The sequence below is a fragment of the Lathyrus oleraceus genome, chromosome 1 (assembly GCF_024323335.1).
Source record: "Lathyrus oleraceus cultivar Zhongwan6 chromosome 1, CAAS_Psat_ZW6_1.0, whole genome shotgun sequence".
Taxonomy (NCBI): domain Eukaryota; kingdom Viridiplantae; phylum Streptophyta; class Magnoliopsida; order Fabales; family Fabaceae; genus Lathyrus; species Lathyrus oleraceus.
The window spans coordinates 56,401,554-56,473,642 of NC_066579.1; the positions used below are offsets into that span (position 1 = coordinate 56,401,554).

At 36.2% G+C, this 72,089-nt stretch overlaps 1 long non-coding RNA gene across 1 annotated transcript; it reads left to right on the plus strand.

The window, feature by feature from the left end:
* Positions 1–38,153: 38,153 nt before the first annotated feature.
* LOC127108488 (uncharacterized) lies at positions 38,154–39,193 on the plus strand. The gene is made up of 2 exons (XR_007796055.1): positions 38,154–38,321; positions 39,039–39,193. It is a non-coding gene; the product is annotated as an uncharacterized LOC127108488 (long non-coding RNA).
* The last annotated feature ends 32,896 nt before the right edge of the window (positions 39,194–72,089 follow it).

A 72,089-nucleotide genomic window follows, 5' to 3' on the forward strand; every position in this document is an offset into this window, starting at 1 on the left:
ATGTTGTTAAGAGAGCCTTTTCAGGCGGTGCTTTGATGCTCACAACTATGGATGGGGAGGATTTCACTCGTCCTGTGAATTCAGATGCAGTCAAGAAATACTTTGCCTAAAAAAAAGAGTATATAAAAGAAAAATAGAATAGCTCGTTAAGTTGAAAACCCGAAAGGGCGGCTTAGGCAAAAATGAGCGTCTCGGTGGATAACCCGAAAGGGAGATCCAGGCAAAAGTTAGAGACGTTGAAAAAAGAGAATATTTGCATCCCGCTAGATTGAGTACCTCACCCTGGGGCAATCTAGGCAAAAATTAGGGATTTGGCAAGTAACTGCATCCTGGCAAGACTTTCTGTTCCACGGCTGTCTATTCGTCAGAGATTCTTGATTCGTCGTCAACTGAAGCTTCGAATACATCGAAATTCAAATTGGTAGAGAAAGGATCATTATGTTCAATGTAGCCCTCTTCCAATATATATCACTGATTTCAAATTTGTACAGATCTATGGAGTCTTGCCATTTGCAGGCTGCCATTCCATCAAATAAATTTGAACTTTTATCCAATTATTTGCACTCTTATTTGTTTCAATTCAACAAATGTTTTGCATGTTTTAATTGATAAAATGTCATTGTTTTTAAACAAATAAATTTTTCAAATTGTTGTTTTAAACAAAGTGAATATTCACAATGATGAAAGGATACTTAAGAATTTCTCAGTGCTCTCCCAAGGGTGGCATGATTTCCAACAGGGTAAGACATTTGTTCATATTCCTGGCATGGTTGTATCCTCTTTATCCAGATTGTTGTTGGGGTTGTTCCCTAAGCAGAGTGTTTGTTAAGGACTTCACAGTCCTCTCCAACAATATTCTCTCCTCAGCATGGGTGCTTTCCTTTGGAAGATTCAGTAGTTGGTGGGTCGCCATCCCCGTACTTTATCTGTTTCCTCAGTGCAGTCGCCAGCAGAGTTGTTGATATGATATACTTCATCTATGTTATACCTCCCCAACAGAGTTGGTATCCTCAGCAGAGTTGGATTGGTTGGTGATCTATCATCCTTAGACTTGGTGATTTCTTGATGCTTTTGATCCCCAGTAGAGTGGCTTGTGGCAGAATTTACTTGTGTGATCTATTTTCCCTCAGTGGGTTTATCCCGAATGGAGTGGCTGACAGTATTCCCAGTAGAGTTGTTTGTGCGGCTAGATTCTACTTGTGTGTTCTGTTCTCTTCAGCAGTTCTGGCTTGTGCAGTGAACTCTTGTTTCCCAGTTGATACTGAGGATCTCCCTGCAGAAACTTCAGGATTTCTCTATTTCCCCAACAGATTGGTCTTTGTGTCCGTTGCTGCCTATTGTGAACTTCCGTTCCCTAGTTGGGTTGATTGATGATCCATCACTCAGAGATTTTTATGATTTCTTTGATATTTCTGATCTTTTGCTTTCCAGCAGATCTTTGCTTTTTAGCATGTAGATCTCCAGCAGATTGGCTTTCCAGTTGGATTTCTTTGGATTTTTCCTCTGGAAGTGTAGTACCGGACGTTTGATTCCTGGGCCTGTTTGTGTTAGATATGTATGTTTTGTCAGCATTTATCAAACATAAATTACGCATATTCATGCATACTTTCAACATTCAGATATTCATGATTGCATTTTTGCCATATATCTTTTGTTTGTTGTCTCCTGCTGAATGGTGATATAGATCTCTCCAGTAGATCTTCTCAAGCAGATGTCGGGTGTCTAATCTCTCAATATAGAGTCAGCCCCATAAGCAGAAAGTGTCTGTCTGTCCTTCTGCAGTTCCCCACCGAGATATATCCTCGTGGATGATGGTTTTTTCCGTTTCCTCCCAACACATATATTGGGATGAATCTTCCTATTGAGTTATATCCTCATTAGGACGAGTCTTGATTCAGTTTGCCTCTTTGGTTTGATCCTGAATTGGCATTTTTCACTTGTCTCTTGTGCTTCCCTGTGGAATAAATGAATGAATTGCCCAGTAACTGGCAATAATTCTTTATCCCCAGCGGAGTTTGGGCCTTCTACCCGGTAACCGGTAGTTATAAGTCCTATCTTTTTGGTTTCCTACCCTATTCGGTAGTTGTAAATCATGTATACCTTTTCCCTCTTGGCGGAATTTATGGTTATATACCTTTTATTCCTCAGCAAGAGTCGTTGGTTTTCTACCCAGTATTCGGTAGTCGTAGATCCTATTTTTCTTGCTCCTCAGCAGTTGGTGGTTTGTTATAAACCCTATTTTGTTCCCCGTGCGGGATCGTGATTTCTTTTGCTCCCCACGCAGAGAGTTGTTGGTTTTCTACCATGTATTCGGTAGTTATAAATCCTACTTCTATCCCCTAGCAGAAGTAACCGTTGTGGTTCATTCTGGTTGATGGTGGATTTTGTGGTCTTCTATCCAGTATTTGGTAGTTGTAAATCCTATGTTGTTGTTGTATCCCTAGCGGAGTCTGTGCTTTCTTGTGGATAATTGACGTTTGCTAGCGATTTTATCCCCAGCCAGAGTTTGTGGTCTTCTACCCCGTATTCGGTAGTTGTAAATCCTAATTTATCCCCTTTGCAGAGTTAACCTTGTTGTTCATCCTAACCGATGATGGTTACTCTTTGTGGTTATCTTCGTCCAGTATTCGATGTTGATATTCCCTCTTTCTTCTGGGTAATTGCTGTATGCTAGCAATTGTATCCCCAGCAGATCTTTCCTTGTGGATAATTGTCGGATGCTAGCAATTTTATCCTCGGTGGGTCCTTTCACCGTATGCCAAAGATTTGTTCCCCGGATCATTGATGTTTATCAATGCATCCCTGGTGAGTCATCTTTCATTTACCCTTCTGTCGGTAATGATTGTTGCTCTCTGTGATCGGTCATCTTTATATACCTAGTTTTGGTATCCCGATGCCTTTCTTTTCGGTTGATTTATCCTTTATTAACCCAGTACCCGGTTGTGGATAATCTTCCATGCGAGTATACTATCCACGTTCTGACGGTAATGGATAATATATCTCATGCACTCTTCAGTCGAAGCCTATTGTGTTTCCCTAGTCGAGTAAGATTCGTGTTCCTTTTGTGGAATCGAGTATTCGTTTGTTTCTTGGATAATTGCCGGATGCTTGCAATTTATCCCCTGTGAGTTATCTTTCGTTTACCCTGTTGTCGTTGGTAACGATTGTCTCTCTTTGCGGTCGATCACCTATTATATACCCAGTAACCGGTATCCCTGGTGTTTCCTTCCATGCGAGTATATTGTCTACGTTCTGACGGTAATAGATAATATATCTCATGCAAGTATACTATCCATGTTCTGACGGTAATGGATATTATATTTCATGCGCTCTTTGGGTTTTTTTTTTGTCCCAGCTGAGTAAGATTCGTTTTCCCGTTGCGGAGTCGAATGTCCATCCTCTGAGTCGTTTTGCTTTTTCAAGCCCTCCTTTCGGATGATGAGTGTTTTGGCATATATACCAATTCACGCTTCGGTTGGTCACCTATTATATACCCAGTAACCGGTATCCCTGGTGTTCCTTCCTTTCTGCTCCCTATTATGACCTTGGTCCCCTGTGGAGTCAGACTTTCCTGAGTTGATGTACCTTTTTCAGGTCTTTCTCAAATGTTTGGTTGATTGATATCTCTCACCCTTATACCGATCTTAGATATTCATTCTTCCTGAGCTTGTTGCTCTTTCACCCAGTAACCGGTGTTTAGATCACATGTGTCTTTGAGTTTGTTACCCAGTAACCGGTAACACCTCACCTTGCAGATTTTCTCCTGGAGAGTCTCTTTGTTAGACCTTCCCTAGTGGAGTTTCCGTTGTGATTTTTACCCTTTTCTTGTATTGGCGTTTTCCCAATATATGCAGTTTTCCCCGACAGGGAGGTTCTGTGTGAATCTTTTTCCCTAGTCCGAGTCCGGATTTTCATCTGAGGTATCCTTTGTGGATAGTTTGAGCCAGCTTGAGTCTTTCCAATGGATGTGTTTCCCTTTGGAATTCTTTTTTCCCCAGTTTGAGTCCTTTACGCCCCAGTGAGGTCTCCTGTCCAGTCGTGTCCTGCTCACGCCGCGTCAGTTTCCCCTAATTCAGAGTAGTGTCCTGCTCACGCATTCTTTTTCTTTTTCTTATCCCCATGAGAGTCCTGTTAGAGTTTCTGTTCCTGGTGAGTGTATTACTCCGATGGATCGTCTTTTCTTCTTTGTGGACTCATATTCCCCACATAGATTGTTTCTTTTGCATGCATACATCTGCAACATGAGGTCTCTTAGGGACCAAAATTTGTCTCATTATTGTTATTTAAGCCCATTCTACCGCGTCGAGATGAAGATTTTAACCTTCACTTCTCCGGCTAGAATGACCTTAAATAGGGGCATCTGTAAGACCCCAATTTTGTCCCTAAGATCCCTCATGGCATCATATCATATCATTACATTGCCTCAAGGATCATTGGACACCTTGCTTCCTTCCCTGTGGTTTGGTTATCTTTTTTGAGAGTGATTCTTGATCACCAAGCATGTTTGCATTTGTATGTCATTGTTTTTCTTTCTATCATTAACCAAAAAGTACAAAAATATGTCATCTAACCTTTGTCTTGCAGCTGAAGCAATAACAGGTCAAGGCAGTTAAAGGCATTCATTGAGCAATAGATGGTGGTCATTCTTGAGATTTGGACCCCATAATCATTCACAAGAGTTCATATGAGTTATGATGTCATTTTGAAGCAAAATCCCAAGTGGTAGAGGCTTGAATCTCATCAGAACATTCTCAAGTCATCTGAAGGCCTAGAAAGTCAACTGCAAAGTCAACTGTGGATTTGGAGGTGGGAAGTGACTAGAAATACTTCATTCATGTTCAAACAAGTCTCATTTGACATTTCAAACACTCACATTGAAGAATTTGAGGTCCAGTCAAAAATTTCCAAAAATAGAAAGTGACCTATAATTTGAACTTTCCAAAAATGGAAAGGTTTTGGACCAACTTCAACTAAATATTACATCATCAAGAAAGCTTCAAATGAAATTTTGTTGAACATGAAAGTTGTACATATTTCTCTCCCATTTCCAAAATATCCAAGATCATGAGCATATGATGTGTGGTTAAGGAGATATGATCAAATCATGGCAAAGTGTGCATGGGACTTCAAATGAGCATAACTTTTCAACCAAAGCTCCAAAATGAGTGGTTCTTTTTGCAATATTCTCCTCTTGACCTCTAATTTCCAAATCATACATCACATTACATGAATTGTCATCACATAATCATTTGTTAATCCATGGTTTTTTTGGAGGGAAATTACAAAATTCAAAATTGGTGCATTGTATGAGATTTTTATCATTGCCATTGGATTTAAAAGAGGATTTTAAGTGAATTTGATGGGAGAAAGAGCATTGTTCACGTGTAGAATGATACATGCACATGCAAATTTGGATTTTTGTAATTTACCTTATTATCATTAACCAAACCAATTAGGGATTAACAAGTTGATTAGTAAACCATATAAATACTTAAACCCTAACAGAATTGGGGGGAATTAATCATTTTTCACACTCCAAGATCCAAATTTCTCTCTCACTCAAAATTTTTCTCTCATCCTTAATTCAATTTTTTTCCAAAGAACCTTGCAATTTTACTTCATATACTTGTTGCCTAGCTTGGATTCTGTGTAGATCAAGTGTTGAATGGGAGAATTCACGCATGAATCAAGTGGTGGAAGTTCATGAAGATGCAAATGGAGTTTCTGTTTTGAGCAAGATCTAGATCCATTCCAGCCTCAATCACTTCATCAATCTTCATTTCCAGCACTGTGGAGTAGATTGGAACCATTACAAGCTGCAGATCGTGTGAATTCCAGCTTCTGCACTTCAAGAGGTCACAATTCGAATCTCTTATATTTGAAATTCATTGCTATGTTGTTGTAGATCTAAGCATGCTGATGAATTTGAGCTTTGAATCGTATGATTTGGTGCTGTTTTGAGCTAGATATGCCTAATTGAAAGTTTGATGTCAAAATTCATTTTCTTCGATTTGATCTTGTTATGGTGATTTATGGTTAATTGATTGTTGATCTTGAATATACATTGCATGACCTATCGTTTGATGTTGATTTAGTTGATTTCTGGACATGTTTTGAGTTTTCTGGAAAATTCAGATGAAGATCATCATGATCTTCATCTTCAACCTTTGAATGTTATCATTTCCAGAATTTGCTACGAAATTGCTTTGATTTTGCTACGAAAATTTGAATTAGCTACGAATTTTTTGGCGCGCTAGGGTTTAAGTCTAAACGGTGTCGTTTTGATGCATGCGCCACTTTTGAATTCGCACTGGCTTCGATCCTTGGCTGAAGCGTTTTTCAAATACTTCATCATTTATCCATTTTCCCTCCACATTTCATATTATATGTCCATTTCTTTTTTTTATTTCTTCTTCAACTTAGAAAAATCACAATAAATTGAAAAATGCATCAATTTCACTCCAATTTTTTGCACAATGCTCCTTGGTTTGTCTACTTTTTTATCATCATAATTTCCAAAGTTGTGCTTGGCTGGATATTATTTTGTGCTAGAATGATTGATCATATGTCTCATTTTGACCTTGCCTTGCTCATCTCATTGTGAAATGCTTGTTTCTTATCCAATGAATGTGAAATTTTGCATGATGAAACTAGACACATTGCTTGACATTTTGGTTTTGGTTTGGTATTTTTCCTATGCTCCATTTCTGTTTTATGCATGTGCTAACTTGGTGTGACAATTTGTGTCACACCTTTGCTTGTTCAACTTGTACCATGTGATTTCCATACCAAATGATGTTCAATGCTTCTGATTTTTTGTATGTTGATCATGTTAGATGTCTTGAATGTGCTTGAATTTTTCCAGATTTATTTGAATCATTTCTGTTTTGATTTGAATTCTTCATTCATGTTGATCACATATGAGCTTTAAAATTGCCTTGAACTTCACTTGATCATGAAATGCTTTTGGTGATTGATTTTGATATGAGACCTTTTGGAATGTGTCAAGATGTGATTGAAGTTAATTCATGTTAAATTTGAGCTCCTGTTTTAAATTTTTTTCTCCATCTTTGACCCTAGGCTTTGACCTAGTGGTTTATGGCTTATATTTGAGCTTTGATTTCAGGTTGAACATCCAAGTCCCATAATTGATGATGCTTCATCATTTGAGTATTGATGTTTGCTTTTGATTACTAACATTTGTGTGTTTTGTAGGTTGATGCTAACTCATTTGAGTTTGACTTTTGGCTTACACATTTTGTACATTGGGATTGTCTGTTGCTTATTGACTGTTGTCTGTTTGTCTGAGTATTGTACTGATTTGTTTAGTTATTTCCACAGGTACATAAGTTGCTTTAAGTTCATTTGAACTTTGCTTTTGCTTGGTTGCTTAACCACTTAGGTATAATCCCTCTTCTTCATGTAGTCTGGAAGACCTACTGTTATTGGTAGGCACCTGTCTGAAGTCCTCCTTAAGAGGCAATGCTTGTGTTTGTTTAATTTTGTGCCAAGCAGGAAAAGTCCTCTTATGAGGCAATTGGCAGATAAAAGAGATGTGTAATCCATCTCCTGCTACTCAGTGTGTCATTCACCTTGCTCACACCATGTGTTGATGCATTGTGAATAATAACCCAAAATCTTATAGAGTCAATCATTTGTGGAGAAGAGTTCCAACTTTCTGAACTCCCACACTTTCCATTGCTTAAAGCTCTCCCAGGTCAGGGATAAGAGCTATGAGGCACACCCCTCATCTCCATTTCATCTGCTTCACCCTAACTCTCAATGTTAGGGTTAAGAGAACAAAATACCCCATTCCAGTTGGCTGTAAAGCCCAACCTTGCTTGAGCCTAATTGATTGTATATAGTGTGTGCTAATTGACTTGTTTGATTGCTTACTTGATTCATCTGTGCATATTTGCTTGAGTGTGCCTTTGTGCATTTATCATCATTAATTGTATGTTATTTCATGAGCATTGTTCATATCTTTGTGACACTTTGTTTGTCCATTGAGGAATCAATTGTAAGTCCATTTATTGGAAGTTGTTTCCTATGATCTGGAAGGAGTTGGGACTAAGACCATTGATTGGCATCCTATTTCCTTGGAGTCGAGTGTAAGACCATTTATTGGCAACTTGTTTCCACTTGCTTATTGCATTTGTTTTGCTTGTTGTATGTGAGGAGTCAATTGTAAGTCCATTTATTGGCAGTTGTTTCCTATGATCATTCCTTGGAGATTGGTATAAGTCCATAGATTGGCATCTGGTATCCATGTTTTCTTTGCTTTGTGAGACTAGTATAAGTCCATTGATTGGCATCTGGTATCCTTGTTTGTTTTCTTTTAGGAGATTGGTATAAGTCCATTGATTGGCATCTAATATCCATTTTTGTTTTAGGAGATTGGTATAAGTCCAGTTGTTTGGCATCCGGTATCCATTTTGGTTTGTGAGATTGGTATAAGTCCATTGATTGGCCTCCAGTATCCATTTACTTTGTTTATCTGTTATTTTGCTTGTTGCCTTTTCCAAAGGAATCACTTGAATCATCTACATATGATCTCAAGAGGTGAACATCTAAGAAGTTTTACACCCTTCTACCTTTTGTTTCTTTAAATCTCCATTTGCATGTTAACTCAAACTTGAAAACTATTGTGCAAACATTTTCATTTCTTTTCAAAATAGAAACCTAGGCCTTAAGCCTCTGATTTTTCAAACTTCATTTTCATAATACTTCTTTTGAATTGAATTCTAATCACACTTTGACCATTTTTTGAATAATCCTAATTGATTAATTTCACTCATTCAATTTTTTTGTGGCTTTGTCCATTCTTGATAAGTTTTCATACATTAGCCATAGGTTTGATTTATCCTAGTTGGTTGATGTTAATCTCACCTTTTGTCCTTAGTGATTGAATTGTAAGACTTCCTTGCTTATTATAGGGTTAACCCCTCACTAGCAAGTTGAAGCTTTTCTCACATGGTGGACTTGTTGTTTGTATAGGTTGAGTTTTCTCCCGTGGATAACGAAAGACCTTAGGGCTTTTGTTTTAAAATCAATTCACTTACTTTTTGGAAATCTTTTAGCCGAACTACGAGGTTTTGATCCTGTAAAGGTACGTAGGCAATGGTTATCCATCCAAACACAACAATAATAACTTGTACATTCTTTTCTCATCCCTTCAATCCATGTTTGCACAATAAATATTTCATAAACAAATAACATTTTGTACAACAAGTTGTGAAAAGGGTTCCCTAGGAGTACCTAGGACGTTTTGGGTGCCTAACACCTTCCCATTGCGTAATTAACCCCTTACCCAGATCTCTGATCTTTCATTAGTTTTCTATGTGTAAAACTTCTTAGGCTTTTGTTCGCTTTTTAGCCATTCCTTTGGATAAATAAAAGTGCGGTGGCGACTCGATTCTTTGTATGCTTTGCTTTTGGTTTAATCAATAAATCATAAAGTGACGAATACACCACTACAAAAAGGCACATGAGTACTTGCAAAAGGCAGGTGAATAGATATGATAGTTATCATACACAAGGTAGAGGAAAATTTATGGTAGACACGAAAAACTCATTATATCCCTCAGGCATAACGGCGGGGATGAAATTTTTGAAATATGGCTACCACTCAGGACTTGCCAAACCTACATCAGGTGTTTTAAGATAAACGTTTAAGAGAATAGGTCAATCGTCCAATCTCTCATTTTTGCTTAACATGCAAAGTTGATAAAGGTAAACTCTCTTGTGCAAAAGGTAACAAGGAGGCTTGCAAAAAGGCAAACCAGGGTTTTCCCTTGCAAAAAGCATAGGGGTCTCGCAAAAGGCGAGGTACTGACAAAGGGCCAACAATATTTGAAAAAGGAAAATAAAAGGAGATACTTTGGGGATACCTGTTGGGGTTGTTCACGAGGAGCCTTGCACTTTCGAGAAAGGCTTGAATCCAACTTCTGCTAAACATACTTGCCCCAATATGAAGAGTATGTTGTGATGCAATGTTATGCATGTAAAATGTCGATGTATGCAGAAAGTCGGTGTATGCTCGGGCTGCTGGGGTATGCAAATGCAGGGACTATGGATTGTGCCAAGTATCGTTGGGCTTTAATGGGACTTTCCGTTTCAGCGGGAAAAATTATGCATGAAGTGATGCATGCAATGCATGTGGGACTGCAACTGGTTATTTGGATTTTTGTAGGGATTTTTGTTTCCAATGAGAGATCATCATCAAAGGGTTGATGGAAAGGGTGTCGTCATCAAAGGGTTGATGAAAAAGGGTGTCATAATCAAAGGGTTGATGGAAAAGGGTATCATCATCAAAGGGTTGATGGAAAAGGGTGTCGTCATCAAAGGGTTTATGGAAAAGGGTGTCGTAATCAAAGGGTTGATGGAAAAGGGGGTCGTCATCAAAGGGTTGATGGAAAAGAGTTTGTCATTGTCAAAGGGTTGACGGAAAGGTAATTTGTCTTCGTCAAACGGTTGACGGAAAAGAGTTTGTCATCGTCAAAGGGTTGACGGAAAGGTAATTTGTCTTCGTCAAAGGGTTGACGGAAAAAAGTTTGACATCGTCAAAGGGTTGACGGAAAGGTAATTTGTCTTCGTCAAAGGGTTGACGGAAAAGAGTTTGTCATCGTCAAAGGGTTGACGGAAAGGTAATTTGTCTTCGTCAAAGGGTTGACGGAAAGGTAATTTGTATTCGTCAAAGGGTTGACAGGAAAGAATTTGTCTTCGTCAAAGGGTTGACGGAAAAGGATTTGTCTTTGTCAAAGGGTTGACGGAAAGGTAATTTGTCTTCGTCAAAGGGTTGACGGAAAAGTAATTTTGTCATCGTCAAAGGGTTGACGGAAAATATTGTCATCATCAGAGGGATGATGGAAAAGAAATTTGTCATCATCAAAGGGTTGATGGAAAGGTAACTTGTCTTCGTCAAAGTGTTGACGGAAAGAAACTGTTGTAAAATGTCGTCATCAGAGGGCTGATGGAAAAAAGTTTGTCATCGTCAAAGGGTTGACGGAAAGGTAATTTGTCTTTGTCAAAGGGTTGATAGAAAATATTAAGGCAGGTTATGTCCTCATCAAAGGGTTGATGGGAAGGATTTATTATGTTATGTATGCATATGGTGCATGTTAATGAGAATTTCTCATTTTTGTGAGAGAACTTTTTGATATGCAACTTTCTTATTTTGAAAGAAGGTCATGTGTGTTTATTGTATGCAGTGCATGTGGTAATGCAAGATGAATATTGATTGTATTTGGATTGATCTCCCTTTTGGGAGGTGAGACTTTTTGGGTACCAATGTTGATTGGATTTGAGTTTATGAAGATTCCAGCGAAGTGGGCTTTCGATTTTGGAGATGCCAATAGCGATTGGGTTTTATGGTTAATGATAGGGATTTCTTTTGGGAGGTGCCAATAACAATTGGGCTTTATGGTTAATGATAGATATTTTTTTTGGGAGGTGCCAATAATGATTGGGCTTTATGGTTAAAGATAGAGATTTGTTTTGGGAGGTGCCAATAACGATTGGGCTTTATGGTTAATGATAGAGATTTGTTTTGGGAGGTGCCAATAACGATTGGGCTTTATGGTTAATGATAGAGATTTATTTTGGGAGGTGCCAATAACGATTGGGCTTTTGGATTTTGGTTTGGACGGGATCAGGCTGGATCTGATGATGATTAGATTTTTGGGTTTGCCAAGTAGGCTTTAATTTTGAAAGGTATCAAGCGTGGGTTGGCTTCATTATTCTTGTTGGGGAAGGGCTTCATGTTATGCATGATGTATGATATGTATGAGTGAAGCAACATGGTTGGTGCGTAATGATTGATGCAATTATTTTGGATAGTTCAACAAATGTCCTTGAGGTGGGTCAAGAATGGTTGGAACTGGGAAATATTTTTGCTTGGATTCAAGGCTCATTGTTGACAAGTTATGGGATGATGTCTTTAGCATGACTTCTCGACATTTGCTTTGAACCTGGATGACGTTGTGAGCTTGGTCTGGATATTCTGATGCCCCATGCTTGATCTGAGCAAGAAAATCCAAAATATAAGAAAATGCTTCCTCTTCATGGCCAGTGTTGCCTCAATCTGTTAGGTATCTACATGGACTGTCCCAGTTACAAGTTATGAAGCAAACCATGGGTAGAGTAATCTTGATCTGATATACCCCAGCGTCTTGGATCTGCCTACCCCTATTCATCCATCTCTTGGAGTGTTTTGACTTTCTCATGCTTTTGAGGTGGTCTTCTCTGGTGTGAAACCTTGAATGGATTTTGCCCTTGACTGGTTAATTTTTGAGGGAATGCCCCTGGCCAACTGCCTTTGGAGAGATTTGCCTAATCTCGACGTGATTGTCCCAGACTGACTGGATCTTAAGTGGCTTGCTCAACGGAGTTCTCAGATGCCTTTCCCCCTGGTGAGATTAATCTAAGGGGATGGCCTTTCCTCATCGGAGTCCTCGGGAAATTTGCCTCTTTTGGGTGACCAAAACTTCTCAAGTCATGTTCATTGTGAAAGTGCTCTTGATGTCAATGCTTATTCACAAGTAAAACTATTTATGCTAATGTTATGTTTATGGTAGTTTTAGAAATCCAAGTATGTCCACTGAAAAGATGACATATAGTGAATGCATCACTAGTTACAAAAGTCATAGTGATGCTTAGTAAAACAAATAGGAGTCAGTTTCGACACAAGCTCCGGTGTAATATGCTTTCAAAATAGACCTTGCTTCAATTAGGTCTTTTGAGGGATGTAATTTGGGATGGTTCACGGTTTAAGAAACAAAGGATTTATGGCTCAAAAATTTATTTAGCCCGCCCATTCTTCTTGATACCCTTCAGTCCTACGTTCAACTAGTTTGACACAGACGTTCATCTCTTAGAATGATGTGAGTGGTAGTAAGAGAACCCACAAGGTTTCGGGAGTGACAGTCACTTGCCTTCCTACTTTTGTGTTTGCAGTCACACGACTTTGTTCTTGCTGAGGATTTTTGTTTTTGATTCCTCTTCTGCCCTTTTTTTTCAACTTCCCTAATTTTGCATGGATTATTTTTTTGCTTGCAGTCCATCGAGATACCCTAATTTTTGCCTAAGTCACTTGTTTTCAAGTTTCGACTTAGCGGGATTTTTCTCTCTTTTTTGGATTTTTTTTTGTGTGGAACAAATCGTGTGACACTTGTTGATTTAGTTTGAAAGGATTTGTGACTGTCTCACTTTTTTTTGGCGAGGGACAACCACTGGATTTGTGATTTCGACCTCTCGTGAGGGAAATGTTGTGGTTGTCTTTTAGACAAGACACTCCCTAGGATGTGGTTGATCCTCAAATGGGACATATCCTACTTTGTATTTTAGGAATTGAACGCGTGGTCAAATTAGCTGAAGACTACCCTGCCCCGGGTTTAAGATGTGAGGGTTTCTCTGCTTGGAAGAAAACTCCTACTTTTAGGCTCAAAGGGGTTGACTAGGGATTATCATCCTTATACCTCCACTGTTTGGGGATTCGAAGTAATGCCTTACATCATCAGCAAGGTGTTTATTCAAAAGCATACATGCAATGAGATATTGTACCTTATATTCATCATTCTCCCTTTAAGTTTCGTTTTTTAACAAAAGTAAGATAAGAGTGAACACAATTGGATTGACTTAAAACATGCATATTCATTTCATTGTTGCAAAAACAAGTTTTTAAGAGTGAATATTACAATGACAAGCAAGAAAGTTACACATGAAAACAAATGAATGATAACATAATTGCTGGCGTGATTAGCCTTGTTTCAACCGTAGATCGGTGTCATCATGCTTGTAGGAACTCATGTATGATAGTCCCCAAGGCGACTCTTATTCAGCTTCTTGTTCCTCATCCATTGGCACTGGTTGTGGCATTGCAGAAGTGCCTTCATGTGGCAACATGAGGTTGCTTAGTATATTCAGTCTGTTTGGTGTGAACGCGATAGCCTTTGAATCAATCATTTCCTGGACCTTGTATTTGAAGGCCTTACAACTCTCGATCGAGTGTCCGGGTGCTCCCGAGTGGAACTCACACCTAGCATTCATGTCGTAGTTCAAGGGAACAGATGTTGGAGGAGGTCCTAGTGCCCTTAACTGCACCAATGATCTGTTGAGCAAAAGAGGGAGAATTCGACCGTACGTCATGGGAGTCAGGTCAAACTGTTTTTCCAACCTCTTTGATTTTTCCTGGCCTTTTTTAGCATAAGAGTTTTGCCTCCGACTTGAGTACCAATTCTGATTCCGTATTTTGTTCCTCGGAGCTAGCTGAGGAACGAACAATGGCTGTTGATTAAGAAACCTCAGCAGTTCGGGTTGGGAACGGTATCCCTGAGGCAACTCATGATTTACGGTGGAGCCGGACAGAGGCATAGGGAGACCATTTCCATCCTGGGGGTTGGTGTAGGATTTCCTTCCTTTTTCAACAGTGTTTGCAAGATTTCCATAACCAAGCTCATCTGAGTCTTTAGTTGGCTGATCTCTTCCTTCAATGCAGCTTGTCCTTGTTGGAGTTCTTCCACAGTGGCTTGAGACATGCTTCTAGTTCTGAGCGTACATCGGGAAATCAGCTAGTGGGGTAGAAATAGAAGGTGGTATAAGGTTTTGCTTATGAGATGCAAATGATGCGTGAATGCGATGTTTATTTATGAATGAATGGGTGAGAAGATTTCCACAGGTTTTTAGGCATGGGTTCATGGTTTTGGATCATCATGGCGAAGCATGGAGTTAATAATGACTGCTTAGTAAACCAAGGTTCTCGCTTTGTGTGATCTAAGGTTTTAGGAAAATTGGGTGTAAGACACTGCCCCTAGAGTCATGGACTTCCTTGACTGTCAGCCGCTTATGTCAATTTACTTGTCAGGCGACTGCTCCATCAAAGTCATCTACTCTAAGTGAGATCTTCGTATTGACCCTTATGAGGAAGGCACCTTGGTGGCCTATACTACGCGACCATCGGTCTAGGCTAGCCATAGTTTTAAAGGTTCTAAAAGGGGTCTTAGGGTCATTAACTCTAGTAAAAGAAAAGATGCTTAAACCGAAAGCACGACGGTCATCAATCCCCTTAAGAGAATCTACCACTAAGTGAGGTTCTCGTACGACTCTAACGAGGAAGGCACCTCGCAGATCAATACTACTCAACCTCTCATATCTCAAGCAAACTCTCAGACTCGGGTGGGGAGTCCTTCACACAAGGTTTTTTCTTTTGCAATCATTATTGCTTCCAAAAATTCTTCGTCACAGAGTCAGAGTTTCGGACCAACAGGTAAACAAAGAAAATATGCACAGGTTAGCAAAGAAAGCAATATATACAGAAAAAATAGATAACAGATAAATCTCCACGTACGTAAAAGAGGAAACAACCCAAACTAGGTTAGACTTGCTTAGGGAATTTTGGTCCCCAGCAGAGTCACCAGCTATCGCTACCGGGATTTCACGATAACGAAACCGGGACTAAAGAGATGCCAAAGAGAGGCAAAGTCAGAAGAGTCATCACCGAATTTTATTTAGTTTACCTCTATCGGAGAGGAGAGGGGAAATAGCCTATAAAACCCTCGGAAAAGAGACGCGCACGGGAAGCGCTAAAAGAGAATAAGGAATCAGTCTCGTAACCGAGATTTGGGTTCGGAAGTAGGTTATGTAAGGGGAAGGTATTAGCACCCCTTACATCCACGGTACTCCATGGGAACCATTTGGGTTGTTTTACATACATGAGATTTATCTATTATCGTTTTATTTTCAAAATAATGTGTGAAAGAAGGGGGTGTTTTTGTTATTATAGTGCTCGCCAAGGATTGTGGCCCTTGTGCCTACGTATCACTCATTCGGGGATGAGGAATCAGAGCTCCGTAGTTCGGAGTAGAAAATGTTTGTGTATTGGTTGATTTTACCTTTGAGAAAAGTGTTTTTAGGATGATGCCCTAAGGCACAGAAATGAGTTTGATGAGTTGTATTGTTTTTACCTTGAATAAGGGTTTTATGAAAGAATGTTTGTGATTATATTGTACTAAAGTCTATGGGAGGAGGTGATTATTCTAGACAACAAGCCAAGCGTCTTACGTCCAAAATAATCAGAGTAAGGGTAGGAATACTCCATTCTCACTCATTCTCCACCACTTAAGGCTCGTGGCGCACAATAACAATAGTAATTATTAAATGTTTTGAATTTGACTATGAAAATGCCACTTGACGTTGAATCAAGGGTTTGTTTTATTTTGATTATGAAATTTGGCTTATGCAACATGAATGCAAAGTAACCAACAAGAAATTAAAGAGTCTCATTGTAAGATAGACCAAGAGAAAGCCTTTTGTGTGCAAAAGTGACCTAAGCTAAACAAAGGATAATGGTCTTACAAACATGTCCCCCTAAGGTGGTGCCATGATGCCATTCTTACAACATGCATGTAAGTTACGGATGAAAATCCAAGTGTTTACAAATTATCACAAAGAGTGAAGGAAGGCCTTCAAGCAAAGGTCCTAAGATGAAATCCTCTAAGTCCAAGTTGATTAAGAGTGGAATGAATATTTTTGGTCTTTCCATTTTATCATGTTTTTGTTATTTTTAATGTATGATGACAATAAAATAAATAACAAGTAAATTAACATGCATGATGAGTTTGTACAACGATGATGATAATGAGTACTTGAATGTAAATTACAAGGTAATGACATAAAAGTAAATCACAAGATAAAGAATGATAATATCACAATAATAATGGTTAGTGAATGTAACTGACACATTAAGGGATAGCTTATCATTGATGCAAAGTATTGAAGATGATTGAAAAATCAACTAACAATAGATTTGTAACAAAGAAAGTTATGCAATCTTAAGTCCATGTTTAGTGAATAATAAAATAAATTGCAAGGAAGTAAAGTGCAATAATATAAATGTTAGAAATTAGTAGTTAATGGTTAGTGGTTAGTAGAATAACAATAAGCAAATTGAATAATAAGTTAATGTAAAGAGAATGGTTTCATCTATGTATCAAATGACCCAAACATCGTTGAAATAGAGGCAACCTATCAATGCCTCAAAGTATCATGAAGGGTCTATTGATCAATCATTAATAGGTTTGAAACATTGAAGGTTTTATCAACTCTAAACAACCATAGCCGTGATTTAATAGATCTCATCAACCAATAAATATAAATGATAACAAGAAACAAAGTTTGATTGAAAATGGTGGATAAAAAGTAGTAAGAGCAAAAAATCCCCAAAAGGGTGTAAACCCAATAAAAGAACACTTGTCTCAAAGTGGACTCAAAACTCTCTCAAAACACAACCCAAGAGTAAAAACCCATTTCCAAACACAAAACAAAACCAAAAAAAATGTCAGGGAGTTTGAGTCCAAAATATTACCAAGATTGTGGTGTCAAAACTAGGTTGTTGTTGTGTTTGGGTTTGAGGGTGAAGCAAAAAGCTTGGAAGAGGGTGGCTATGGTTGTTATGTTAGAAAAATGGAAGGGGAGGAAGTTGTATGTTTATGTGATGGTGATGAATGATTATGTAAGTGAAGGTCACAAGCTTGCTACTGTTTTTGTTGTGTGGAGTTTGTGGATTTTTACATGGTGGTTGGGTGGTTCAAAGGAGAAAAGAGGGTTTGGGTGAGTTAGAGTTTAGATTGAAAAGAGGGAGCTTGAATGTGATTTGGATAGAGGTTTTGTGGCTTTCAAGCTTGAAAAATGAAGGGGGATAGTGCTCTATTTATAGGGGAAGCAAAGGGGTTGAAGGGGGTGAACCAAAAGGTCCTTTGTGTAAAAAATAGAGCTATTTTTGTTGTCTGCGCAGGTGTAATTGGTTACCCTGATTAGGGTAATCGGTTACACAGTCCCAAAATGGCCAAAAAACCAGTTTTTGGTCTGGGTAATCGGTTACCCTGATTAGGGTAACCGGTTACCCAATTTATTTATTGTTTTTGAAATAATGAATGTATGCATGTGCGTTAGGGTCATGGATCAGATGAAAATTATATCGAGGTAGGGTGAATTTTGGGGTATGACAGTTGCCCCTATTTAATCTTCTCGAATCTGAATGTTTAGATAGCAACGACTTCCACACATCCAAGGTAAGAGAGGATTAAATAAATAAAAATATCTAAAAATTCACCCTACTGGGAATGAAGTGAATGTGATATGAAGTGATGGGTATTTGTGAAGGTTGTTCATGGGATGGAAAACAAATTTGATATGAAATCATTTGTTGAGGATAGTTTATGGTATTATGTGGGGAGGACATGGGTCAGCTGTATGATGGTTTATGTCATGATGTGTATGATACAATGTATGTTATGGTGTGTAACATAAGTATCTCTTTAAATTGAAGACAAAGAGAAAAGCTTCATGACAAAGGGTCAAGAAGGAAGATGAGAGGGAACATGACTTCGTTGGGGATAAGTTTCTTATGTGAAAGATAGTGAAAATCCCTAAGAACGGCTGAGAATATTTTAGTTCAGTGACGCTTCCTAGCAACAACTGGAATACCTGAAATCTAAAGGTGTAGATCCCTAGCAATGATTGGGGAGGTTTTAGTTCAGTGACGCTTCCTAGCAATGGCTGGAATACCTGAAATCTATATATATGTAGATCCATAGCAACGACTAGGGAGGTTTTAGTTCAGTGACGTTTCCTAGCAACTGTTGGAATACCTGAAATCTAAAGGTGTAGATCCCTAGCAACGACTGGGGAGGTTTTAGTTCAGTGATGCTTCCTATCAATGGCTGGAATACCTGAAATCTAAAGATGTAGATCCCTAGCAACGACTAGGAAGGTTTTAGTTCAGTGACGCTTCCTAGCAATGGCTGGAAAACCTAAAATCTAAAGGTGTAGATCCCTAGCAACGACTGGGGAGGTTTTAGTTAAGTGACGCTTCCTAGCAATGGTTGGAATACCTGAAATCTAAAGATATAAATCCCTAACAACGGTTGGGGAGATTTGAATTTTAAAAGTGTCAATCCCTAGCAATGGCTGGGAAGGTTTGAATTTGAAAATGTAAATCCCAAGCAACGGCTGGGAAGGTTTGATTTTGAAAGTGTCAATCCCTAGCAACGGCTGGGAAGGTTTGAATTTGAAAAGTGTCAATCCCTAGCAACGGCTGGGAAGGTTTGAGTTTGAAAAGTGTCATTCCCTAGCAATGACTGGGAAGGTTTGATTTTTGAAAGTGTGCAAAAGGCACAAGAGTACTTGCAAAACGCAGGTGAATAGATATGGTAGTTATCATACACAAGGTAGAGGAAAATTTATGGTAGGCACGAAAAACTCATTATATCCCTCAGGCACAACGACTGGGATGAAATTTTTGAAAGATGGCTACCACTCAGGACTTGCCAAACCTACATCGGGTGTTTTAAGACAAACGTTTAAGAGAATAGGTCAATCCTCCAATCTCTCATTTTTGCTTAACATGCAAAGTTGATAAAGGTAAACTCTCTTGTGCAAAAGGTAACAAGGAGGCTTGCTAAAAGGCAAAACAGGGTTTTCCCTTGCAAAAAGCAGAGGGGTCTCGCAAAAGGCGAGATACTGACAAAGGGCCAACAATATTTGCAAAAGGCAAATAAAAGGAGATACTTTGGGGATACCTGTTGGGGTTGTTCACGAGGACCCTTTTACTTTCGAGAAAGGCTTGAATCCAACTTATGCTAAACATACTTGCCCCAATATGAAGAGTATGTTATTATGCAATGTTGTGCATGTAAAATGTTGATGTATGCAGAAAGTCGGTGTATGCTCGGGCTGCTGGGGTATGCAAATGCAGGGTATATGGATTGTGCCAAGTATGGTTGGGCTTTAGTGGGACTTTCCGTTTCAGCGGGAAAAAGTATGCATGAAGTGATGCATGCAATGCATGTGGGACTGCAACTGGTTATTTGGATTTTTTTAGGGATTTTTGTTTCCAATGAGAGATCATCATCAAAGGGTTGATGGAAAAGGTTGTCATCATCAAAGGGTTGATGGAAAAGGGTGTCATCATCAAAGGGTTGATGTAAAAGGGTGTCGTCATCAAAGGGTTGATGGAAAAGGGTGTCGTAATCAAAGGGTTGATGGAAAAGGGGGGTCGTCATCAAAGGGTTAATGGAAAAGAGTTTGTCATCGTCAAAGGGTTAACGGAAAGGTAATTTGTCTTTGTCAAAGGGTTGACGGAAAAGAGTTTGTCATCGTCAAAGGGTTGATGGAAAGGTAATTTTTCTTCGTCAAAGGGTTGACGGAAAAAAGTTTGTCATCTTCAAAGGGTTGACGGAAAGGTAATTTGTCTTCGTCAAAGGGTTGACAGAAAAGAGTTTGTCATCGTCAAAGGGTTGACGGAAACATAATTTGTCTTCGTCAAAAGGTTGAGGAAAAGGTAATTTGTCTTTGTCAAAGGGTTGACGGGAAAGAATTTTTCTTCGTAAAAGGGTTGACGGAAAAGGATTTGTCTTCGTCAAAGGGTTGACGAAAAGGTAATTTGTCTTCGTCAAAGGGTTGACGAAAAGGTAATTTTGTCATCGTCAAAGGGTTGACGGAAAATATTGTCATCATTAGAGGGATGATGGAAAAGAAATTTGTCATCGTCAAAGGGTTGATGGAAAGGTAATTTGTCTTCGTCAAAGTGTTGACGGAAAGAAAATGTTGTAAAATGTCGTCATCAGAGGGCTGATGGAAAAAGGTTTGTCATCATCAAAGGGTTGACGGAAAGGTAGTTTGTCTTCGTCAAAGGGTTGACAGAAAATATTAAGGCAGGTTATGTCCTCATCAAAGGGTTGATGGGAAGGATTTATTATGTTATGTACGCATATGGTGCATGTTAATGAGAATTTCTCATTTTTGTGAGAGAGCTTTTTGATATGCAACTTCCTTATTTTGAAAGAAGGTCATGTGTGTTTATTGTATGCAGTGCATGTGGTAATGAAAGATGAATATTGATTGTATTTGGATTGATCTCCCTTTTGAGAGGTGAGACTTTCTGGGTACCAATGTTGATTGGATTTGAGTTTATGAAGATGCCAGCGAAGTGGGCTTTCGGTTTTGGAGATGCCAATAGCGATTCGGCTTTGTGGTTAATGATAGAGATTTGTTTTGGGAGGTGCCAATAACAATTGGGCTTTATGGTTAATGATAGAGATTTGTTTTGGGAGGTGCCAATAATGATTGGGCTTTATGGTTAATGATAGAGATTTGTTTTGGGAGGTGCCAATAACGATTGGGCTTTTGGATTTTGGTTTGGACGGGATCAGGCTGGATCTGATGATGATTAGATTTTTGGGTTTGCCAAGTAGGCTTTAATTTTGAAAGGTATCAAGCGTGGGTTGCCTTCATTATTCTTGTTGGGGAAGGGCTTCATGTTATGCATGATGCATGATATGTATGAGTGAAGCAACATGGTTGGTGCGTAATGATTGATGCAATTGTTTTGGATAGTTCAACAAATGTCCTTGAGGTGGGTCAAGAATGGTTGGAACTGGGAAATATTTTTGCTTGGCTTCAAGGCTCATTGTTGACAAGTTATGGGATGATGTCTTTAGCATGACTTCCCGACATTTGCTTTGAACCTGGATGATGTTGTGAGCTTGGTCTGGATATTCTGATGCCCCGTGTTTGATCTGAGCAAGAAAATCCAAAATATAAGGAAATGCTTCCTCTGTTGCCTCAATCTGTTAGGTATCTACATGGACTATCCCAGTTACAAGTTATGAAGCAAACCATGGGTAGAGTAATCTTGATCTGATATACCCCAGCGTCTTGGATCTGCCTACCCCTATTCATCCATCTCTTGGAGTGTTTTGACTTTCTCATGCTTTTGAGGTGGTCTTCTCTGGTGTGAAACCTTGAATGGATTTTGCCCCTGACTGGTTGATTTTTGAGGGAATGCCCCTGACCAACTGCCTTTGGAGAGATTTGCCTAATCTCGACGTGATTGTCCCAGACTGACTGAATCTTGAAGTGGCTTGCTCAACGGAGTTCTCAGATGCATATCCCCCTGGTGAGATTAATCTAAGGGGATGGCCTTTGCTCATCGGAGTCCTCAGGAAATTTTCCTCTTTTGGGTGACCAAAACTTCTCAAGTCATGTTCATTGTGAAAGTGCTCTTGATGTCAATGCTCATTCACAAGTAAAACTATTTATGCTAATGTTATATTTATGATAGTTTTAGAAATCCAAGTATGTCCACTGAAAAGATGACATATAGTGAATGGATCACTAGTTACAAAAGTCATAATGATACTTAGCAAAACAAATAGGAGTCAGTTTCGACACAAGCTCCAGTGCAATATGCTTTCAAAATAGACCTTGCTTCAATTAGGTCTTTTGAGGATTGTAATGTGGGATGGTTCACGGTTTAATAAACAACGGAGTTGTGGCTCAAAAATTTATTTAGCCCGCCCATTCTTCTTGATACCCTTCAGTCCTACGTTCAACTAGTTTGACACAGACGTTCGTCTCTTAGAATGATGGGAGTGGTAGTAAGAGAACCCACAAGGTTTTGGGAGTGACAGTCACTTGCCTTCCTATTTTTGTTTTTGCAGTCACACGACTTTGTTCTTGCTGAGGATTTTTGTTTTCGATTCCTCTTCTGCGCCTTTTTTTCAACTTCCCTAATTTTGCATGGACTGCTTTTTTTGCTTGCAGTCCATCGAGATACCCTAATTTTTGCCTAAGTCACTTGTTTTCAAGTTTCGACTTAGCGGGATTTTCCTCTCTCTTTTTGGATTTTTTTTATGTGGAACAGATCGTGTGACATTTGTTGATTTGGTTTGAAAGGATTTGTGACTGTCTCACTCTTTTTTTGGCGAGGGACAGCCATTGGATTTGTGACTTCGACCTCTCGTGAGGGAAATGTTGTGGTTGTCTTTTAGACAAGACACTCCCTAGGATGTGGTTGATCCTCAAATGGGACATTCCCTACTTTGTATTTTAGGAATTGAACGCGTGGTCAAATTAGCTGAAGACTACCCTGCCCCGGGTTTAAGATGTGAGGGTTTCTCTGCTTGGAAGAAAACTCCTACTTCTAGGCTCAAAGGGGTTGACTAGGGATTATCATCCATGGACAGAGGTTTTGTGGCTTTCAAGCTTGAAAAGTGAGTGGGGATAGTGCTATATTTATAGGGGAAGCAAAGGGGTTGAAGGGGGTGAAACAAAAGGTCCTTTGTGTAAAAAACAGAGCTATTTTTGTTGTCTGCGCAGGTGTAATCGGTTACCCTGATTAGGGTAATCGGTTACACAGTCCCAAAATGGCCAAAAAATCAGTTTTTGGCCTGGGTAAACGGTTACCCTGATTAGGGTAATCGGTTACTCAATTTTTTTTGAAGTAATGAATGTATGCATGTGCAGTAGGGTCATGGATCAGATGAAAATTGTATCGGGGTAGGGTGAATTTTGGGGTATGACAATAAGAAATTTACTTTAAGAACATTGAATTCAAAAAGGAATGTCAACAATAATCTAAGAATGATAAGTCTTGCTGTGTGAAACATTGTTGTATTCCCCAAGTAGTTGTTGGTGATTTATTCTCCCCAACAGTTCGTCGTTCATCCCAGCTTTGTTGATGAGTTGCTCCCCAAGCAATGTATCATCCCCGGTAAAGCTGATGTGTTGATCTCTTTGTAGTTCATCCTTCCCCATCTGAGACTTTCATGTTTTTACATCCTCAGTTTGTATGTGTGAATGAACCCTGGATCTCGGTAAAATCTTTATTTGGTTTTTCAGACCCCAATACACCTTTATTTGGTTGTTGCATAACCGTGGCAGTCTCTCCCCCGCACGAGTCTGCAAATCCGGCTGATATATTTGGTACCTTGGAATTGGTTTATTTCTCAATCTCCAAGAAGAGTTTGATGGTTGTTGTTTTCCTTTTGAGGAATTAGTTGTTGATTTACATCCTCGTATGGCCTTTGATTTGTCCTGGAAGATTGTTGAATCCGCAATAGATTATCTGGTTCCCCACTCAGGACGTTACCTCTTGTTGTGACATGAATCCCTAGTGGAGCTATATCTTCTGATAGAAAATCTCCTCGTTTCAGACTGTATTTGATTCTGAGCAGTATTTGATATAGTCGTTTCATATAGGTTTCTCCCCTATTTGATATGGTGTTGACCTAAAATTTTCCACATCGTCTACTTATTGCTTTGAAGTATATAAAGTTATTTCAACTTATTTTCATAAATTCACTAGAATAGTTTCTGTATAATATTATGAAAATAGTTTTTATTTGATTTTAGTTTTTGTTATAGAAATATTTTATACACCAACATGTATATGATAAACAGTTAGCTAAGTTTTGTATCCAATATTATATGATGGTTGTTTTTTTAAAACTTTTGATAAATACTTTAGAACTATGTAGTGTTCATAACTTAAGATACATTTTAATGTTATTAAATAAATTTTTAAATAAACTTTAATATTGTTACTTATAAGAACATGAAATATCACTTTCTCAGGATAATATAATAAATTGATTTTTGGTGTTTACATAAGGAAAAGAGAGTTGAGAGTTAAATGAACTTACGGGTCACTTTTGTAACTCTCTTTTGATAACTTTGGTTGCAAATTAATTTTATAAAAATTTTAGGTTAAATATAAATAATTGTTTAATGTCACATCCATAAACCTTTTATTATCATCCATCCTATTTATATGCCACTTTTGTAATATTTGATATTTTTAATTGAAATATTATTTCTGATTGCATTTTACAAAAAAGACTTCAATTTCAAGCAAAGAAGAAGTCATAACCACAAAGATTTATAATAAAGACTTTGAATTAATGAACTTGAAATGACTTATGTCGAAGAATCAGACAACTTATATTTACACGGTTATCAATGGTCTTTGTGTGTTGTTGTTGAATAACGATGGATCTAAGCCACAATCATGCATTCTTAATAGTGATGGAATGTGTCTAACCGTTGATTTCCCCTTAAAATAAGATAGTTGAACGAAAAGGAGAATTGATAATTAAATAATATTTATATCAATATTACTAAACAAAAAATCAACAAGCTTTTACTGGTTGTTAAAGTTTATTGATTTAGTATGAAAGACATTTCCAGCGTCATTCAACTTTTTCCTTTTTAAATTCCTGGGTATGCCTATCTTTGGTGGCATTGTTGTGTTTTTAAATGTTGAGAAATTTGTAGAGACTTTGTGCTTCTATGTAACAAATAATTTGCACTTAAAATGAGATAGTTGAATGAAAAGAAAATTGATAATAAAGTAATATTTACATCAACATTATTAAACGAAAAATCAAACAAAGTTTTACTTGATTGTTAGGTACGTTGATTCGATATGAGAAACATTTCTAGCGTCATTCAACTTTTTGTTTTTTAAGTTTCCAGTCGTGCCTATCTTTGATGACATTGATGTGTTCTTGAGTGTTGAGAATTTTGTAAAGACATTGGACTTCTATGTAACAAATAATTTCCACTTGAAATAAGATAGTTGAATGAAAAAGAGAATTGATATATTTACATCAACATTGCTAAACAAAAAATCAAATAAGATTTTACCTGATTTTTAGAGTTCATTGTTTCGGTATGAGAAATATTTCCAGCTTCATTCAACTTCTTCTTCCCGACTGTGACTATCTTTGGTGGTGACATTGTTGTGTTTTTAGTGTTGAGAAATTTAGAAAGACTCTGTTAAAATAAGATATAGCTAGATAAAAATAGAATAAAAGACAAATTAATGGTCAAGTGTAGTACAAAAGAATGTCACTAGTAAAAAAAAAGGAAGCAACATGCATATTCTTCAAAATACTCATAAATGAAAGATTTTCACACCGTCATTTAATTTTGTTGACCATACTTTTAACGCATGACCTAATATATTATGTGAATTACCAATTTATTCCTTAAAGTTGCTTTTAATACTATTGATAATAAAAAAAAGTAAATTATTTGAAATATTAACTTTAAAAAAACATAATTATTATTATTCTGAAGGAAAATATATAGTACTATCTAGCAAAACAAATTTATAAAATTATCTCTTTTTTTACAACTATAATAAAACTATCATTACATGTTTTTATTTATGATTATTTTAACATGTACTATAAGTCGTAATTATCATAGAATGGAGGGAGTAAAATTGTAATTGAAGGAGTAACTGAAGTAGTACATTTCAGTCCAAAGTTCCTTTATTTAAGAGAACGAGATTACGTCTTCAAAGATAGGGTTCTCATTTGAGGCATTGAGTTAGTATCTATTTGTTCTTTCATTTTTCTTTTTTATCTATTTGGAGAAACCTTATAGATCTCAAAGTCAGTATATTTATACATTCACAGTTCTCTTCGTCATCAAATATTGTTATAGATATGAAAAACAAGATTTAGTCTCTAGATTTTTTACAGCTTATTATCTTTTTCTATTTTTGCTTGTTTTGACTAGATTCACTTATTTTTCATAGTTTTTTTTCTTTTATATTTGAATGAAGTTGAAGTTTTTGGTGTTAGGGTTTTTTGAGGGGATGGAGCTTCTTTTAGTTCAAATATGGATATTGTTATGTTGATAGAGCTGCTTAGCTATGAATCCCTCAATTCTACCCTATTTTGTGTCTTGTGATAGTTTTGTGGCTTCCATCTTTAGGGAGACTTATCTTCTTTCTAGTTTCATCTTTCTTTGGGTTGAAGGGAGCTCTACACCTTTATTTCTTAATTAAAATATTTTGTTTTTAATTTGATAACAGATACTAGATCATTGAGATCTTGGTAGTTTGAGTTTTTTACTTTTTTGATTTTGAAATAATTATATTAGATCTGTGAGATCTTGGAAGTTGAGGTAAATTTATTTTATGTTCTATGTCATTTTTTAAAATTAAATTGTTTAATTTATTTTTATGAATATAATGGATCTAGACTTGTATAATGAAACCACTTAGTTGTATCGTATGACTATGGTCAACGTAAAAGATTGTACTAACTTACTACTACTAGTTACCTCACTTTTTTATTATTAATATAATTATGATTATGATTTCATCAATTTATGAATGTGGTAAATGTGAAATGTGAAGTATATTTTCTTCCAATGAATGTAGCTAGACTTAGTTATGAAGTTATTTTTTATAGTTATTGAGTAGCTGTGATTATTGGTTATTTAATTAGTTCTTTGGTTTGTAATTTTAATTAATATGTGCAATTATTTTACTGATTTTTTTTAATTATTATTGAACTCGTAATAATAGAGGTGTTCTTCCCAAGGACTGAATATTTTGCAGCTAGTGATGGCCTCTGGCTTTGTTAGGCCATGATAAAGTCAGAAAATTATGAACACTGAAACTCACCACAAATGAAATAATAGTACTATATTATATGAAAAAGATGGTAAAACACAATATATATTCCTTCCCTAAAATATATACTTCATCATGTAAATACTAGGTATATATTCCCTAGATTTTTGAAATATATAGAATAAATATTAATTAGAGTATACAAATAATAATATAAGAATTTTATACAAGTTACGTGGATATGTCCAAATTTATAATTGATACCTAAATATTTATATTTAGTGACAAATTTTCTTTTCTTTTATATTCGCAAGATTTTCACATTTTATTTTGAATTAGTACTTATAAAATCATATATATTACAACATCCAATCTTGGTAAGATTTTAGATAGTTTTTTGAAAATTTATTGATAGAAAGAAAAATGAATAATAATAAAAAGAGATATTTAATAAAAACAATATAGAAAAAGGAAAAAAAAAGCAAAAGGAAAAGTTGATAAAATTAAAAATAACCTAAACCAATTATTTTGTTAAATCAGGTTAGTTGGTAATTAGTATTAAAGAATATTAATTTTAGAACTCACGATTAAAATATAAGTTTCAACCATTAAATTAAAAAAAATTTAAATTAATTACAAAGGTTTTTACCGCCAAATGTAAACCAATTAGCAAAGATATGTACCACCAAGGTTTATATGAGATTGACATACTAGTATTTGCAATCTTTGCCCAATCTTACCTTGAATCCAACTTTATTTATTTTGGTTGTTCTTATTTTAAATTATTGATTTAATCAACTTTATTTATTTTGGTTGTTCTTATTTTAAATTATTGATTTAATCCACTAAGACTCTTCCTTTAGGACCGTCTTTAAAGATGTTTAAGATGGTCTATAGTATAGAATATCACATTTTTTTATAACTAAACTATGACAAGAATTTTTTTACAAATACTTTACAATTAATTTATAGTTAAATATGGTCTCTCTTAAAAAATATACGACTCAACTGAAGTTAATATCAATTTCTTATACATGGTTTTAAAAGTTTGAGACAACTATGTCCGTTACATCTCAATAGTACTATTATAATCTCAATAGTAGTATTATAATTTGATTCAAATTTGTGGGGAGTGAGAGATTTTTAGTGTTGTACAAAGGACATTGACTTAATTGAGGAAGAGATGTTATGATGTTTCATACTCAATCATCTCCAATTGACGAATATTAAATCCCTATACAGACTTTCTGCATGACAAACACATTTTGACAACATAAAAGATAAAAGGTATAACTATATTTAACATGGATAAACATGTAACAAGTTAAATCAATGCTTTAACTTATCCATAATGACTGGATTGATCAACATATAACTCGTATTCTCTTAAGTATGAGTCTTTTCAAATAATATATGTCTAGTTGAAAGCAACTTTTTGATCTTGTGAAAGCTCATATCAATATACTTGGTCCAATCATGATACACCTAATTGTTTGACAAATAAATGATACTCTGACCATCACAATGCAATCGAACTCCAACTAGATCAACACCCAATTCTCTCACTAATCTTAAAAGCCATAAGGTTTCTTTGACTGCTTTACCTGCCGCCATGTACTATGTTTTAGCTGTCGGCATGCCCATTATGGATTGAACATATGATTTCCAATAAATAGGTTTTTATCGTAGAGTAAAGAAACACCATATTATAGATCTTTTATCATCTATATCACCAACATAGTCTGAATAAATATATCCTATAACTGAATAATCACTCTTTTCACTACTAAACATGATATCTTAACATGTTGTGCCCTTCAAGTACCTGATCGACTTGACTACTTCCTAATAATGCTTGTTTGATTTGGTCATAAACTTACAAACTTGACCTACACTTTGTACCAAAATTGGTCTAATGCATACAATAACATACATAAAATAACCAACAAAACTGACATAAGGAACCTTTGACATATACTCAATTTCTACATATGTATATTAACACAAAACCAATAAAAACATAAAGTGATTTGTCAATAGAGTACTTACAACCTTCGAATTACTCATGTCAAATTTGTCTAACATTTTTTGAACATAACTTTTTTGAGAGATGATTTTCTAGCACTTTCATCCATATGAATTTAGATACGAAAATTATTCTTAACAACACTTAAGTCTTTCATATCAAACTCCTCTCCCTAACATGATTTTCAATTCATTTTTGTCTTATAAATGATTAGCAACAATCTACATATTATCAACATGCAATAATAGGAAAATAAAATAGTCATCATAAAGGATCCTAACATAAATATAATAGCCATACTCACATTGTCTATAGCCAATTTGAAGCATGTATGAATCAAAAGGCATGTACCATTGCCTTGAAGACTACTTTAAACCATATTGTAGTCTTATATTGTAAAATCCCTAATAGAGGTGAGAGCTTTGCAGACCCTATGAGATGTGACAACCATATATCGCCCTCCAGAAGGTATTGCCTCACCTTAAGTGCTTTCCAGTTGCCCAATTATGGGAAATGTGGAAAATGGCATTTATTGGTCAGAGAGAAGTCAATGTCAGTAGCTGATCCATGTCCTTCTTAAGAAGTAGGGATTCAACGGTCCACCACTGATTGGGTGGGCGTTGATCCTTCCCAAGGAAACCCTAGGCCCAAATGTCTCTATAAATACTTCTCACACTAATGGGAGAAATAGATCTCATAACTGACACACTATACCCAAAACAACACATTTGTATACAAATCCTTTCACCCCATGTGAGTTGACCTCTTAGATAATTATAATCATTAGGACACCATCATACAGGGCTTCTCACTACTACAGGTGAGTCCTACCATCCTAAACCGTTATAAACATACTAAGAAATTTGAGTATCCCCTACCCTTGTAGGAATACCACACACACATGTATTTTTTGACCAGTACGATGGCTCCCACCATGGGACTCCAGTAAAACTAACACGGGTCACACCTTCTTCACTACAATCACCATACTCATTGTTACCATCCACTAATGTACCTAGCCATCATCAACCATGGTCAATATGAGGGCTTCATGCCCTACGCCGAAGGATACCAACAATAGAGGTGACGCCAATATCCTGGAGGAGATGCGTGCCGGCATGGACAGACTAGGTTGCAAGAACCAAACACTAGAAGCCAATGTCCATGATATCCGAAAACACCGAAAAGAGTCCAATCCCCTAGATAAGAGGGAAGTGTTGGATTCCCAACCACTGTTGGATGAGATATGAGAAGTGCTTGTCCTTGAGGGATTTAAACCTCCCTCTTTGGCCAAGTTTGATGGACACAATGATCCTTATGAACACGTCACCTCAATCAACACACATATGGTCATCACTAGAGTGCCCGACTCCTTGTAATGCAAATTACTGTTTGACACCTTCAGGGATGCTGACCTACAATTGTATATGGTATACCCCTAACTTCCATCGCCAATTATCAGGAGCTAGTGAGGAAACTCATACACCAGTTTACTGCTAGTTGACATTGGAAAATTTACACTACCAAACTGTTCAACAAAATAACAGGGTCCATCGAAGTTGTTAGGGGACTATCTCTCCAAGTTCAGTGAATCCACCACCAAGGTTGTCCCGCCAAACCAAGAAATTTTTGTGAGGGTGTTCCAAAATAGACTTAAGGCGGGACACTTTAATGAGTCTCTCACATAAAAGCTAACACTCTTGTTAGTAAAGGTGGCCACCAAGGTATAATATTAGATAATGGGTGAGGAGAGCAAAATTGAGAAGAAAGTGAGAGACGTCAAAAAATATGCTCCTAACGTCGATGGTTTGCACCATCAAAAGAAGAGTAATTACACCTCTCCCATCAAGGACACAATTGTGTTATAGAGAGTAGGAAAGATGTCAAAGAGATTCATGCCCATGAACACTCGCCATAAACAGACCTGACATGAGGTTCTTCACCTGCACAATATCCTTATGCCCCATTTCTAAAAGCATACATGATGGGTCCCAAACCAGGTAAATGGTGCAAGTTCCATAGATTCAAAGGACACCACACCGAGGAATGTTACCAACTCAAAAAAGAGAACGAGAGGTTGATCCAGGAGGGACACCTGAAGAAGTATGTGAATGGTGAATCTTCTTATGGGAAGACAAGTTCAACTAGAGAGGGTGAGATGACACAAGAAGCCATATCCCAATAAATCAAAGGAGACTTCCATGGGCGAGAAGGACAAATTTGTGCGCCATACGCTCAACTATTGCAGGAGGATTCACCGGAGGCAGAGAGACTAGTTCTGTCTGTAAAAGGTAGGCTCACTGAGTTCTAAGCTACTGGGGAGATCGAAGCTTTAAAGGCCAAAAGGAATGCCCACTAGCTCCACTTTTCCTACTATCATTTGTTTACTTTCTTTACTATTGTTTATCACTTTGGTATTAATTTTGATAGGCGAGTATTATATCTATTTCATTTTAAAAGAAATATTGTTTTAGGGGGTGAACTATTTTCCCTCTGTGCCTTGCATAGGGCGAGGTTTTTTAAAAAGGCCTCTCACTATTTTATTCCCAAGAATCTATGTTTGCTGGCTATTCCTTTTTGGCAGGGAACCTAAAATCTCTAAAGAGGATCACCCTAAGAGGCGATCAAAATACTAGATCCCTAAGAGAGACCATTTTTGCCTCTTAAGGTAATACTTTGTATGTTTGACTTCATGACGAAGATCCTTTCCGCCTATTAAGGAAATATTTTGTATGTAAGACTTCATGGAAAAAATCCTTACTACATCTTAAGGATATACTTTGTATGTTGGACTTCATGGCAAAGATTATTTCCTCCTCTTGAGGAAATACTTTGTATATTAGACTTCATGGCAAAGATCCTTGCCACCTATTAATACAATATTTCTTATTCTGGATTTCATGGTGAAAATCCTTATCGTAACTTAACGCAATAATTTATATGTTGGACTTCATGGAAAAGAGCATTACTGCCTATTAAGGTTATATTTATTATGTTGGACTTCATGGTGAAGACTATTGTTGCCTATTAAGGAAATATTTCTTATGTTAGACTTCGTGGAGAAAATCCTTGCAGTCTCTTAAGGAAATACTCTGTATGTTGGACTTCATGGTGAAGATCCTTTTCACCTCTTAAGGCAGTTTTGTATGTTGGATTTCACGGTGAAGATCCTTGCCACCTCTTAAGATAATATTTTATATGTTGGAGTTCATGGATAAGATCTTTGTCGCCTATTAAGTCAATACTTTATATGTTGAACTTCATGGCAAATATACTTATCGCTTTCTAGGGAAATATGAATGAACTATTTAAGCTCATCATCTAGGGAACTTAAAGTTTCCTTGGGCAATCTCACCCAAGAGGTACAACTGAAGTCTATCCTAAAATACTTAGTTAAAATTATTGTTTGAGGGTGTGATAAATGTCCCGCCCAAGAGGTACAACGCCTCGCCTGAGGGACTTACAATCTCATCATCCAGGCTTACTATAAGTTCGCTCGTGGGACTAAGAGTTCATAATAAACATTTTATCTAAAATCCTCGCCTAAGGGACTTAGAGTTTTCTCGGGTGGGATCTGACACATGAATCTCGCCAAAGAGGCGAGACTGAAGTCTCACCTAAGAGACCTAGTTAAAACTCTTGTCGGAGGGCTTGATAGAAGTCTCTCCCGAGAGATTCGTTGCTTCTCTTGAGGGACTTAAAGTCTAATCATCCAGGATTAATATAACTTTGCCTATGGGACTAAAAGTTCCCAACAAATAGGCTATACCCTCAAATTTACTCTACCTCCGCATCACCACCTTAAACCTTAATTCATAAGCATACACCCCATACATATCATTTCATATGCATTTGTATTTAATGACTTTTAATAATCCACAAACCCAAGGCATGAGGTTCATCTATGAAGCCTCAAGACCCTCTGATCATGTTGAGGTGTGCCCAAGCCACCTTAACCCTAATATATATCCTCAAGCATCCAACAAATCTTGAAGGATCATTCAAGACATCTCACCCACTCTCCAAAACCCTAATTGGATGGTGAGTCCCCCTTTTAAGACACATCAATTTCATATGGTCACCCAAAGACCCTAACCCTAGCTCGACCTTCATTGGCTTGTACAAGTCATGATTCACTATGGATCTTGCCCATGTCATTGAGGACCCCTAAAATCCAAATTTTTTTCATGACCCAAACCTTTGAAGCATCTCAATATGTCCCTTACGTCACCAAACCCTAATTTGTCTGACCATGGTTTTTGATGAAGCTTGTGGTTCAAGAAACCCTAGTTCGGGCATCCTTTGATCATTGACCTTGCTTCATTTTAATCACCCTATCATACCAACATTCATTCAATATCACTTAATGACAACTAAAACCACAATTCACAATTCAAACACTCATTCAATTTATATTAGAAGTACTTGGTTTGGTCATGGTTTTTGAAATTTCAAGGCATTTGATTCACCCATGAACTTGACCTAAAATCATCCCACAAAGCTCCAAGCTTAACTTTACATTATGATATGATCACATGAGCTTAAAACATCTAGCATTGTTCCTTCAAAATCAAGAAATCTCAAAATCACATTTTTAGGTCATATTGGTTGGTCACATTTTGGCAAGAATAGCCTATGGCAAGTTCCAAAAAGCATAACTTTCTCATTTCACAAGCTTTTTAAGTTCCATTTCGAGACAAATGTCCTAAATAAGTTCCTCTTAAACTTTGTTTCAAGGTCCACACCAAAATTCATCATGATCCAATCTCCAAATGGAAAAAGTTTCAACATCAAAGTTGTTCCCCTTCATGCTAACTTTCCAAAGAGTCCAAGATTATGACATTTGGATTAAATTTGAGGGACTTACACATGGGTAGATTGCATGACCCTATTTGGAAAATTTTGTACTCAACTTTCAATCAACATTGCATGGCTTCATGAAATGATTTCAACATAAAATGTGCATGAATTTAGACCTTTTGCAATCATCATTTGAGCCTTAATGCATGCCCATGCACCCATGCACACAAGTTACTATTTTGACCAATTTTTGAATTGGTGTATGGAAATGAATTCACAAGGCCATAAATACATGACCATTGCCTCATAATTGAGGACCCTTTACCAAGCTTTGATCTACAAATACCCTAAACCTCCATTGATAGAATACCTTGAGGATTTCATTTGAAATCGAGTTTTAGTTCTCATTCTGTTTTGGAACTGAAACTCCAAGGATTCATAGCCTTTTACATTCAAATCATCTCCTGCAAGCAAGTAGAAGCAAGACCAAGTGAATTGGAATTGAGGTCGAGCTTCATCACTGCAAATAGAAGGTGAAATTTCTCAATCTTTCCTTCTTCGATTCTCCCTAAATTCTCCATCATTTCACTTAATATTTGGTCGGCTGAAGTCCTACCAATGTAGGCAACAAGGTTAAGTTGCGTTGAGGTTAAAACGAAGCAACCCAGTTCATCCACCTCATTTTTCAATTCCACACATCTCGTTGTATAGTGAGAATTGGAAGAAATGGAGGTCAGATTCGTACTCCCCTTGATTTTCTCTTTAAAACCATATGCGGATCTTTGTTTTTGATGAACTTTTTGGTTGGACCAGTCCGATCGAGGTCACCGGAGAAGATGACCAGAGCTAGGGCCCTGGTGGAGTGCTGACATCAATCCAGACCATCTGATCCTTTGTCACGTTATAATCTTGACCCTTAGTTATGATTATCATTCATGTGCATGCTTTGACTTTGGTCCATCGTGGAATGCATGCGCGTGACCATCAGATCTGTCACCTCAATTAATTAGGGAGATCCGATGACCCTTATTTTTTCTATTTTATTTATTTTTATGATTAATATTTTAATTAGCTTATCTTTATAGAATTCATAATAATTTCATTTTTAATCCAAAAAATATTGGAATTTCATCAAAAATCTTTAAATAACTTCCTCTTTCATATTTTGAATTAAAATCATTTTTTGGATTAGATTTGATATTTTTTGTGAATTTATTAGTTTTTGACTTGTTTTTAATTAATTTTAAATACTTCTGACTTTCCAAAAATTCCCAAATTTTTGTCTAAGGTCCTTTGACCTAGGATAAATCCCTTGGCCATTTATTTGGTGATTTGAAGGGATTTGAGGTTTTTACCCTTTTAAAATGCATTTTTATTCATTTAAAATTGACTTTAATTTCATTAATTATTGAAATAATATGTTGAGCTATTTGGTTGATTTTGTGTTGTTTCATCTTCTGTTTGACCTTGATCATGGTTGATTTGAACTTCCATTTGATCAACACTATTGTATTTAGGGGGTTGATGAAGTGTAAACTTCATCCCTCAAAATGAATGGATAATATTGATCAGATGAAATCCCTCCCTTGATCAATTTGGATTTCCATTTTCATCTCCCTTCATCTTCATCCCTCACATTCCCTAATCCTTCATTGACCAATGACTTCTCAAATAATCAAAGGCTAGTTGATTCATCAATGACTTTGTGTCAGATGAATCAACATGAGCTTGATTGAGATAGGTTCATCCCATTTTTTGGTGGTATGCTTTAGGAGTTTGGTTCTCTGTACCATGTCTCTAGCATGCATTAACACCAAAGTTTTATTGCCTGACCTCAAATAGTTGTGTCTTTTACATAAGTCCAATTACGATTGCTTAACATAGAGCAAAATTTTGTCCCAAAGGCATAACATTCTTATAAGTGAGATTGTAAGTCTCCCATCCCTCATGGTATTGTGTGAAGAATTAACCTTTTTCCATTTGTGAGTGCTAGGGGCATACTTGTTAATTTATCCAAGTTGGAGCCCTTCTCATAGATGATGTCTTGGTTCATGTCTTCATGCTTGTGAGTGGATGGTTGCGTGTTCTCCAAAGAATGACTTAAACAATGACTTCCTTCACTAACATTTATTTATTATTGCTTTATCTTTAATGTTATTTACTTAATGCAATTTAAATTTCAATACATTTATTAGTCATTATCATTTACATTTCATTTAAGATGTTTATGTTTCAGTCATTTTCACTTTGCTCATTTGAGTCATATCTTTGTGCTTGTATATATTATGCACTTGTGATTTTATTCTGTTTGTGGTCTTAGGACCTTAAGATACCTAATAATAACAAAAATCCTAAAAAATATGTTGATTTGAACTTTTGGACTTAGAGTATGCAACATCTCAATGCTTTGAAGGACTTGGTCATTACCATTATTTGAGACCGAGTTAGCTTGGTCAATGCCATTCATCTGAGACAAGCCTTGAGAGCCTCACTGGTTTATCTATTATTTTGTCTCTATGATTAAGTTGTTATCTTAATCTTATTGTTCATATCTGATGGTTGTTTCTATGAGTTTGCCACAAGGAATATTTCATCTGATACATTTGAAGCCACTGAAGACTGCTTGCTTTTGGAGTGCTTGCTTGGATGTTGACTATCTTTATTTGATGCCATTTGATCTTTATATTAATTGCTTGGATGGTTATGCTTGTTGCTTGCTCAATAGTACAAAGAAAATAACTTTCTATCTGACATTCTTGTCTTGTGGATTACATCCCATTGGTCAGATCATTTCAACTCCAACCTTTTAAAATTCTATCTAGGATAGTCCCTTCATCTCCTCCATTCCTTCTTAAATTTTAAAATCACTCCCTCATTTCAAAATCTTCTTTGTCTGTGTTTTCAACTTATGCTTATTTTAACGAGTAGAAACTTTGGCCTTATGCCATTGATTTTCAAAACTTTTATTTTCTTAATCAAACTTGTAAATTGAACTTAATCATATTGACCTTATTTTCAAAAGACAAAAAGAACTAACAACCTCATCTAATCCTTTTGACCATTTTGTGTTTTTTGCTTTAACTTTTTCAAAAGAGGGCATTTAGATTTGAGTTATCTTTGGTTGAGATATAGTTCTCCCATTCCATAATATATTGATTATAAGTCTTTCCATTTATTAGGGGTTATTGACATACTTATTTATTGAATCCAAGTTGGAGCACTCCCTTTTAAATGTTGTAAAACTTTCATTATCGATGGATGTTTGATTGAGTATTCTCCCATTGATAACAAAAGATCTTTAAGCTTTTGTTAAAATCAATCCACCAATTTCTTTAAAATTTCTACCACGAACTACGATGTTTTGATCCCTCATTTTTATGTTGGTACGTAGGCATAAGACCGAAGGTCTTGTCAAACACAAAAATATAATAATTGAATTATTTTCTCATCCCTCAATTCTATATTTTTAACAAACATCTTTTCAACTAAAACACTTGCACCCAAAAATGGTCCCCTAGGAGTACTTAAGACACTTTGGGTGCTAATACTTTGTTTGTTGGAAGTTTGTCTTTTAAATGTTGACACATTTGTTGCAACTGCATGCTTCAAAATTAATTGTTCATAAAAACAACATTTCATTTATTATCATCTTCTTTTTAATCGGATCCCATACCTTGAACTCATTCACACCTTTTTCATAATTGACGAAGTCACACTTCTTCGACTTATTTTGTATAAATCTTCACTAGATATATCCACATAACACATACAACCAAAAATCCTTAAATTTTCAAGATCAATAAAATTAGATGTGTTGTATCTCTTTTGTAACCTTCCACTCCAATGAAACTGCAAGTATATAGTGCGGAAACTAAAAGGGAATGAATTAAATTTTAAAAATTTATTAAAAAAACTAAATAATTAATTTATCTGAAATAAATTTTATTTTTAATTATATTATTTTTAATATTGTTTTTTATCTTAATTGTCCTTCCAAATTAAATTTACTATTATTTATAAGATCTTTTTAGTCGATTTTCAATTTTTATAATAGTATTCAAATAACTAAGAATCCAAAACTATATTCCATAAAAAAAGACGGGTTTTTTATTAGTTCATTTAAAAATAAAAAGTGTAATTGAAGTGGCAAAGTGGGATGCGTTTCAGTCCAAGTTGCTTTATTTAAGAGAACTAAAGGATGCCTTTCCAAGATAGGGTTCTCATCTTTCGGTGTTGAGTTAGTTTCTCTCTGGTCTTTTCTTTTTTCTTTTTATCTATTTGAAGAAGGTACTCCCTTATAGATCTGAAAAACAAGATCTAGTCTCTAGATTTTTTTGCAGCTCATTATCTTTTTCTACTTTTGCCTATTTTGACTAGATTCACTTATTTTTCATAGTTTTTTTCTTTTATATTTGAATGAAGTTGAAGTTTTTGGTGTTAGGGTTTTTTGAGGGGTGGAGCTTCTTTTAGTTCAAATATGGATGTTGCTATGTTGATAGAGCTGCTTAGCTATGGATCCCTCAATTCTACCCATTTTTGTGTGTTATGTGGTAGTTTTGTGGCTTCCATATCCAGGGAGCTTTATCACTTTCTAGTGTCATCTTTCTTTGGATTGAAGGGAGCTCTACACCTTTATTTCTTATATCCATTTTTTTTAATTTAAGAAAGTAGTTTCAAATAATATCCAGTATTTTAATTTAATTTCTATCGAATAATTTACTGTTTGCTGCATAGTATGTTGTTCGTATAATTTTGATCTACACCAGATCTGTGAGATCTTTGTTGGTGAGGTATTTTTAATGTAATATTTCTAAAGTTATGCATTATCTATTAATTTACTTGGCCATAAGCATAGTTTTCATCTAAAATTGTTTTTCATGCTAGATCTGGGAATTCTTCGAAAGATGAAGTGATATTTATCACTTTTAACTGAGTTTTCTTTACCATTTTGTTTATTCATTTGCTGTTCGATATTATTTTTGCTAATATTTGTTGTACTTTCAGATGGATCTGTACTTGAAGATGTGGTTTATAAGTGGTCTGGGCAATGATTGTGATAATTTAACTTGTAAAAAATCATAATGTAATGTAACTGCTTACATATTTATTTATTATTACTATTTTGATATAACTTAATGAATAACTTTGGAGGTTGATTATCACGGTTTTTGATTGATATTGAAGATTTAAGCTTCTCGGTAACTTCATAAAATAAATAGTAAATAAATATTGAGAAAGAGAACGTATTTAATTTTGTGGTCTCGATGAAAGAAACAGCAAGTGGTCAGTATTAGCAGTAGTACGAGTTACGAGAAAGTGAACGTTAGTTACAACGTGTAGATTCGAGAATTCAATAGGTCACCCTCATTGTGTTTATATTTTTATTTCATTTATAATTTGCTGCAGGGCACTTTTTAAGAATATATCTTAAGAATTTAAATAAAATAATATAAAAATTTAAGGCTTTATATATATATATATATATATATATATATATATATATTATAGTTATATATATTTATAGTTATATATTTATATTTATAGTTGTATGACAAGATGAAATACATATTTTATTTATGTGTTTTTCTTTATAGAACCTAGCTAATCAAAGCATACTTATTCTGTGGAAAATCAATTTGAATATGTTGTTTGTTAAAAGAATTTGTCAACATAAAATTCTCTAAACTCATAGATTTAGATTGTAGGTTTAGATTGGGAACATGAATTGGAAAAGTCTCTAAACTCAGAGATTTAGATTGTAGATTTTTTAATGCTTTTTAGATGTATACTCAATCAATCTTTCTTTTCTCGCAATCAACTGTGAATAATATTCAATTTTCACAAGATTTTGATTTCTTAGATTAAGATTGAAGCTCCTGCTGTATTTATTTCAGATCTAAAAGAGATGTTTACTCATTGATCATAATTTTCTGAGGTTTCTTCATCGTATTGGTACGAAACTTGACAAATATATATTTAAAATTCTATCTTGTACATGGGGATGTTTCATAAATGTATCTCCTATGCCTCTATATTATCTTAATTCAAAGATATATTTCCGAAACCTTTTTAGAACATAAAAAAAAAGAAACATAAACAAAATTGTACATATATTTGAAAATGTATTTATGAAATAGAAATAAAACATATATATTTGAAAATGTATTTATTACACATAATTAATATAAACATATATATTTGAAAATATATTTATTAGACATCATTAATATTAATATTAATACAAGATTATATACAATATATATATTTTGACTTTTGTTTATTTGATTCTTTTTTGGAGTATCCTATTTAGCAAATTTATATATTGGGGCACCCATCGATGCCTGACTAATGGATCCAATGGACATCAATCCTAACACTGATAATTTAATATATGCCTTGACTATTGGATCCAATGGACATCAATCCTAACATTGATAATTTAATGTATGCCTGCAATCTAGCAGTGCCGATCTCTAATAAGATCTCTCACCTCACATCAGGTTCCTTAATCAACCTTAAAAACCACCATACATGGATACTTGCCACCGTGATCCAGCCATTACCCCATTCATGTAATATATCTACAAGGGTCTCTGAGTCTCCTTGTCCTTGTAGGGAGAACACACACACACACACACATCATGTATTTTTTGGACAATATAGTGATGTCATCCGTGAGGCCCGATAAAACTAACCCGAGCCACACCTCTCTTTAAAAAATCATCACCATCCCTGCCGTACCCTTAATTCCCAAGTATGACCATTACAAGACATGTTGAACAGAAAAGCTCCATCCCTTATTCTTGAGGGTATCAATGATACAAGAGATGTCGAGGTCATGACAGAGATACGAGTCGCCATTGGCGAATTTTGCCACCAGGTGGAAGAGACCAAACTATTAGACCCCTAGCCTCTCTCGGACGAAAAATGAGGCCCCCTAGAAAGCTTTAAGTCTTCATCTCAGGCCATGTTTGACGGACACAGTGATCCCTACGAGCACGTCACCTCCATCAACACTCAAATGGCCATCATATGAGTATCTGACTTTCTAAAGTGTAAGCTGTTTTCAGGAACTTTTAGGGAGGTCGCCTTTCGATGGTACATGGGCCTCATCTAAGCCTCCATTAACTTCTATTAGGAATCAATTATAAATATGATGCACTAGTTCACCGCCAATCGCCACAAGAAGATGTCCACCACCAACCCATTCAACATCTGCTAGGGCCCGTCGAAGTCGACGAGGGACTATCTGTTTGCTTCAACGAAGCCACAATCAAGGAAGTCCCTATGAACCAGGAGATGCTTGTGGTGGAATTCCAGAACGGACTCAAGGGGGGACACTTCAATGATTGCCTCTCCTAAAAGATGACGTTCTCGTTGGCCGATGTATTTACCTGAGAGGAATGCTACATCAAAGGCGAGTAAAGTAATGCTGAAAAGAAGGCTCGAGATGTCAAAGAGCGAGTCTCCGACGCCAAAAGCTCTCATTCCTCAAAGAAGAAGAACTACACCTTGTCCGTGAAGGACAAATCCCTATTCAAGAGGGTGGGGGAGGCGAAAGAGAGTTTCACTCCCTTGAACACCCACCGAGAACATATTTGGCGCGAGGTGCTCCACCTATATAATATCCCGACGTCATCTTCCCCCATATCCGAGATAATGGGATATGAACCTGAAAGGTGGTGTAAGTTACATAGTCTAAAAGGACATCATACCGACTTTTGTTGTTGAATAAGTCATCCACTCTGGTGATGCAAGTGGTACAAGGCATCCTAATTTCAAATAAACTTGAACAAAGTGTCGCCTTTTTGAAAGCCACCCAACACACATAGTACAATTATTTGGATTTTGAGGTGGGATGGTGCGCTGAGCAGTGGAAAAAATGTTTTCGAGAAACCGTATCTTGTAAGATAAATACATACTCTATCATACACACTTTCTATGAGATGACCCATTTCAAGAAAATGCATCTATTTATCCTCTGGTGTTGATCCACTAATGCGAGGAATATGAGATTCATAAATTACATCAAAAACTTCTTTTTTCCCATATAACCCGTATGTATGATTATTTATGCCCCCTCAACTCTTGAATAAGTTGAGGGAGGACATGGGCGTGATCCTGTTCTCCTTTACCGAGTAAAGTAGAAGCAACTCGAAAACCGCAATTACCGTCACCTTTAACATTGATGATCCGTTCAATATATTTGTGCATAAAAATCAACATCTTGTCAATGAATGAAATTTTTTATGGAGGCGGTGAAAGAGGGGGTTTGCTAATGTGAGCTCCTTTGAAAACACTTTTTTGAGATTTTTGAGTTGGTGAATCCGAAAAAAGTTTGTGAACATGCTCAAAATATGAAGGAAACAACACCGTCGACTTGTCACTCGATGTAGGTTTGAACTTCTTCGGAACACCTTTTGTTTTTACTGGTTGAGATGGTGGTTTCAAGTTAGTGGGTTCCGAATAAGAAATATTCCTCATTTCCTCTTTCATGTAGAGTTTTATATTGTCACCGACTTTCAAAAATCTCTTTTGTATCACTTCCCATTTGGTCAAGATAGAGATATTTGATTTATCATCTTTCATGACACCATCATCATAAAACCCGAGCCTTTTTCAATGAGTGGAAAATTCATCCATTCGTATAGGGCTATCAAGTTTCACCTTCTTAGATATAAGACAAACACATGGGAGACTATAGGTTCTCACAAGTGTACAACCACACTTTGCGCTATCTAAACCTACATTATCAACTCGTTTGGCTTCGTGAAAATATAATTCATACCTGCTTGAGATATGTTACTTGTAACACCCTAAACCCCAACCTATAATTTATAAAGCATTCAGAATAAAGGAATACTAAGGGTTCCATATTTCTCAACATAACACTTCAAATTGTCTCATAATTAAAAAATCAACTTCAGTCAATCATAAAATAGTTAACTCAACATCTTGCAGAAAAAATAAATAAAGTATTCCCTAACCCAGTGTTACATTATTAGAACGACACACAGAAAACTAAACAGCCGATAAGATACAACAACAAAACAGAAAATAAACGCAGTGAAAAGGCCAACTATGCCATTCTCCAAAACAGCTACTGCTCACTAGCTTCTACATGAGAATGTTCATAACAAGTATAAAGAATAACACATAAACAAACATAAAAGGGGTGAGAGATACATTTCATATATTAACGGTGCATAAACAAAAATAGTAGTATATTATCACAATTAAATCAATCATACAAATCCAACAACAAAATAATTAATCAATAAATACAATTATGTATGCAATGTACTCATATCCTCTACTTCCATGCATGTGGTACCAATATTTGGGTATTTAGAGGTGTGTTACTGAATCATCACTCATCACTGGACCAAAGTCCTAACTCATACCTGGACCGAAGTCCTACTTGTGACTGGATCGAAGTCGTACCTATCTCTGATATACATGATGCATGAATGCAACAAACAATACAAATCATCATCCATAATCCTCCAACTCAAATCCTCGTCACTGGACATAAGTCCTACATATCATTGGCTTTTTGAAACCTAAACACATCATCATCAAATAGTATCCAATGTAAGGCCATGTCACTAGTTCTTCTAAACCTAAACATCTAAGCACTAGTTCTTTCGAACCTAAACATAAATCACATCAACACCGGACTTACGTCCCAACCTTAACAACTTAACTCATATACATATTAAAATACATTGGACCAAAGTCCTACACATATTCATATCTTATTTCACACAAAAATATCATTAAACATTGGACTTGTTCCCGAAAAAATTAACAACTTAATTCACATAACATCTTATCAAAACAACCTTAAAACCATGTTTCCTGCTAGTCATACATCAGATTCTAATAATGATTTAAAATATCAAACAAAGTTAGAATCAAGAAAATCAATATGTTTCGGAAAGCTTATAGGGTCTATTTTAAGACTATGATTTTTATTTTAGGACTTAAGATCCAAATCGACCCAATTTAATCAAACAATAGGAACTAGTACATGCACCAGGATGAATGTTTTGTCAGACTTGTAACTAGTATTTCTCCTACTGAACTTAGTGAAATGAGATGCTTATTAAGTCTAATATGTAAGAAATGTTGTCTACTTTCTTATTATATAAGGTTTACTCTTAAAGGACATGTGTAGAGTGAGTTGTGTCCAAATTACTAACAACATGTCAAATAGTTATGCTGTAGAGTTTTCAAAATATTAACTGAACTTGGATTTCAGTTTTCTAGCCTTTGCAACACCGAAATCTATCCAGATCGAAGTCTATCCCGTGCTAAACCCTGTCTATTTTCTAACAGTCTCAGATTCATTCTTAAAAGATCTAGGTAACTAAAGTTATATGAAAATGACTAATAGGGAATACTAATCACAAGTTATAGAAATTAATCGACGTATGGTAACAACAATACCTAAAAATTTATTATCACGACTAATCATCCTATAACATTGATTTGACATCTAATTTCTCAAATTAAGTACACTTATGTTCAATTTCAGCACTAGCTCACGTCATGTTCATAATTACTACTTTCCATAAAGTTATTCATATAAACATCGTAAGAATATATATTCACAATATCGTTCACATGCATAAACATCATGAGACATTACCATAATCACAACCTCTCCTACACATTTAAATCTCATGAATTCATTACCATTAGAAATATCTATGTCTTATCTTTCCAATACAATTGACCGCACCTCACACGAACTTACAAAACTCAAGTTATGTGTGAAATAAAATGACCAATACTCTCATGCATTTTCTGTGATTTATTCGGCTTATTTTGAATTTTTTCCGAATTATTGCGACTTATTCGACTTATTTTTTAATGTAATAGTTCCAAACTTTTATATTTTCATTCTTATGGTGATTCAAACTTAGAAATCAACATTTGCTCATCAATAACATTTGCTCATCACAACTCAGAACTCATAAATCACAAAATCTCAACACATATCATGTCAATTAATAACATTCATATCAACAGAGAACTATATGACATCAATCATAATATTTTAACACATATCATATAATTTCAACAATTAACAGAGCACGAAGATTAGGATTAATAACAACCTAAAGAGATTTTGTACAAACCCCTTCAAGATTCAATTCATTCATTAATAGGGGAAACATAAAAGAGAAAAAGGGAAAGAGGATAAGGACTCCCCACTACCCCTAATGTTTAACACCCAAATATTAAGTAATTCTGCCCTTACCTCGAATTTTGCAAAAAAACTTTGAAATTTGGCTATGTAGATTCTCTTCTTCATTTGCTCTCTTAGGCCTGCCTCCAGTCTCTTCTTACTCCTTATTTTCCAAAATTTCTAGTACTCCTTTTTTTCCCTTTCCTATTCACCCTTCTGCTTAAATATAAAATCCTATTTATTTTCATTTCATTAATCACACTAATTCCCCTAATTCCTCGTAATTCTACCCACTTACTTATTTTTATTTAAAATTCTATTTTACTACCCACTCATAAATCCTCTCAATTTTTATCAATTAATTTATTGAAATAATTAAATATATCCTACCAATTCTTCTTAATTTTTATTTAAATTCTAATTTAATACTAAAACCAATATTCTCTGCTTCTACATAATTTAATTATTAAAAATATAAATAAATTCAACCCAACAACTCATTAACCTATATGATATTAATTAATCACTCAAAGATATTCTAAAATAAAATAAAATATGTCATAATAATTAATAAAATATTATAATAAAAATCGGAGTGTTACACTACCGACCAAATTAGAATAAAGATTGTTCTATTTGAATATGTGTTCCAGCACTATGATGTTACGACCAAATAATGTATGTATCTCATTATGCTGATTTTAGATTATTTGATTCACAAAGTCCCAATCTCTACACATATCACCCTTACTACTTCCCAAACAATTCTTCGATGTAGCATGTGCAGACTCAATTCGGTTTGTTGTTGTATTTCCAAGGCGTATAACCTGCTCGGTTCAAGCAAAGACAATCTTCTCCTTCACCTGGTCCAAAATTGTACTTTAACCTATTTCGACAAAGATAGATATTTTTCTCACACCTTCTTGAAATGTATAACAACACCGACGTATAACTCTTTCATAGAAGAATTTATTATAACATTTCATGCATCCATTATCTTTTCCACTATCACGTCCGCCTTGACCATTTTTCCATCTTCGGCCTTTATCTATTTCGTCCCTACCGTAGGTTTAATCCGACTTTTCACATTCTTTGTCATGTGATACTACAAAGTAATGCATAATAAGTAGCAAATACCTTTGCAACTGAATTCATCATAACGGTATGACAGTCGATAACAATTACTTTCAACATGTCTTCCCTTCAACATTGCCTTACACACATCTAAAGCCCAAGTAACATTCTCCTATTTTTCTCTAGAAATACAAACCCAAAAGAATAAATCTTCTTAGTAGAGGTAACACAAAAATTTTCCAATAGTGGAAGCCCGTACTTACTAGTCTTATACGTTGAATCAATGAAGAGCACAACATGAAACATGTTGAACTTCTTGATGGAATCAGAATAAGTCTAAAATATATCTATAACAATTACTCCATCCTCGCATGTTCGGTACCTAGATACATAATTGTTAGCATCCAACAATTTCAACAGTTGTTGCATTTCAGTTATATCCCCCTCCACGCCTTGTTATTTTAGTACTGAATATTGTACACTTGCCCGATATTTGTGATATTTTCGGGGCTTTTTCGTTTCAAAGTTATAAGATTATTTTTCGAATGCAAGAAATTCAATGTTATGTCCGAAACTCATTCCTTCTCTTCTGGAATGAGGCAACATACAATTGGATGACCGACTAAATTTTCACACAAGTCATGGTTATCTAAACCACATATCACATTAAAACTCCATATGTTATTTGCCAATAGATAACCACACAACTTAAATTGACACTCACATTTTCTTGAACCGGTGTCATCTCGTTTGAAATTTCGGAGAGGATGTCTATACTTCCCACTTCTTACGCATGCCATTGTCACAAATGCACATCTTATATCTAAACCATTATCGCACCTTCTGATTATAACACCAAACCCCAACTTGGAGGCCTCCGTACAAATTCATTGAAGCATGTGATCACAAAATTCAAACTCTTATTCTTTTTTAAATTGGTTGCCAACATCTACCTCTTTCACAACAACATGTTTCACATCCGAAGACACAATACATTTGGGGAAAACATCGGGGTGCACCATATCCAATAAAAATAATAACATAAAATACTCAAAACAAATAAAATTGAAAATAGGGAGTTGGAAAATGAAAACAGACAACATTCAAAAATACATTTCTGGATTCAACTTACATTTTTAAGCTTCAAAACAAGATTAATGTGATAAATGAGGCTTGAAATAAATGATCTTTACGTTGAATTCCAACTTATTTTTTTCCTTTTGACGCTCATTAACAATGGGATAAAAATTTTATGTTATTGGGAGATGAAATGTGTAAGTGGAACATGAAATGGGTTGGAGTATTGTCCATGAAATGGAGCATGAAAATGTAGATCTCTCTTTATGCAACCGTTCAACAAAAGAAAGCTTTTAATACCCGATTGAGCTTACAAACCTTAAATATTAGTTTTATCACGGGATAACCAATAATCTGAGAGATTTTAGTACGAGCTAATCTCGAACCTTATCAAGCTTTTAATATCAGGCTAAGCTTTAACCTAACCTTGGTCTTACCACGGGCTAACAAAGAACCTATGAAAGCTTTTACCATAGGCTGAGCATTCAAACCTAAATAAGGGTTTGATCACACAATCCCCAAATCAAAGGTTTTTACAGGTTTTCTTCTAACCCAAACAAACAATCCTTAATATGATAAAATGTTCAAACAAGATGAAAAATTAATCTTCCTTGGTGAACTTACAAATCTACCCTTCAAAAGTTACAACTTAACCTCACTCATAAAGAGATTTCTCAAAAAAACACTTTGGCTAAATTTTTTAGTGAAAGTAAGTAAGGAAAAAGTTTAGAGAGAGAGAGAGAGAGAGAGAGAGAGAGAGAGAAGTATGAAACACAGTTCTGGATGATTTAAAATGAGGGAAAATACCTTTATTTATAGGTTAGAGGTTGACCAAAAAAGGCAATAGCTTTAAATAATTTTTTTGTCTTGCCATTGGCAACATGTCCTAATCGATTGGTTGTCTCAATTCTAATCGATTACCAAGTTAAAATCGAAAAGAAAAGATATGTAGTCGTTAGACATCATTAAAATGTTGTCTTAATAAACTAGGGTGTATTTTTGAACTCTCCCATTCAATTTGAATAAGGTGTGAAACGATTGATTAAGACAAAAATTGCCCCGAGCTTTTCAGATAGCTTCATACTCATTTGAAACAACTTCAAAATATTTTTAAAAATATTTTCTTGAGAAAAATTAGTTTGAAAAGATGTTTTTGTGTGAGTGTGATTTAGTTATGCGCTTTTACGAGAACACCCTTATGCTTTACAAAATATTCACTCAGACTAAACAAGGTAGGGCTTATATTTTAAGACTTTTTTGGATACTTTCTTTTGTAGACACTTGCTTGAGTTCACTTGAGATGAGCCTAGAGTTTGTATTCCATTTGATTGCCATCATCAGATATGCAAGTCAATCAAACCCTAATACATAAGTTTGCATCTTTATCTGCTTAACCGTTTATGCTTGACTTTTCAGAAGACATTAGTTATCATCATCAAAAGTTACCATCCTTGTTAAATGTATATCACTTACAAAACAAGGTTCTCCACCATTATCTTCGCCATCTCCACCATAACTCTCTCCAACAACACTAACATTTGTGTTAATCAATCTAGGTATGATGCTACCATTTCTTCCTCTTTGTCTCATTAAAAACAAAATAAATCAAAAAAATTTTAAAAAATTTTCTTATCCAATTTTGTAAGAATTCGGTGTCATACATATAACTACTAGATTTTCATAACTATCCGACGTTGTATGCATTTCTACCGGATATAATAGCAAATTATGTATAAACCCAGAAATTTACATCAGATATATTAATATATTCGGTATAAACCCGTGCATTTACAATATATATATTAACAAAATCTAGTATTGTCCTATGTATTTATACCAATTTTGTTAACAACACATGATACAAAATATTTGGCAGAAGGTATTTTACAAATCATGTTTAAACACATACATTTAATGTGCATTTATCATGATTTTGAATAAAATTTTATATAAATTTATAAACTAAAAAATGGTTTTCTTACTTATGTATATTTGAGAAGTTTCACGTTACAATTTTTTTTTTGAAAAATCCAAAACATTAAATTTTACTTTTATAATATCACTATTTTTTGTTAAAAAAGATATTTTAGTCATTTCAGCTAATGTATAGGGGTGTCATGTTCAATGATAAGGGTGTTGAGTATAATTCTTTTAAATGTATAATATGAGGTCATACTTAAACTTAGTTCCTATATAAAGTCCATATGAGATAAAATGAGATCACATTGCTTAGTGTTATAAATTTATGTAAAATATATAAACGGTCACAATTTTTTTTTAAACCAACAGTCATAGTTAGTTTGTAACACAAGAAAATAGTTACATTAATTGAACATCATTATACAAATCACATATAATAATTCAATTTATTACACTAATGAAGTAAATCAATCTAAACTTGACAAACCACACAAGCCAAGTTCTCCCCTTATCTTACAATAGATTTATTCAACCACTTATTCTCTTATAAAATCTCCAACAAAGTGATATCTTACATTTTTGTAGATACCATGCATAATTGATTTGTTTTACAGTTCGGTTGATGAACCGTTATCAAGGAAAGTTACAATCTTATTCTCTTGAGATTTAACAAGTTGATAAAGGATTCTTCAAAACTAAATCCCATGCATGCATAAAAAAGTGTTTCAGCAAATTTAGCTTTTACGGTGGATAAAATGACTAACACTTGCTTCTTAGATGACTAAGATAAAAATCCCGACCTAAACATGAACACAAATATCGATTCAAACATGAACACAAATCTTGAGACATTCTTCCTATTATTAAGGTCTCCCGCATACTCTTAATATAACCATCCCTATAGCTTCACTTTTTTTCTCCACTTAATTGCAACTATGTGAATCTCAATTGGTCTTTCTATGTAAATAGAAATTAGACAAATTGAGAAGGTGAGATCATACCTTATAGTAAGCAAATACATGAAGCATCCTATAATTTTCTTATATACTATGTTGCATGATAAAATCTTCCTTTTTATCCCTGGTCAATTTACTTCTAAGAGCTACGGGATAAAAATATTGTTGCATTGCTCCATGTTGAATCTTATAAAAATCTCATTGGCATATTTGTTCTAATAGTTGAAGATACCATAATCAAGTTGTCTAACTTCTATTCACATAAATTATCTCATATTGCCCCGATTAATCATAGAAAATCTTTTTTCCGTTGAGCTCTTAAATATATCAAACATTTTATCACCATTTCAAGTGTAGATTGGATCATTACCATAAAGGTTGACTATAAGAAATACATCTTCTTGTATCACAAGTAAGGTGTGTTCATGAGGACATTTATTGAATTGTTCTTTACAGAATTATGACTCAATTTTGTTATACTAAGCTTTTGGTGCTTGTTTGAGTCAATGATAACCCATCTTCTTCTTTACATGCACAATTTTAAATTTACTCTTCCTATGACTGATATCTCAGAGTCATCTCCCACTTTATAGATTATCTAAAAGTCTTATCAAAATCAAATAATAATTTTTTAGTTCCTATCATATGATTGTTGCATTCATAATTAAGGAATCAAACCTCTTCTTGAACATTGATGCTCACACGATCTTGATCCATCTGTAAGAATTCTTCACTATCGTCAAATTAAAAAAAATTACCAATCTCCTCTCAAATTGTGACACCAGAAGTATTATACAAACTCTTTGCTTGTTTACCTATGACATACATTCTTGAACCTATTCAACATCTACCTGGACCATAACTCCTATTATATTTATATATCTTTATAGTATGCTACCCATCTTTATCCTTGTGTGCCTTCATTCTTTGTTCATGCACAAGAAAACTCATGCAACTCATTAATGAACAATGAAATTTTGTTCGCCTTCATTAAAGATGTCAAGTATAATGTGCTAGACATTGTGTGTGACACTACATATACAGTAACACTAAAAATAAAATAAAGAGAATATAACACAAAAGATTGATAACCCAGTTTGGTGGAATAACACTTACAACTGGACGACATTAACCTCAGAAAGGAAATACACTATTAGTAGTAAAAGTACAAAATTATTCTTAGATGAACTTTTCTAGTTCATTGCATTTTTTTTAATACTAGAAGTGTATTTCTATTTAGGATTCCCCCTAAATATGAGACGTCTCTCACTTTCTCTCAATAACTATCGCTAGTGTTGGACAAATACATAACAGTTTAAATGAGAAATTTGTTACAACTTAAAGACATAACTCTATTCCTTAATATAGGAATGAATAACAAATGAAGTTTTACAATATAAAACACAAAGACTCAATGAACACAAAATTCCTTATTACTTTCTCAAAGTCCGTGTCTTATGCCAATGAATAGAACTCTTTTTATAGCAAAACTTCGACAAATGCATCTTCTTTAGGGTTTGCATCACTTGTTGAAAAAGAAAATATCTAAAAAGCGCAAATTCTCAAAGTGATTTAATTTTATTTTCCATATCCATAAAATAAATCTCAATCACTGATTTGGATTTGATCTTCTATCATTTTTAAGAATTCTTTCCTAATTCCAAAAAATGCATAAACACGAAGACAAATAAGGAAACAAATCTTGCGCAGATCATGACGAGACATAACAACTTCTGGTGCAGAATGTTCCAAAATGTGTGGTACATTAAGCATCACATCTTTGCAACAACTTCTGGTGCAGAATGTTCCAAAATGTGTGGTATATTAAGCACCACATTTTTGCAACCTGTTTTCAGCACATAGAGGCCTTATGTCTCAACATCATGTCATGACATCTTGCATAACATGTTGACTATAATAATGTGCCAATCACTTGTAACAACAATCTTCCACTATGACCAATTTTAAGATAAATACAAAACATGCAAGATGTGTAATAAAACGTCTAGAAAAATTTCCATGACATAGCATCAGAGAGCAGCAAAAAACAAAAACTTCATGCATGCATGTCAGACAAACCATAACCATCAAAACCATCAGATATATACTAACATAAAGAAGGTACAAGAAAATATTGCATTTCAAAACATGTTTTATTCCCCCCTATTTTCCCCAAAACGGGAAAGGGGCAAAGAGCAGCCAACCAACGTACCCAAAATGGCCCAAGAGGGGCAGAAATCCATAGAACTGGCAAAATATGAAAAAAATGGAACAAACAGAGGGAACCGTTATCCTTTCCTTAGGGAGATTAAACAAATATCAAGATAAACGGTGTAGGGGGTGCATAAATATAACCTAAAAACTTAATCTTCTTTAGAATCATTAGATGAACCATAACTATAACCAATTTCACTTGCACTAGAAACATCCTCATTGTTGTTACCATCCTGCTCAGGAGTTGTCATGACATTATCTTGTTCAACAAGTTGAGAGGTTGATGCCCCAACATCCTTGGGAATCAACATTTTGATAGACTCGTCCACTCTATTTTTGTGAGTAGTGGATACGACAATCATTTCCCAAAGAGACTTTGATACCTGCATCAATTCTAACAAGACATTGGTTTTGGAAGTGCCAACATTGGGGGAACATCAAGAAGATCTCTCTCATTAGTTAGATTAAAATGAATATTGGGGACAAACATGTCTGGTACATGTTACACATCAAACAACCTATAACTGAAAGTTACTGAACTCCTACTAACATCCACAACCTCTTCACTAATGAGAATATCAGGCCTTTGACTCACCAGAGTTCTAGAAATTAGTGTTGAAATGCTAATAGGGAGCTTAATAGCATAAGACTCAACTTGTTTGAGGACTTTATCAAACACACATTCTCCAAAGTCAAAAGAAATCACAGTTCCTATATGATATATAAGGTTATCTAGAGATGTCGTGATACCTGAACTGTGATTGGTGTGCTTAGTTTGCAACTCTAATTCGGTTGAGGGTTGCATATTTGACACTCAGATTGGTTGTGAGGAGCAGTCCTCTACGAGGCCAGTCTTCATAGTTGCCTCTAGTGATCTCCCGAGAAATTGTATTCATATTACGAACCTTATCAATAGTTACCAGTTTGCTATGACCAAAATAATCATTGATGATAACAGGTGAAAGCCCTATGCAGTACCCATGAACATGAACTTTCCTGTAGTCCTTAATTCCATCTTTGTTGAAATCCTTAAAGATGTTCACAATGAATTATTTCAAAAGTTGAAGGTAAAATTGACTTAGACCAAACACAATATTCATCACTTGAGCATCTTGCAACAACTCTATACTCTCCTCACACTGCATTGCTTCTTCAAACAACTCTCTTTCAGCGATAATTCTCCTATGATAGACATACTTCCCTTTCCAAACACTTTCCTTTGAATAGAAGGAAACATTGTCCATTGGAGCAAGGGGAATATCAGAGGGAATCTTCTTTCCACCAATAATATTCCTCTACATCAATGATGATGGACGCTAGTAGGGCCGAGGGGGTGACAATCCTTTTGATTCTTTTTTTAAGGGTCTCTCTGGCTGGTTTCAAAATATCGTAAAACCCGAGGAAGAAATAAATTCGTAGCCTTCTCAGGGAACATCCCAGAGGAGAGCCCTCACCTCATCCAGAGGCTGTGCAACCTGGGCAAGTTCTTGAAGGGCCACTGAGGGAAATCTTTGAGAAGATCAATACAATACTTCTCTTTGATGCATCTAAATAGAGAGGGTGGAAGTCCCCCATAGATGAGATTATAACTTTACTTAACCTAAAAAGTTAGGTTATATATCGGATGGCCGAGTTGGACCTAAACCCTTTCTGGGTTGTAAACTGAACCAACCTTATGATATGAGAGACTCCTTTTTAACAAAAAAAGTGGGAGTATCGGCCATAGACTCTTACAAACCGACTCGCTCAGCTGGATAGATAGGGGACAAAATCTCCCTTTTTTTGGGAACTTCGCGCATTGCGCGTAGAATATCCACAAAACGGACCCCCAAATTTTAAAGATGTTTTATTGTCTAATGTTAATTTTTCGAACAAATCTAATGGATCGGGATTGGTATAAGGTCACCTATTGCTACTAAGAACCTAACATAACTTTTCAAAAGAGAGTTATTTTTCACACAATAGTTTTTCGGTTTGATCGAGGTCCACTTCTAGAACCCCACCCGCATTAGTAGAGGTGCTTATTTACTAAAATATTGAGTTGGCCTTATCTTCTGCCACCGAGCATGTGTTACTAATTCCCCTTCTTGGCTTGATAGTGAATGAAGTGGTAGTCAAGCATGTCTGTGGCTAGAGGAGAAAAGCATCTTTCAAGGAATTCTATTATAATAAGATATTTGCCTATGATTTCTTAGTTAGAAGAATAAAGTTGGGATAGAGGAGGCTTATATGCCTACAAAGTTGGAGGTCGATGATAAAGGTTAATCATTACAAGCACTCTTAAGCACGGGCAACAAAGAAGCAACAAGATGCTTACTAAAGGTGGGACATAAAGGAATATCCTTTAAGGCATTTCAAGAATCGGTCTGATTCTATCTCTATTTGTTCCTGGAAGGATCCCAAAGAATCGATCTCTCTTTGAGTTGTTGAATCTCTCTTTGATTGATCAATATGTGATATTCTGAGTCCTCATTACTAATGGAATCAAAATTATCTTTGGATTGATCAGAAGATCCTTTCTATCTACTTCGGTTGAGAGATGTTCCCTTTATAGTCGTGAAAGCCAATGTTGAACCATTGCCAGCTTAATACATCCAGGATGTGCCTTCTACTCCTAGAGACCCTTGACTCTAAACGAGAGGGATCATACCCCTTTAGCCCTTTCCTAAACTAAAGATCTTCTCAACTACGAGCCGGAAGGAGGGGGGAGGGAGGTTACCTGAACAAAGCTACTCAACGACACCTTCAAAGAGAAGCTCTTATCAATCTTGATACTTCAACTTATTATTACCAAAACCTATCCACCTTTAATAACCCACCTGCCACATAAGTACCAGATGGGACGCAAGCCCCCGCCAAAGGGAGAACACTCCCAATACAAACCAAAGTTAGAGAGGATTAAGTCGAGAATGGATAGAGGAGCATGATTTCAAAACCATTTAATCTTATGGGTTATAGAGAGCTCTAAGACCACAATTAGGGGATTGCTAACGCTCAGACATTATAGAGACTTTAAACAGGTCCGAAACAGGAGTAAAGATTGGCAATAAGGACGAATTAGATAACTGCTCAACAAAGAAGAAATCAAGACCAAGCCAAACTCTATAGTAAGTAACCCAACTCTCGGATAAACCGCTTCTTCGCCTAAAAGAATGTGAAATTCTGGTATCAGATATGAGATGTCGAAGGTAATGTCACGACACTAATAACTGAACAATATAAACAGGATAAAAGATAAAGAACAGTAATACAAGTGACACAAGCAATTGTTAACCCAGTTCGGTGCAAACTCACCTACGTCTGGGGGCTACCAAGCCAAGAAGGAAATCCACTAAATAGAATTAGTTCAAAGACTCTCAGTAAACAACTTCAAGTTACAGTCTTTTCATCCAATCTCTACCCGTGTGACTTCTATCTAAGAACTCTTAGATATGAGATCCTACTCACTCCCCCTCAATCACAGCAGTGATGTAAAAACAAATATTACAATGAAAGAAGACACTCTTCAAGAACACATACTTGATCTTGCTTAAAAGCTTCAACCAAGTAAACACACACTCATGCTTCAAAGCTTAGAGTGGACAAGTTACAACTCAAAAGTCAGTCCAATTCAATCATCTATGGATGAATGAATGGCTCACAATACACACGACCACACAAGACTAAAACCCTTATTCTCTCTCAATATTTCGTTCGTTATTTCTTGTGTGTTAAAACCAGGTATTCCATGCCCTTTATATAGAAGTGTTTGGCTGGGCTTGGACATCATAAAACCCTAAAACTTCTTTCCATTCGTATCTTCTTATGATAGCTGATAATATCTCGTTGGAAAATAAGTCAATCTGGTTGTAATTACTGATTGAATGACGCGTTCAATCATCACATCAATCAAACATAGATTAGCATAAAAAGCGCAATCACACAATACATAACATTCAAGAACACTGCTTCAGTCTTCAACTTAGAGATGGTTTCCAAGTGTTTTGTCTTCTCATTCTCCAGTTGTGTTATCAATTTCTTCTGACTTTCCACTTTTTGACACACTTCTTCACTTCTGTGACACAACTTTCTGTAGGTAGTGGCTAACTCATCAAAGGTTACTTCATCATCACTTGAGTCTTCATCAGAACCCTATCTTCCAGTCAAGGCAGTCACAAGATTTGCAGACTCTCCTTCCATTTCACTTTCATCAAACCAAGTAGCAGTAAGACTTTTCTTCTGTTTCTTGAGGTAGGTCCCACATTAAGCTCTAATGTGTCCATACCCATCACATTCATGGAATTGAACTCCTTTTCCTTCTTTGGAATTTTCATCAGATCTTGTTCTTCTTCCAGCATTATTGGACCTACTGATGTCAGATGAGATGTTCTTGACATTAGACTTATACCTTACATCCATGTTTTTCAGAAGTTTGTTGAACTGTCTTCCTAGTAATGCTACATCATTTTCCAGATCTTCATCAGTATCTTGACCAATTTCTTTCTCTTTCTCTTCAGTGTTTGACATGAAGGCTATGCTTTTGACTTTCTTTTAAGATCCATCACACATTCTCAACTCAAATGTTTGGAGGGATCCAATTAGCTCATCTACTCTCATATTGCAAATGTCTTGAGATTCTTCTATGGCTGTCACTTTCATGGAAAATCTCTTAGGAAGTGACCTGAGTATTTTCCTCACTATCTTTTCATCTGACATCTTCTCACCCAGGGCTCCTGAGGCATTAGCAATTTCAAGGATATTCATATGAAAGTCATGAATATTTTCATCTTCTTTCATCCTCAAATTTTCAAACTTGGTAGTGAGCAGATGTAATCTAGACATCTTCACTTTAGAGGTGCCTTCATGAGTGGTTTTGAGAATATTCCAAGCATCTTTAGCCACCTCACAGTTGTTCACCAGTCTGAAGATGTTCTTATCAACCCCATTGAATATAGCATTCAATGCTTTAAAGTTTCCAAGGGCTAGTTCATCCTCCTCCTTGGTCCATTGTTCCTCAGCCTTCTTATCAGTAGTAACTTCTCATTCCTTAGTAATAACTGGATGTTCCCAGCCTGTTAGAACAACCTTCTAAGCCTTATCATCCAAAGATTTCAGGAAGGCTACCATTCAAGGTTTCCAGTAGTCAGAGTTAGATCCATCCAGAATTGGTGGTCTGTGAACAGATCCCCCGTCTCTATCCATAGTACCAGAAAGTAACATCCCTAGATCTCACCCAGAACTAGAGCAGGATGCCTTCTCTGGTACCAATTGAAATTCTGGTATCAGATATGAGATGTCGAAGGTAATGTCACGACACTAATATCTGAACAATATAAATAGGATAAAAGATAAAGAATAATAATACAAGTGACACAAGCAATTGTTAACCCAGTTCGGTGCAAACTCACCTACGTCCGGGGGCTACCAAGTGTTAGTTGTAAATTTACGTGTCGGGTTTTTGTTATCGTATCCACAGGGATTGTAAGATATCACCGCCGTTCGATGGTTGTATTAATCTTAGCTTAAGTAACAATAAGGTTTTGGTTGGTTGTCACGTTATCTTGCACAAAAAGGTAATAAATTGCGGTAAAAGTTATGGTTTGAATAAATGAGAAATATTGCCAAAGTTAGGGTTCGATGATCACTTTGCATGTATTTGTTCGGTCAACAATCTTATAAACTCCTTTTGATGATAAATCATTTCACAAAGTCCTCCCAATATGTTTCTCTCGAACACACATTGTGAGTTTTCCCATTTTGATCCATTGTTTCTCTCGAACACAATCTATCAAAATGACAACTTTTTGGTTCAACCTTATGGTGAACAAAATCATTCATTACTATCTCTAGCTAACAAACAAGATTGGATGAAAACCTAGGTCAAGAGTTGGTAAACATCTCTCGATCATAAACCAACACAAAGAGTTTTAAATAGAAATAAAGTTTTCATCATATATTTACCATTAAAGAGTTTACACATGATGATCCTTACATTTACACACAAAGCTAGTAATCACCTACATCTAACCTTGACAAATAGATGACTTAGCTACTCATTTTCATGGTAGCTTGGTCGGCAAGTTTCGGAAGAAGGTTGATCAACATCCAAGTCGGATAATCGAGATTGGATGGGAATCCACCTTCTTTTTGTAGAAGATGGTTACAAGATGAAGAGAAATGAAAACTAGGGCATAAAAGCTCCCAAGAACAATGCTGTAAAAATATCTAACAAAAGTACAAAAGTGGAAAAATGAGGTAAAAACTAGGTCTGCCACTCAAAAGTGGCACCTGCTACTTATAGAGTAGTACTGGGCTGTCATGCTCGCTAGGCGAGCAGAAAGGCTCGCCTAGCGAGGGTCTAATTGTGGCACACAAGGCACCTGTGCCCAGAGAAACAGGGTCTGTTGAACTGTCATGTTCGCCTAGCGAACAAACCTTCGCCTAGCGAAGGACACGCTCCAACCTTCGCCCCAGCGAGGTTGAGAGGTTTTGCTACTGGAATGCTCGCTGGGGACTCGCTAGAGCCTCGCCTAGCGAGAGAGTGTTGGCTGCGCTTTTCACCAAAACTGAACGAACTCGCTACCACCTTCGCTAGGATCTCGCCTGGCGAATTTCTTGGCATTTTACTGGAGCTTTTCGCTGGAAACTCGCCTAGCGAGGCCTTCGCTTCAGCTCTCGCCTAGCGAGCAAGCTGATGAATGCAAATTCTCTTTGGTTCCTTTGCCAACTTCTTGTGTCTTTCATTTTCTATTGTTTCATGCCTTCTACCTGCACAATAACACACAAATCAAAGGTACCAAGATCGTTTATCAATGTATTGCATTTCATGTTAGAACAAAGGTGGTTTTGACAAAAGAGCAAGGAAATAGAGTGAAAAATACCCTTAATTGATAACTCAAATAAGCACTTTTGGGTATCTAACACCAAGCCAGGAAGGAAATCCACTAAACAGAATTAGTTCAAAGACTCTTAGTAAACAACTTCAAGTTACAGTCTTTTCACATAATCTCTACCCGTGTGAATTCTATCTAAGAACTCTTAGATATGAGATCCTACTCACTCCCCCTCAATCACAGCAGTGATGTAAAAACAAATATTACAATGAAAGAAGACACTCTTCAAGAACACATACTTGATCTTGCTTAAAAGCTTCAACCAAGTAAACACACACTCATGCTTCAAAGCTTAGAGTGGACAAATTACAACTCAAAAGTCAGTCCAATTCAATCAACTATGGATGAATGAATGGATCATAATACACACGACCACACAAGACTAAAACTCTTATTCTCTCTCAATATTTCGTTCGTTATTTCTTGTGTGTTAAAACCAGGTATTCCATGCCCTTTATATAAAAGTGTTTGGCTGGGATTGAACATCATAAAACCCTAAAACTATTTTCCATTATATCTTCTTATGAGAACTGATAATATCTCGTTGAAAATAAGTCAATCTGGTTGTAATTACTGATTGAATGGCGCATTCAATCATCACATCAATCATACATAGATTAGCATAAAAAGCGCAATCACATAATACATAACATTTAGACTGAATGTTCTGTATACAAATGTCTTGACATCGGGTCTGACATCTCAGTAAAATCCTGCACATTCACATATTAAACACCCTGCAGGAACCTGTTATCTTATGTCAAGACAACAATTGTGACAACTTGTGAACACTCTAGGTTTTACCAAAATTGCTGCCAACACATAGAACCAACATAATGCATCGGAGAAAAGCATGTTGATTGAAAGAATCACATGATTATATCGGAAACTAGAATCAAAGAAATACTACCTTGAACTCCCACATTAGAAATCTACCGATTCACACTCCAACGTCTATTTCACTCCAAAATCTATCGATTCATATCTTCACCAATCATATGCTTATTGTACTATACCAATTTTAGATTAGGATTTGAACTAGACCGACCCATCCGCGACTTCTCACTTCCATTTGTAACACCCTTCTAAAATACCCCAATAATTAATTAAAACAACAAAATATGAATCAGAGTAGATATGCAATTTCAGGGTGTCACACTTGACACTTCACACCATTCATTAAAATAACTTGTCATGCTCATTTATTAATCAAAATAAAACGTTGCACAATTCGCAGCGGATAGAAATCTAACAACATGCAAACCATGTAACACATTACATGTAAAATTGTTCAACAATCAAAATGAAAACAAAGTAAAACATCCCGTCCCAATGTTACATATACCAGAGCATGACCCACTAAGGAACTACACTAGACTCCAAGCACTAGCTTCTACTCAATCACTGCTCGTTACCTGAAACATAGTTGTAAGGGTGAGTTCCTCAATCGATATAATAAGCATTATAAAATATCATGAAATGCTAAGTAAATTAACACATTCATCACCCTAATCATATCACACATTCAGCAACGGCAACATCAACTCATAATCATACTTAACACAAACACAAAACACACGTATAATATTGGAATACATCCATTCATATTATACGCCATACATACATTATGAAATGAGACTCCATGCATGCGGTACCGACTATTCGTGAACACATAGTTCAACCTCACCGATCAAACCCAGATACGGCTACCAAGCTCACTAGTCCCACTCATTTGAGACCTAGTGACTCACTCACTAATTCCTCACCATGGGAATTAGCTACCACCATAAAGGCTATGCTATGCACGCTAAATCACCTAGCATGCAAACATCAACAACAATCCACAATGGACATATGCTCACACTCTAAGCCATAAACAGTCCATCCACAATTGCATACATAATAGATATATTCACAGCATTATGCATACCATCATACATCATCAGCATATTTATCACAGAATCATATCATGTCATGCCAAATAATAAATCACAGTATTAGCACACTCTACTAATACCTATACTGCTCAAAACAACGGGAAATGATCCCTACTATATCATACATCAGCTAAATTACATCACTCAGCTGAAACAACCAAAACTGCACAACAACAGCTCAGAAAAATCAAACTTCTGCCCATACACGTATGCCTCATGCCCATACACGTATGGCACATTTCCTAGCCAAGCCCATACGCGTATGGCCTGTCTCATACGCGTATGATACGCGTACCACTTCTCCCATACGCGTACCAACAGAGACAAAACTATGTTAGAACATCATCTTCTTCATTCATACGCGTATGACCTCACCCCATATGCGTACCACTCACAGGCTACGCGTAAGTACACGCGTATGGCGCGTATCAGCACCAGTCTCCTCCCCTCCAGGCCATCTCATACGTGTATGGCCTAGTGTCATACGCGTATGACCAGAAACCAAATTCCAGATCTGCTATGGGTTTTTCTCTGCTACGAGATTTCTCAAATCCAACCTCCCACAGTCCAATTTTTACACAGCATTCGTTCGGATTATCTAACACAGATCATACCCATTCAATTTCACAATTTCTAACCTTATTACATCTAATTCCTACGAATTTTCTTCGATTATAAACCCATATCTCATTCATCCATAAGTTCACAAATTGCAGCATTCATCATTCTGATTAGAGTCAATTAAATGGCTTATTACTACCCATTACATGTTAACCCATAATACCCATTAAACGACGATAAACCCCCCTTACCTGAGTTAATCCGGCAAATCCTTTAACTTCAAGCTTTTCCCTTCTTCAACCCTTTTTCTCTTGCTCTTCCTTTTTGCCCTTTTTCCACTTTTTAGTCGCTTCTCCGTTTTCACGTGTAAAAACCCTTTTTACTAAATGGGACTCTTTACTGATTCCAAAAATCGTTCCAATTCCAACTTTATTATTCCAATAATAATAATCCAATAATATTCCAATTATTTAATTAAATTAATAAATATACTAATAATATATATGAATGGTTTATCTTTTATTTTGAAAAATAATACCCTCTCATTCATATTATCATCATAATATACTATTAAACTTAAATTAAATAATTATCATATTTTATCGGGGTGTTACACCATTCCTCTCCCTTACAATCGCTCACCTTCTTCTTTCTTTGCTTGCAGAAAGGGAGGATTCTATTTGCTCGATTGCATGTCATGACTTTATTAGCTTCTTTCCTTATATCCTTTACTTTCCGAGCTGACCCCCTTACATTGGAGAATGTACCTACATGTCTACTATTAGATAGGAGGTCACTTCAACAAAGACTATTTTCAAAAGAATCGCTTCAACCCTTTGTCAATCTTGGTTGCTTTGAAGAGAACACCTACTATTCGTTAATAGTTCCTTCTCCCCTCGTTTGAATATGAATTATGATATGAGAACCTTATTATTATCAATAGCCCACCCATGAAAACCCAGTTTGAAGAGAACATATGCTATTCTCACTCTAGACTAGTCATTCAATCAACTAAATCTTTTTGTTCCATCAATGGGAGCGAAATGCGAGTACAACGAAATTGACGTTAGACATGTGTGTGTTTTCCCTCTCAAACTTGAGATAAATTTCCTTCCTTATTTTTCATTGAAAAGATATGAGATTTGTGCTTCAAAGATAATGGGAATGAGACAGGACAACAAGATTATTCTCATCTTGAGTGCTCAAAGGTCTTACTTTTATTCTCTCCCCTAGGCGGATTTAGATCCCCCTCCCTTACTGAATGAATCTGTAACACCTCAAAATTTGCCCTCCTATTCTTGGGACTAGTTTGACATAATGCATTTCATGTTTTAGGACATTAGCCATTTCATTTTGCATATCATCTGAAAATAAGAAGGTCATCCTCCAAAGTCTTTGCAGAAGAGGGAGAGGTTACATGATTCAAGCCTGAAGGTTTCTATGGATTGATGATCAACCATCTGAGAGTTTGCACTTCAAGTAGGGTTTCCTGATCCTTCAAAGGTCTTGGGTATTATCTTGTTTGCAAGGATATGTTACCATCATCATGGTTCTATCATCATCAAGGGTTTCATTGTTCATGCTCAAGTCCCTTTGGATTAGGGTTTTGACCTCTGGGCAACCCTAATCAATGCCTTTCTTCCAGCCAGGGCTTTTCAAGGAGATGATGTATTTCTTGGTATGGAGATCATATGGTTATAGTGAGAAGCTTACATGAGCTAGGGTTTCATTTTTGAGCAATTTCCTCAAGTGGTAGAGGCTCAAGCTGATCAGGGCATGTCAAGGTCATATGAGGTCCAAAAGTCAACTGTGCAGTCAACTGAGGGCTATGAGGTGGGGAAATGAGTTGAGACACTTCAATCATGTTCAAAAGAGGTTTATTTGTCATTTTAAACATCTATCTTGAAGATTTTGAAGTCATGGCAAAAGTTTCCAAAAATGGAAAGTGACCTGTAATTTCAAGTTTCCAAAAATGGCAAGTTTTTGGTCCATATTCAACTTGACTTTTCAACATCAAAGAAGTTTCAAATGGATTTTTGGTGAACATGGAAGTTGAAGATCTTTCTCTCCCCTTTTCAAAAAGTCCAAGATCATGACCATCTAATGATTGGTTGAGAAGTTATGACCAAATGATCACAAAGTGTATATGGAAGTTCAATATGGCATAACTTTTGATCCAAAACTCCAATTTGGTCCACTCTTTTTGCAAAATGCTCCTTGTGACCAATACTTTCCAAATTAATCATTTCCTTGCTTGAATAAAAGTTCATATGATCATGTGTTCATACATGTGCTTTTTGGAGGGAAAATCCATAATTTGAATTTGGTTGATTATGCAAGCCATTTGATCATTCCATCATGTTTATTGGCTGGTTTTAAGTGAGGATGAAGCTCAGCATGGCACTGTTCACGTGCACGTGTCCATGCATAACCTCATTTGCATGTTTTTGCACTTTGCTTCACATTTCACTAATCTTAATTAACCAAGCCTAATTATGATTAGCAGCATGATTAGCACCTCATATAAATACCAAATCATAACTGTTTTTGCTCATAATAACATTTTCAGATCTCAAATTCACACTTCCCTCCATTTTTCTCTCTCTTCAAAACTCCAAATTTCTTCACACAAGTCCTCAATTTCTTTGCATATTCTGGTTGATTATGGAATTTTGAGTAAGAATCCACGCCTGGTTTGAAGAATTGAGCGAGATTTGAGCAGGTTCATGAACATTTATACATTGATGGAAGCTTGAAATTGGACAAGATCTGAGGGATTTCAACCGTGCATTTTGGCTCAAAGCTTCATAGGAGGAGTACTAGAGCAGATCTGGAGAATTTGAGCACCTGAGGACGCGTGTATAGATCACTGCAGTTCAAGTAAGTGAAGATTCGAACCTCTTGTTTTGCTGTTTCATGTACATAAACCTGTAGATCTTTTGATGCTGATGATTCTGATAGCTTTAGATTTTGATTTGGCTAAGTAATGAGCTAGATATGTTGATTTAAAGTTTGGTTGTTCAAAATGTTTTCCCTCGATCCGGTTGATTCATGAAGTTTTAGGCTAAATGATTATGATATTCGTGCTCCTGGTTGAAAGAGCTTTCGATCCATGTATAGTTTGCAAGTTTCTGAAATTTTTTTGATGCGTGTCCACCGGAGTGCAATCGGAGAAGACGACCGGAAACACTGTTCCGGCCGTCTGGTTCAGCTCCTTAGGTTTTGGCTTCAAGCGCTTATGGATCCTTTAGCACGCGGGTTCGAACCTTCGCTTGTGCATTTTGTTTTAAAATTCCAATTGAGCGCGCCTTGAACCGTCCACACATGAGCTCGATACCTGGCGCATGCTTTTTCTGATTTCCATTTGATGCTTCATTTTGATTGGAACGCTGCGTTTCAATTAGCCCTTGGAAACTTCAGCTCATGGGTTCGATACCTGGCGCATATGTTTTCTGAATTTAATTGAACTCTCATGTTTTCCTTGGGTGCGTGGGTTCAATTCTGGTTGTGTGCACCTTCTAATTTTCATTCAAACATTATTTTCCTATTATTTCATGTTATTTCAATATTTTTCTTCAACTTCAAAAAATCATTAAAAATAGTAGGTTAATCCAAATTGATCCTAATTTTTTTTCACATGCTTGTGTTGATATCTATTATTTTTTGATGTTATTTGCATGATTTGCTTGTGGCTGGACTTTTAATTGTGAATTGTTGATTGAACATGGTACCAAATTGACATGCTACATTCATTTGTTTGTGAAATGCTCATGGTTTATCCAATTGATTTGAAATTTGGCATGCTTGATCCTAACATGTGATGTGATTTTTTGGATTTGATTTGAGATTTTTATCATATGCTATCACTGTTTTGGGCACATGAACATATGGTGTGACAATTTGTGTCACATATTTGATGTTACATTTGTGCATTTTCATTTACATATCATTGGAGCTCTTCTGGAGTTGAGTTTTTGTATGATGTCCATTCTTAACATGATAAGCTTGTATAAAAAATTTCATAGCCATTGGATGCTTTTCTGTTTTAATTTGGATTTTCTAATTTGATTGTCCACTTTGTGCACCTTTGCTTGCCTTTGCTTTACATTGATCATTGGATGGCTTTGCCTTATGAATTGGTTTTGGTCCTTTTGAGGACTCTTTCTTGATTGATTGAATATGCATCATGTAAAATATTGACTTATGTTTTGGTCATTTGACTTGCTTTTGAACCTAGTAGTTTGTACATGAACTAACATTGATTTGTGTTTCAGGTGGGGACACTTAGCATTAAGGGTTGAGTTGCTCACCTTTTGAGATGCAAATTGGATTGTGTTCTGACTTTTTTGTGTTTTGTAGGATTCTAAGTTGATGAGTTGAGCTCATTGATTCATTTGATTGCTTGACCATTGCTTATTGAATTGTGTACAGTTGCATTGGTTTCACTGTTTGTTTTCTGATTGGTTGTCTGAGATACTAATTGTTAAGCTTTTGTACAGGTACATTAGTCGCTTGCTTTTAGCTCTTGCTTGAGCTTTGCTTTGGAGTGTGGTTGATACACCACTGAGGTAGTTTAGCCTTCTCACTCCATGTAGTCTGGAAGTCCTGTCACTTTTTTGGCAGGCATTTGGCTGAAGTCCTCCTTATGAGGCTCTGACTGTGATTGTTTACATTTGTGCCAAAGACCTCCAAGTGATGTATGCTACTTGTTAAGTCCTCCTAAGTGAAGAGGCAATTGACATATAGAAGGGACTAGTAGCCAGTCCCCTGTTATTCTGTGAGTCGTTCATTATGCTCGCACTACGTGCTGATGCTCTTGAACATAACCCAAGATCTTTGTATAGAGTCAGTCAAGTGGAATAGGGTCCCTCTTTCTGGATCCCCACGCTTTCTTTGATTTAAGCTCACCCTGGCCCGGGTTAAGAGCATGAGGTCTAATCCTCATTTCCATATTTGATCAGCTTCACCCTAACTCTCAATGTTAGTGGTTAAGAGCTTCAGCATACCCCTACAGTTTTGGCTTGTTTGTCGAGGTTGATATGACCCCTCTTGACTAAAGCCCAACCATTTGTCTGAGCCTCTTGTTTGTATATAGTGTGTGATGCCTGTTCACTTGTGTTGATGTTTATTTGCTTTCCACTTCTCATCTCCTTTTCTGTAGGAGTCGCACGGTTAACTTTTGAGGATGTTGAACGTATGTAGAGATAGACTTGAGTTGACTCGCTTCCTGTGTGAGTCAAACTCTTGTTAGAGACCTCAACCTAGGGATAATTGTTCGCATGACAACTGTTAGGCTCGAGCACTAGTCTCCCTACTTAGTTTGTTGTTTCCCTGGTCTCTGGTTAGGAGAGAGTTGTACCCCTGTTAAGGGGAACTACGTCGCCCTGATTCTCATACCAGATGAGATACGTAGGCAGGAGATCGAGCGAGATCTCTCCGGGCAACCTTTTCCTTTTTGGGTGTGTGTTTTGCATGACAACTATTAGGCTCGAGCTCTAGTCTCCCTTTTAGTTTGTGTGTTCAACCTTTTTGTTTCTTTTGACGTCTCAGCGTCTCTTTGTGTTTGTGTGACAACTATTAGGCTCGAGTTCCAGACTCCCTATTAGTTTGTCAATCTGATAACCTTTTTCTTTGGTATTCGCTGGTTAGCGAGTGTTACTTGTTTGGAGTCGGATGTAAGTCCATGTATTGACATTCTGTTTCCTTTTTCTTTGGTGTTCGCTGGTTAGCGTGTGTCTTGTTTGGAGTCGGATGTAAGTCCATGTATTGGCATTCTGTTTCCTTTTTCTTTGGTGTTCGCTGGTTAGCGTGTGTTTTGTTGGGAGTCGGAAGTAAGTCCATGTATTGGCATTCTGTTTCCTGTTTTTTGTTGTTGTTTGGAGTCGGATATAAGTCCATGTATTGGCATTCTGTTTCCTTGTTGGTTTTTGTTCGGAGTCGGAAGTAAGTCCATCTATTGGCATTCTGTTTCCGGTTTGTTTTGAGGAGTTAGATATAAGTCCATCTATTGGCATTCTGTTTCCTTGTTGAGTGTTTCTTTTGACGTCTCAGCGTCTCTTTTCGGTGTTTTGTTTCGGCGTGTGTTAGATGCCCAATTACAATCAACAAAATGGCGTCGTTGTCGGGGATTGTGAATTTATATTGCGAGCATCGCAATAGTTGCTTAATTTTTAACTTTTGAATTTTTGACTTGTGCTTGTAATTTGTTTGGTTTAGTGTGCAACTTTCGTTTTATGCGAGGGCAGGTTCCTGAGGACGAACTTCTTTTTGATCCTGAGATCGAAAGAACCGCCAGGAGACTGAATAGCAGAACGAGACGAAGGAGGCAACAAGCTAGACAACGACAAGAACAAGGAGAAAGTTCTTCTACAACACATTCACCACCTTTCACACCTATCATGGATCAACCACCACAACCACCGCCCATTTCCACACCATGTGTCAACAGTCCAAGGAATACTGCTCAGTTTACCAACCACACGGGAAGGCAAGCCGAGATGTAGACGGGAACTCTTAACCTATTATATGGAAGTCCATTCACCGGAATGGACCATGAAGACCCCTTTGCTTTTCTCACCAAATTTTATGAGATAGCATTGGCGGCCGGAGTTGATCAAGCTCAAGAGCTACCGTTGTTCAAGAGATTATTTCCTCATGCTTTGCTCGGCAAAGCTAAAGATTGGTACTTGGATCAAACACCTACAGTCATGACGGATTGGAACGTGTTGGAAGAGAAGTTCATTGAAAGATTTTTCTCCCACAACCGTTTCATGGAATCCAAAACGGCTATCTCCGTGTTTTCGTAAGGAACCAATGAATCATTGAATGAGGCATGGGAGAGATTTAAATCCATGCTTCGGAAGTGAAAAGGGCATGGATTTGACGAATTGACTCAAATCCACATTTTCAAGAATGGCCTCCAACCGAATTGCAAGACTTTGTTGGATGCTACTTCGGGTGGTTCCTTGTTGTCTAAAAGCGCCGCATAGGCTACGAATATCATTAACCGTATGGCTCTAAATGACCTCCAAAGTCAAAGTAGAGGCAACTCTTTGAAGAAACCGGGAGTGCTTGAACTTGGGACGAATGATGCTATTCTTGCCCAAAACAAACTCATTTCACAACAAGTGGAACTCTTAACTCAACAAATAAAAGAGTTGAGAGAACCTTCAAAAGCTAAACAAATAGCTTGTTGTGAGCTTTGCAAAGGTGAGCATGACACCGGATTTTGTCCACCTCCCGGGCTCGAAGAAGTAAACTACATGGCTAATCAACGAGACTACCAACCGAGGCAACAACAACAACAACAACAACCTTATCAACCACATCCTCAAAATCAACAACAACACTTCTAAGGGAATCAAGGGTTCCAACCAAGAAGTAACTATTACCATAACCAAGGTTATGGGGGTGGTTCTTCTAACCGTCAAAACCCTCCCCAAAATCCTTACCAACCTCAACAACCGCCGGTCGTGACTTCAAAATTGGAAGAGACATTGAAAAAATTTATGCAAATGTCGATGGTTAATCAAAAGAGCAACGATGCGGCAATAAAAAATCTTGAGACTCAAGTCGGACAACTTGCTAAGCAACTAGCGGAACAACAACCCGATCCATCTTTCTCGGCGAATACGCAAACGAATCCTAAAGAGCATTGTAAAGCGATAACGATGAGAAGTGGAAGGGAGTTGATTAGTGAGAATAAAAAAAGAGATGAGAGTGAAAATAGAGAGGAAGAAAAAAATGATGAGGAGAAAATAATAGAGGATAGTATTGATGGTGAAGTGGGGGAGTGGAGTGAGGAAGAAGTTGAAAAGAACGAAAAGAATGGTGAAGTTGAAAAGAAAGAAAGTGTGGAAATTGAGAAAAATAAGAGTGATGAAGTAATGGTGGAGGAAGTGAAAAAGAAAAGAGCGAGAAGTTCTAGAGTTGCTAAAGGAAAGGAGGTAGTGAGCGCTACTCCAATCCAAAACCTTCCTTATCCACATGCTCCATCTAAAAGGGAGAATGAACGACATTACGCCCGATTCATGGATATTTTCAAACAATTGAAAGTGAACATTCCGTTTACCGAAGCATTGGAGCAAATGCCTAAGTATGCAAAATTCATGAAAGACATTCTTACTAAAAAGCGGAGGTACACGGAACCAGAGACAATCTTGCTTGATGCACGATGTAGTGCCATCATTCAAAAAACTCTCCCAAGGAAGGAATCCGATCCGGGACGAGTCGCTTTACCGGTAACCATCGGAGACACCTACACAGGTAATGGCTTGATTGACTTGGGATCTAGCATCAATTTAATTCCCCTATCTGTAAGACCCCAATTTTGTCCCTAAGATCCCTCATGGCATCATATCATATCATGTCATTGCCTCAAGGATCATTGTGCACCTTGCCTCCTTCCCTGTGGGTGGGTTATCTTTTGAGAGTGATTCTTGATCACCAAGCATGTGTTGCATTTGTGTATCATTGCTTTTCTTTTACCACTAACCAAAAGTACAAAAATATGTCATCTAACCTTTGCCTTGCAGATGAAGCAATCTTAGGTCAAAGCAGTCAAAGGCAATCATTGAGCAATAGATGGTGGCCATTCTTGAGAATTTGGGCACCATAATCATTCACAAGAGTTCATATGAGCTATGATATCATTTTGAATCAAAATCCCCAAGTGGTAGAGGCTTGAATTTCATCAGAGCATAGCCAGGTCAACTGAAGGCCTAGAAAGTCAACTGCTCAGTCAACTATTGGATTTGGAGGTGGGAAGTGATTAGAAATACTTCATTCATATTCAAACAAGTCTCATTTGACATTTCAAACACCAACATTGAAGAAAATAAAGTCAGGTCAAAACTTTCCAAAAATAGAAAGTGACCTATAATTCAAAATTGCTAAAAATGGAAAGGTTTTAACCTAACTTCAACTTCAAATTACATCATCAAGAAAGCTTCAAATGAAATTTTGTTGAACATGAAAGTTGTAGATCTTTCTCTTCCATTTCCAAAAAGTCCAAGATCATCAATTTCTCATGTGTGGTTAAGGAATTATGGTCAAAACATGGCAAGATGTACATGGAGATTCAAATGTGCATAACTTCTTAACCAAATGTCCAATTCAAGTGGTTCTTTTTGCTAAATTCTTCTCTTGACTTCTACTATCCAAATCATGCATTGCATTTCATGAATTATGATCATATGAACATGTGCCAATCCACTTGATTTTTGGAGGGAATTTTCAAAGTTTAAAATTGGCTAATTGTTTGAGCATTCTATCATTGTCAATAGCTCCAAAATGCATTTTTAAGTGAAATTGGATCAGCCACGTGCACTGTTCATCCATGATATTCATGCATAGGGTGAATTGGCCATTTTGCATTTGCACTCTATTTTCACTAATCCAATTGCCATGAGCTTAAACATGATTAGGGAAGTGATTAAGAGGAAGTATATATAGCAAACCCTAATAGAATTCTGCTAACAACACTTCATTTCTCAAGATCTAGATCTTGAATACCAAAATTTCTCTCTCAAAATTTCTTCCAATTTCTTCATATTCAATTCATTTCATTGCTTAATCCTTGTTGTTGAGTTGATATTGAGCATGATCCTCCATAGAATCAGTAGAAATCGTGCAAGGTGGAAGCATTTGAAAAGCTTGAAGTAACCATGGCAGGTCCAAATTCTTGCAAGTTCGTGTGCAATTGAGCTGAACTTTTACCTCCAAGCGTTCATACAAGCTGTGTAGAAGGATATTGAAGCATCACAATACTTAAATTCATCCGAAATCCAGCTCTGTTCATCAAAGAGGTTCCAATTCGACCTCTTATTTTCTTAAAATCTTTATGCTATTATGATAGATCTTTGAATGTTGAGTGTTATGAGCTTTGAATCGATGATTTTCGTGCAAAATTGATGGAGATATGGTTGTTCAAAGTTTTGATGTTGAATCTTCTTTCACTCGATCCATGCGTGTTGTTATGTTTCTTGTTGATTTGATCATGTATTCATGTTGTATGTTGGAAGATCTTTACAATGATATACGCCTTGCTGATTTCTGGACATGTTGAGATTTTCTGGAAAATTTGAGGATGAAGATCTTCATCGTGTTCATAGTTCCTGCACTTTTCCTGCGGATTTAGTTATAACCTTCATAGCGTTTCATGCGAATTTACATGCGTGTTCTTCAACGTTTCCTGCGGATTATGAGTTTGCATGCTTAGGGTTTGAGCCAAAACGGCTGCGTTTTCA